The sequence below is a fragment of the Macrosteles quadrilineatus genome, unplaced genomic scaffold (assembly GCF_028750875.1).
Source record: "Macrosteles quadrilineatus isolate MER2022 unplaced genomic scaffold, UCM_ALF_1.0 Scaffold_8__2_contigs__length_117827958, whole genome shotgun sequence".
NCBI lineage: Eukaryota > Metazoa > Arthropoda > Insecta > Hemiptera > Cicadellidae > Macrosteles > Macrosteles quadrilineatus.
In genome coordinates, this window is record NW_026542601.1 from 14275510 (window position 1) to 14347598 (window position 72089).

General features: G+C 37.0%; 2 protein-coding genes across 2 annotated transcripts; both read left to right on the top strand.

Annotated features, from left to right (window-relative positions):
• The first annotated feature begins 29592 nt into the window (after nt 1-29592).
• LOC129000199 (uncharacterized) lies at nt 29593-32856 on the top strand. The gene has a single exon (XM_054427153.1). The coding sequence runs from the start codon at nt 29593-29595 to the stop codon at nt 32854-32856; it is 3264 nt and encodes a 1087-aa protein (XP_054283128.1).
• A 9313-nt stretch (nt 32857-42169) lies between these two features.
• LOC129000200 (uncharacterized) lies at nt 42170-43420 on the top strand. The gene has a single exon (XM_054427155.1). The coding sequence runs from the start codon at nt 42170-42172 to the stop codon at nt 43418-43420; it is 1251 nt and encodes a 416-aa protein (XP_054283130.1).
• Nucleotides 43421-72089: the final 28669 nt, after the last annotated feature.

Below are 72089 nucleotides of genomic sequence, written 5' to 3' on the forward strand. Positions count from 1 at the left end.
GGGAATCATGGAAACAGGTCCACGACGTAAAGGAAGTGGAGGTAAGTTGCAAAGGCAAAAGGTCTTGAGTGTGGGAAATGTCATGTGACTATGGAATTATACTACGCCATGCTTAAAAGTCTTAGGGAATGATAGAAACAGGTCCACGACTTTGAGGAAGGAAAGGGAAGATGCAAAGGCAAAGGGTCTGGAGTGTGGGAAATGTCAAGTGACTATGGAATAATACAACGCCATGCTTAAAAACGATTAGGGAATGATGTCAAGGCAAAGGGGATCCTTTGGACATTTTATATAATGTCTATGGGATATAAAGAGAAAGGTTATTAAAAAAAGTAGGAAAACGGCCATTGGTGACCTGTATGTTTATATGGAATAATATAAATGACTATGGAATAATACAACGCCATGCTTAAATAGGATTAAGGAATTATGGAAACAGGTAATCGACGTAGAGGAAGTGATGGCAAGTTTACAGGGATATGCCTATAAATGCTTAAAGAGGCTTAGGGAATGATGGAAACAGGTCCACGACGTCGAGGAAGTGAAGGGAAGTTGCAAAGGCAAAGGGTCCGGAGTGTGGGAAATGTCAAGTGACTATGGAATAATACAACGCCATGCTTAAAAACGATAAAAGAATGATGGAAACAGGTCCACGACGTAGAGTAAGTGGAGGTAAGTTGCAAAGGCAAAGGGTCTGGAGTGGGGTAAATGTCGAGTTACTATGGAATTCTACTACGCCATGCTTAAAAGGTCTTGAGAATGATGGAAACAGGTCCACGACGTAGAGGAAGTGGAGGGAAGTTGCAAAGGCAAAGGGTCTGGAGTGTGGGAAATGTTAAGTGACTATGGAATAATACTACAAGGGATATAGAGAGGAAGGTTATTAAAAAAAAAATAGCAAAACGGCCATTGGTGACCTGTATGTTCATAGGATACACTAACAACCACTTAGCTAAAAGATTCGCCCAATCCGATGATTTCGAGGTGTATGTCTAAACCAAGGATTATGAACACCTCACTATGCCCCAGTGGTTGTAGTATATCGCTACAAACACACAGGTCACCAATTATTTGCCACACAGGACGGGATTCGAACCCGAGCAGACGAATGCCACTGGCCAAGTGACACACGCCCAAGCCTTCTTGGCTATCTGTGCTTGAAGACTGAGGAGTCAAAAACCGGTATTTAAGCTGAGGCCACCGATTGCGAACAGATAGCGCTGCAGATGGTTGTTCAATGAGTTCCTAGGTAGCAGCACCAGATAGTCACGGACTATTTACATGAAATCTTTTAGTTTAAACACAACAGTGATCATAAATGAGTTCCCGAGACTTTACTGCAAAACATTAGTTTCCCTAAAATGGCTATATTACGATAACCTCGTGTAACTAAATCAAAGTTAAATTCAATATTACATTGTAAACTATATGTCTTCTGATTTAATGAGATTTCAGTTTCAAATAATGCTATCAGAAAATAAAAATTTATGGGAAAACCAGAAAAATTACAACAAAAACTAAGTTTTATTTAATGTTTACTACAAATACCGGGATTTATCTTTCTTATTTATTTTCTTATTGTGTTATTATTCAAAATAACCTATTTAACAAGGGGTTAAGCAAGGTTTATGGCAAAGCGTTGTATAATTCCATAGTCACTTGTCATTTACCACACTCCACACCTTTTGCCTTTGCAATTTCCCTCCATTTCCTATACGTCGTAGACCTGTTTCCATTATTTCCTAAGCCTTATTAAGCATAAAAGAGATGTAAACTTGTTTTAAAACGGTTAAAAAACTTGTTTTAAAACAGTTGAAAAACTTGTTTTAAAACGATTGAAAACTTGTATTAAAACAATTGAAAAACTTGTTTTAAAACGATTGAAAACTTGTATTAAAACAATTGAAAAACTTGTTTTAAAACTTGTATTAAAACAATTGAAAAACTTGTTTTAATACAAGTTTATTAACAGTTTTAAAACAAGTTAACAACTGTTTTGATACAAGTTTACAACTGTTTTTTTCCAAAAAATATGGCTTAGGGAATGATGGAAACATGTCCACGACGTTGAGGAATTGAAGGGAAGTTGCAAAGGCAAAGGGTCTGGAGTGTGGGAAAATGTCAAGTGACTATAGAATAATACAACGCTATGCTTAAAAACGATTAGGGAATGATGGAAACAGGTCCACGACGTTGAGGAAGTGGAAATAAGTTGCTAAGGCAAAAGGTCTGGAGTGTGGGAAATGTCAAGTGCCTATGGAATTATACAATGCCATGCTAAGCGTGTGGTTGGCTTAGGGAATCATGGAAACAGGTCCACGACGTAAAGGAAGTGGAGGTAAGTTGCAAAGGCAAAAGGTCTTGAGTGTGGGAAATGTCATGTGACTATGGAATTATACTACGCCATGCTTAAAAGTCTTAGGGAATGATAGAAACAGGTCCACGACTTTGAGGAAGGAAAGGGAAGATGCAAAGGCAAAGGGTCTGGAGTGTGGGAAATGTCAAGTGACTATGGAATAATACAACGCCATGCTTAAAAACGATTAGGGAATGATGTCAAGGCAAAGGGGATCCTTTGGACATTTTATATAATGTCTATGGGATATAAAGAGAAAGGTTATTAAAAAAAGTAGGAAAACGGCCATTGGTGACCTGTATGTTTATATGGAATAATATAAATGACTATGGAATAATACAACGCCATGCTTAAATAGGATTAAGGAATTATGGAAACAGGTAATCGACGTAGAGGAAGTGATGGCAAGTTTACAGGGATATGCCTATAAATGCTTAAAGAGGCTTAGGGAATGATGGAAACAGGTCCACGACGTCGAGGAAGTGAAGGGAAGTTGCAAAGGCAAAGGGTCCGGAGTGTGGGAAATGTCAAGTGACTATGGAATAATACAACGCCATGCTTAAAAACGATAAAAGAATGATGGAAAAAGGTCCACGACGTAGAGGAAGTGGAGGTAAGTTGCAAAGGCAAAGGGTCTGGAGTGGGGTAAATGTCGAGTTACTATGGAATTCTACTACGCCATGCTTAAAAGGTCTTGAGAATGATGGAAACAGGTCCACGACGTAGAGGAAGTGGAGGGAAGTTGCAAAGGCAAAGGGTCTGGAGTGTGGGAAATGTTAAGTGACTATGGAATAATACTACAAGGGATATAGAGAGGAAGGTTATTAAAAAAAAATAGCAAAACGGCCATTGGTGACCTGTATGTTCATAGGATACACTAACAACCACTTAGCTAAAAGATTCGCCCAATCCGATGATTTCGAGGTGTATGTCTAAACCAAGGATTATGAACACCTCACTATGCCCCAGTGGTTGTAGTATATCGCTACAAACACACAGGTCACCAATTATTTGCCACACAGGACGGGATTCGAACCCGAGCAGACGAATGCCACTGGCCAAGTGACACACGCCCAAGCCTTCTTGGCTATCTGTGCTTGAAGACTGAGGAGTCAAAAACCGGTATTTAAGCTGAGGCCACCGATTGCGAACAGATAGCGCTGCAGATGGTTGTTCAATGAGTTCCTAGGTAGCAGCACCAGATAGTCACGGACTATTTACATGAAATCTTTTAGTTTAAACACAACAGTGATCATAAATGAGTTCCCGAGACTTTACTGCAAAACATTAGTTTCCCTAAAATGGCTATATTACGATAACCTCGTGTAACTAAATCAAAGTTAAATTCAATATTACATTGTAAACTATATGTCTTCTGATTTAATGAGATTTCAGTTTCAAATAATGCTATCAGAAAATAAAAATTTATGGGAAAACCAGAAAAATTACAACAAAAACTAAGTTTTATTTAATGTTTACTACAAATACCGGGATTTATCTTTCTTATTTATTTTCTTATTGTGTTATTATTCAAAATAACCTATTTAACAAGGGGTTAAGCAAGGTTTATGGCAAAGCGTTGTATAATTCCATAGTCACTTGTCATTTACCACACTCCACACCTTTTGCCTTTGCAATTTCCCTCCATTTCCTATACGTCGTAGACCTGTTTCCATTATTTCCTAAGCCTTATTAAGCATAAAAGAGATGTAAACTTGTTTTAAAACGGTTAAAAAACTTGTTTTAAAACAGTTGAAAAACTTGTTTTAAAACGATTGAAAACTTGTATTAAAACAATTGAAAAACTTGTTTTAAAACGATTGAAAACTTGTATTAAAACAATTGAAAAACTTGTTTTAAAACTTGTATTAAAACAATTGAAAAACTTGTTTTAATACAAGTTTATTAACAGTTTTAAAACAAGTTAACAACTGTTTTGATACAAGTTTACAACTGTTTTTTTCCAAAAAATATGGCTTAGGGAATGATGGAAACATGTCCACGACGTTGAGGAATTGAAGGGAAGTTGCAAAGGCAAAGGGTCTGGAGTGTGGGAAAATGTCAAGTGACTATAGAATAATACAACGCTATGCTTAAAAACGATTAGGGAATGATGGAAACAGGTCCACGACGTTGAGGAAGTGGAAATAAGTTGCTAAGGCAAAAGGTCTGGAGTGTGGGAAATGTCAAGTGCCTATGGAATTATACAATGCCATGCTAAGCGTGTGGTTGGCTTAGGGAATCATGGAAACAGGTCCACGACGTAAAGGAATTGGAGGTAAGTTGCAAAGGCAAAAGGTCTTGAGTGTGGGAAATGTCATGTGACTATGGAATTATACTACGCCATGCTTAAAAGTCTTAGGGAATGATAGAAACAGGTCCACGACTTTGAGGAAGGAAAGGGAAGTTGCAAAGGCAAAGGGTTTGGAGTGTGGGAAATGTCAAGTGACTATGGAATAATACAACGCCATGCTTCAAAACGATTAGGGAATGATGTCAAGGCAAAGGGGATCCTTTGGACATTTTATATAATGTCTATGGGATATAAAGAGAAAGGTTATTAAAAAAGTAGGAAAACGGCCATTGGTGACCTGTATGTTTATATGGAATAATATAAATGACTATGGAATAATACAACGCCATGCTTAAATAGGATTAAGGAATTATGGAAACAGGTAATCGACGTAGAGGAAGTGATGGCAAGTTTACAGGGATATGCCTATAAATGCTTAAAGAGGCTTAGGGAATGATGGAAACAGGTCCACGACGTCGAGGAAGTGAAGGGAAGTTGCAAAGGCAAAGGGTCCGGAGTGTGGGAAATGTCAAGTGACTATGGAATAATACAACGCCATGCTTAAAAACGATAAAAGAATGATGGAAACAGGTCCACGACGTAGAGGAAGTGGAGGTAAGTTGCAAAGGCAAAGGGTCTGGAGTGGGGTAAATGTCGAGTTACTATGGAATTCTACTACGCCATGCTTAAAAGGTCTTGAGAATGATGGAAACAGGTCCACGACGTAGAGGAAGTGGAGGGAAGTTGCAAAGGCAAAGGGTCTGGAGTGTGGGAAATGTTAAGTGACTATGGAATAATACTACAAGGGATATAGAGAGGAAGGTTATTAAAAAAAAAATAGCAAAACGGCCATTGGTGACCTGTATGTTCATAGGATACACTAACAACCACTTAGCTAAAAGATTCGCCCAATCCGATGATTTCGAGGTGTATGTCTAAACCAAGGATTATGAACACCTCACTATGCCCCAGTGGTTGTAGTATATCGCTACAAACACACAGGTCACCAATTATTTGCCACACAGGACGGGATTCGAACCCGAGCAGACGAATGCCACTGGCCAAGTGACACACGCCCAAGCCTTCTTGGCTATCTGTGCTTGAAGACTGAGGAGTCAAAAACCGGTATTTAAGCTGAGGCCACCGATTGCGAACAGATAGCGCTGCAGATGGTTGTTCAATGAGTTCCTAGGTAGCAGCACCAGATAGTCACGGACTATTTACATGAAATCTTTTAGTTTAAACACAACAGTGATCATAAATGAGTTCCCGAGACTTTACTGCAAAACATTAGTTTCCCTAAAATGGCTATATTACGATAACCTCGTGTAACTAAATCAAAGTTAAATTCAATATTACATTGTAAACTATATGTCTTCTGATTTAATGAGATTTCAGTTTCAAATAATGCTATCAGAAAATAAAAATGTATGGGAAAACCAGAAAAATTACAACAAAAACTAAGTTTTATTTATTGTTTACTACAAATACCGGGATGTATCTTTCTTATTTATTTTCTTATTGTGTTATTATTCAAAATAACCTATTTAACAAGGGGTTAAGCAAGGTTTATGGCAAAGCGTTGTATAATTCCATAGTCACTTGTCATTTACCACACTCCACACCTTTTGCCTTTGCAATTTCCCTCCATTTCCTATACGTCGTAGACCTGTTTCCATAGTCACATGACATTTCCCACACTCAAGACTTTTTGCCTTTGCAACTTACCTCCACTTCCTTTACGTCGTGGACCTGTTTCCATGATTCCCTTAGCCAACCACACGCTTAGCATGGCATTGTATAATTCCATAGGCACTTGACATTTCCCACACTCCAGACCTTTTGCCTGGACGGGATTCGAACCCGAGCAGACGAATGCCACTGGCCAAGTGACACACGCCCAAGCCTTCTTGGCTATCCCTGCTTGAAGACTGAGGAGTCAAAACCGGTATTTAAGCTGAGGCCACCGATTGCGAACAGATAGCGCTGCAGATGGTTGTTCAATGAGTTCCTAGGTAGCAGCACCAGATAGTCACGGACTATTTACATGAAATCTTTTAGTTTAAACACAACAGTGATCATAAATGAGTTCCCGAGACTTTACTGCAAAACATTAGTTTCCCTAAAATGGCTATATTACGATAACCTCGTCTAACTAAATCAAAGTTAAATTCAATATTACATTGTAAACTATATGTCTTCTGATTTAATGAGATTTCAGTTTCAAATAATGCTATCAGAAAATAAAAATGTAAGGGAAAACCAGAAAAATTGCAACAAAAACTAAGTTTTATTTAATGTTTACTACAAATACCGGGATTTATCTTTCTTATTTATTTTCTTTTTGTGTTATTATTCAAAATAACCTATTTAACAAGGGGTTAAGCAAGGTTTATGGCAAAGCGTTGTATAATTCTATAGTCACTTGTCATTTACCACACTCCACACCTTTTGCCTTTGCAATTTCCCTCCATTTCCTATACGTCGTAGACCTGTTTCCATTATTTCCTAAGCCTTATTAAGCATAAAAGAGATGTAAACTTGTTTTAAAACGGTTAAAAAACTTGTTTTAAAACAGTTGAAAAACTTGTTTTAAAACGATTGAAAACTTGTATTAAAACAATTGAAAAACTTGTTTTAAAACTTGTATTAAAACAATTGAAAAACTTGTTTTAATACAAGTTTATTAACAGTTTTAAAACAAGTTAACAACTGTTTTGATACAAGTTTACAACTGTTTTTTTCCAAAAAATATGGCTTAGGGAATGATGGAAACATGTCCACGACGTTGAGGAATTGAAGGGAAGTTGCAAATGCAAAGGGTCTGGAGTGTGGGAAAATGTCAAGTGCCTATGGAATTATACAATGCCATGCTAAGCGTGTGGTTGGCTTAGGGAATCATGGAAACAGGTCTACGACGTAAAGGAAGTAGAGGTAAGTTGCAAAGGCAAAAAGTCTTGAGTGTGGGAAATGTCATGTGACTATGGAATTATACTACGCCATGCATAAAAACGATTAGGGAATGATGGAAACAGGTCCACGACGTAGAGGAAGTGGAGGGAAGTTGCAAATGCAAAGGTTCTAGAGTGTGGGAAATGTCAAGTGACTATAAAATAATACAACGGAAGGTTATTAAAAAAAATAGCAAAACGGCCATTGGTGACCTGTATGTTCATAGGATACACTAACAACCACATAGCTAAAAGATTCGCCCAATCCGATGATTTCGAGGTGTATGTCTAAACCAAGGATTATGAACACCTCACTATGCCCCAGTGGTTGTAGTATATCGCTACAAACACACAGGTTGCCAATTATTTGCCACACAGGACGGGATTCGAACCCGAGCAGACGAATGCCACTGGCCAAGTGACACACGCCCTAGCATTCTTGGCTATCTGTGCTTGAAGACTGAGGAGTCAAAAACCGGTATTTAAGCTGAGGCCACCGATTGCGAACAGATAGCGCTGCAGAGGGAAATCTTTTAGTTTAAACACAACAGTGATCATAAATGTGTTCCCGAGACTTTACTGCAAAACATAAGTTTCCCTAAAATGACTATATTACGATAACCTCGTCTAACTAAATCAAGGTTAAATTCAATATTACATTGTAAACTATATGTCTTCTGATTTAATGAGATTTCAGTTTCAAATAATGCTATCAGAAATAAAAATGTATGGGAAAACCAGAAAAATTACAACAAAAACTAAGTTTTATTTAAAGTTTACTACAAATACCGGGATATATCTTTCTTATTTATTTTCTTATTGTGTTATTATTCAAAATACCCCATTAAACAAGGGGTTAAAGCAAGGTCAAGGCAAAGGGTTGTATAATTCCATAGTCACTTGTCATTTACCACGATCCACACCTTTTGCCTTTGCAATTTCCCTCCATTTCCTATACGTCGTAGACCTGTTTCCATCATTCCCTAAGCCTTATTAAGCATAAAAGAGATGTAAACTTGTTTTAAAACGGTTAAAAAACTTATTTTTAAACAGTGCAATTTCCCTCCATTTCCTATACGTCGTAGACCTGTTTCCATCATTCCCTAAGCCTTATTAAGCATAAAAGAGATGTAAACTTGTTTTAAAACGGTTAAAAAACTTATTTTTAAACAGTTAAAAAACTTGTTTTAAAACAATTGAAGGTTATTAAAAAAAATAGCAAAACGGCCATTGGTGACCTGTATGTTCATAGGATACACTAACAACCACTTAGCTAAAAGATTCGCCCAATCTGATGATTTCGAGGTGTATGTCTAAACCAAGGATTATGAACACCTCACTATGCCCCAGTGGTTGTAGTATATCGGTACAAACACACAGGTCACCAATTATTTGCCACACAGGACGGGATTCGAACCCGAGCAGACGAATGCCACTGGCCAAGTGACACACGCCCAAGCCTTCTTGGCTATCTGTGCTTGAAGACTGAGGAGTCAAAAACCGGTATTTAAGCTGAGGCCACCGATTGCGAACAGATAGCGCTGCAGATGGTTGTTCAATGAGTTCCTAGGTAGCAGCACCAGATAGTCACGGACTATTTACATGAAATCTTTTAGTTTAAACACAACAGTGATCATAAATGAGTTCCCGAGACTTTACTGCAAAACATTAGTTTCCCTAAAATGGCTATATTACGATAACCTCGTGTAACTAAATCAAAGTTAAATTCAATATTACATTGTAAACTATATGTCTTCTGATTTAATGAGATTTCAGTTTCAAATAATGCTATCAGAAAATAAAAATTTATGGGAAAACCAGAAAAATTACAACAAAAACTAAGTTTTATTTAATGTTTACTACAAATACCGGGATTTATCTTTCTTATTTATTTTCTTATTGTGTTATTATTCAAAATAACCTATTTAACAAGGGGTTAAGCAAGGTTTATGGCAAAGCGTTGTATAGTTCCATAGTCACTTGTCATTTACCACACTCCACACCTTTTGCCTTTGCAATTTCCCTCCATTTCCTATACGTCGTAGACCTGTTTCCATTATTTCCTAAGCCTTATTGAGCATAAAAGAGATGTAAACTTGTTTTAAAACGGTTAAAAAACTTGTTTTAAAACAGTTGAAAAACTTGTTTTAAAACGATTGAAAACTTGAATTAAAACAATTAAAAAACTTGTTTTAAAACTATTGAAAACTTGTATTAAAACAATTGAAAAACTTGTTTTAGTACAAGTTTTTTTACAGTTTTAAAACAAGTTAACATCTGTTTTGATACAAGTTTACAACTGTTTTTTTCCAAAAAATATGGCTTAGGGAATGATGGAAACATGTCCACGACGTTGAGGAATTGAAGGGAAGTTGCAAAGGCAAAGGGTCTGGAGTGTGGGAAAATGTCAAGTGACTATGGAATAATACAACGCTATGCTTAAAAACGATTAGGGAATGATGGAAACAGGTCCACGACGTTGAGGAAGTGGAAATAAAATGCTAAGGCAAAAGGTCTGGAGTGTGGGAAATGTCAAGTGCCTATGGAATTATACAATGCCATGCTAAGCGTGTGGTTGGCTTAGGGAATCATGGAAACAGGTCCACGACGTAAAGGAAGTGGAGGTAAGTTGCAAAGGCAAAAGGTCTTGAGTGTGGGAAATGTCATGTGACTATGGAATTATACTACGCCATGCTTAAAAGTCTTAGGGAATGATAGAAACAGGTCCACGACTTTGAGGAAGGAAAGGGAAGTTGCAAAGGCAAAGGGTCTGGAGTGTGGGAAATGTCAAGTGACTATGGAATAATACAACGCCATGCTTAAAAACGATTAGGGAATGATGTCAAGGCAAAGGGGATCCTTTGGACATTTTATATAATGTCTATGGGATATAAAGAGAAAGGTTATTAAAAAAAGTAGGAAAACGGCCATTGGTGACCTGTATGTTTATATGGAATAATATAAATGACTATGGAATAATACAACGCCATGCTTAAATAGGATTAAGGAATTATGGAAACAGGTAATCGACGTAGAGGAAGTGATGGCAAGTTTACAGGGATATGCCTATAAATGCTTAAAGAGGCTTAGGGAATGATGGAAACAGGTCCACGACGTCGAGGAAGTGAAGGGAAGTTGCAAAGGCAAAGGGTCCGGAGTGTGGGAAATGTCAAGTGACAATGAAATAATACAACGCCATGCTTAAAAACGATTAGGGAATGATGGAAACAGGTCTATGACGTAGAGTAAGTGGAGGGAAGTTGCAAAGGCAAAGGTTCTGGAGTGTGATAAAATGTCAAGTGACTATGGAATAATACAACGCCATGCTTAAAAACGATTAGGGAATGATGGAAACAGGTCCACGACGTTGAGGAAGTGGAAATAAGTTGCTAAGGCAAAAGGTCTGGAGTGTGGGAAATGTCAAGTGCCTATGGAATTATACAATGCCATGCTAAGCGTGTGGTTGGCTTAGGGAATCATGGAAACAGGTCCACGACGTAAAGGAAGTGGAGGTAAGTTGCAAAGGCAAAAGGTCTTGAGTGTGGGAAATGTCATGTGACTATGGAATTATACTACGCCATGCTTAAAAGTCTTAGGGAATGATAGAAACAGGTCCACGACTTTGAGGAAGGAAAGGGAAGTTGCAAAGGCAAAGGGTCTGGAGTGTGGGAAATGTCAAGTGACTATGGAATAATACAACGCCATGCTTAAAAACGATTAGGGAATGATGTCAAGGCAAAGGGGATCCTTTGGACATTTTATATAATGTCTATGGGATATAAAGAGAAAGGTTATAAAAAAAAGTAGGAAAACGGCCATTGGTGACCTGTATGTTCATATGGAATAATATAAATGACTATGGAATAATACAACGCCATGCTTAAATAGGATTAAGGAATTATGGAAACAGGTAATCGACGTAGAGGAAGTGATGGCTAGTTTACAGGGATATGCCTATAAATGCTTAAAGAGGCTTAGGGAATGATGGAAACAGGTCCACGACGTCGAGGAAGTGAAGGGAAGTTGCAAAGGCAAAGGGTCCGGAGTGTGGGAAATGTCAAGTGACAATGAAATAATACAACGCCATGCTTAAAAACGATTAGGGAATGATGGAAACAGGTCTATGACGTAGAGTAAGTGGAGGGAAGTTGCAAAGGCAAAGGTTCTGGAGTGTGAAAAAATGTCAAGTGACTATGGAATAATACAACGCCATGCTTAAAAACGATAAAAGAATGATGGAAACAGGTCCACGACGTAGAGGAAGTGGAGGGAAGTTGCAAAGGCAAAGGGTCTGGAGTGGGGTAAATGTCGAGTTACTATGGAATTCTACTACGCCATGCTTAAAAGGTCTTGAGAATTATGGAAACAGGTCCACGACGTAGAGGAAGTGGAGGGAAGTTGCAAAGGCAAAGGGTCTGGAGTGTGGGAAATGTTAAGTGACTATGGAATAATACTACAAGGGATATAGTGAGGAAGGTTATTAAAAAAAAATAGCAAAACGGCCATTGGTGACCTGTATGTTCATAGGATACACTAACAACCACTTAGCTAAAAGATTCGCCCAATCCTATGATTTCGAGGTGTATGTCTAAACCAAGGATTATGAACACCTCACTATGCCCCAGTGGTTGTAGTATATCGCTACAAACACACAGGTCACCAATTATTTGCCACACAGGACGGGATTCGAACCCGAGCAGACGAATGCCACTGGCCAAGTGACACACGCCCAAGCCTTCTTGGCTATCTGTGCTTGAAGACTGAGGAGTTAAAAAACCGGTATTTAAGCTGAGGCCACCGATTGCGAACAGATAGCGCTGCAGATGGTTGTTCAATGAGTTCCTAGGTAGCAGCACCAGATAGTCACGGACTATTTACATGAAATCTTTTAGTTTAAACACAACAGTGATCATAAATGAGTTCCCGAGACTTTACTGCAAAACATTAGTTTCCCTAAAATGGCTATATTACGATAACCTCGTCTAACTAAATCAAAGTTAAATTCAATATTACATTGTAAACTATATGTCTTCTGATTTAATGAGATTTCAGTTTCAAATAATGCTATCAGAAAATAAAAATGTATGGGAAAACCAGAAAAATTACAACAAAAACTAAGTTTTATTTAATGTTTACTACAAATACCGGGATTTATCTTTCTTATTTATTTTCTTATTGTGTTATTATTCAAAATAACCTATTTAACAAGGGGTTAAGCAAGGTTTATGGCAAAGCGTTGTATAATTCCATAGTCACTTGTCATTTACCACACTCCACACCTTTTGCCTTTGCAATTTCCCTCCATTTCCTATACGTCGTAGACCTGTTTCCATTATTTCCTAAGCCTTATTAAGCATAAAAGAGATGTAAACTTGTTTTAAAACGGTTAAAAAACTTGTTTTAAAACAGTTGAAAAACTTGTTTTAAAACGATTGAAAACTTGTATTAAAACAATTGAAAAACTTGTTTTAAAACTTGTATTAAAACAATTGAAAAACTTGTTTTAATACAAGTTTAATAACAGTTTTAAAACAAGTTAACAACTGTTTTGATACAAGTTTACAACTTTTTTTTTCCAAAAAATATGGCTTAGGGAATGATGGAAACATGTCCACGACGTTGAGGAATTGAAGGGAAGTTGCAAAGGCAAAGGGTCTGGAGTGTGGGAAAATGTCAAGTGACTATGGAATAATACAACGCTATGCTTAAAAACGATTAGGGAATGATGGAAACAGGTCCACGACGTTGAGGAAGTGGAGGTAAGTTGCTAAGGCAAAAGGTCTGGAGTTTGGGAAATGTCAAGTGCCTATGGAATTATACAATGCCATGCTAAGCGTGTGGTTGGCTTAGGGAATCATGGAAACAGGTCCACGACGTAAAGGAAGTAGAGGTAAGTTGCAAAGGCAAAAAGTCTTGAGTGTGGGAAATGTCATGTGACTATGGAATTATACTACGCCATGCTTAAAAGTCTTAGGGAATGATAGAAACAGGTCCACGACGTTGAGGAAGGAAAGGGAAGTTGCAAAGGCAAAGGGTCTGGAGTGTGGGAAATGTCAAGTGACTATGGAATAATACAACGCCATGCTTAAAAACGATTAGGGAATGATGGAAACAGGTCCACGTGGTAGAGGAAGTGGAGGGAAGTTGCAAATGCAAAGGTTCTGGAGTGTGGGAAATGTCAAGTGACTATAAAATAATACAACGCCATGCTTAAAAACGATAAGGGAATGATGGAAATAGGTCCACGACGTAGAGGAAGTGGAGGTAAGTTGCAAAGGCAAAGGGTCTGGAGTGTGGTAAATGTCAAGTTACTATAGAATTCTACTACGCCATGCTTAAAAAGTCTTAGGGAATACTGGAAATAGCTCCACGACGTAGAGGAAGTGGAGGGAAGTTGCAAAGGCAAACGGTCTGGAGTATGGGAAATGTCAAGTAACTATAGCATAATACAAATTTATGCTTAGAAAGGTTTAGGGAATGATGGAAACAGGCCCACGACGTTGAGGAAGTGAAGGGAAGTTGCTAAGGCAAAAGGTCTGGAGTGTGGGAAATGTCAAGTGCCTATGGAATTATACAATGCCATGCTTAAATAGGCTTAGGGAATTATGGAAACAGGTCCACGACGTAAAGGATGTAGAGGTAAGTTGCAAAGGCAAAAGGTCTTGAGTGTGGAAAATGTCAAGTGACTATGGAATTAAACTACGCCATGCTTAAAAGTCTTAGGGAATGATGAAAACAGGTCCACGACGTTGAGGAAGAAAAGGGAAGTTGCAAAGGCAAAGGGTCTGGAGTGTGGGAAATGTTAAGTGACTATGGAACAATACAACGCCATGCTTAAAAACGATCAACGGCCAAGTGACACACGCCCTAGCCTTCTTGGCTATCTGTGCTTGAAGACTGAGGAGTCAAAAACCGGTATTTAAGCTGAGGCCACCGATTGCGAACAGATAGCGCTGCAGATGGTTGTTCAATGAGTTCCTAGGTAGCAGCACCAGATAGTCACGGACTATTTACATGAAATCTTTTAGTTTAAACACAACAGTGATCATAAATGAGTTCCCGAGACTTTACTGCAAAACATTAGTTTCCCTAAAATGGCTATATTACGATAACCTCGTCTAACTAAATCAAAGTTAAATTCAATATTAGATTGTAAACTATATGTCTTCTGATTTAATGAGATTTCAGTTTCAAATAATGCTATCAGAAAATAAAAATTTATGGGAAAACCAGAAAAATTACAACAAAAACGAAGTTTTATTTAATGTTTACTACAAATACCGGGATTTATCTTTCTTATTTATTTTCTTATTGGGTTATTATTCAAAATAACCTATTTAACAAGGGGTTAAGCAAGGTTTATGGCAAAGCGTTGTATAATTCCATAGTCACTTGTCATTTACCACACTCCACACCTTTTGCCTTTGCAATTTCCCTCCATTTCCTATACCTCGTAGACCTGTTTCCATTATTTCCTAAGCCTTATTAAGCATAAAAGAGATGTAAACTTGTTTTAAAACGGTTAAAAAACTTGTTTTAAAACAGTTGAAAAACTTGTTTTAAAACGATTGAAAACTTGTATTAAAACAATTGAAAAACTTGTTTTAAAACTTGTATTAAAACAATTGAAAAACTTGTTTTAATACAAGTTTATTAACAGTGTTAAAACAATTTAATAACTGTTTTGATACAAGTTTACAACTGTTTTTTTCCAAAAAATGTGGCTTAGGGAATGATGGAAACATGTCCACGACGTTGAGGAATTGAAGGGAAGTTGCAAAGGCAAAGGGTCTGGAGTGTGGGAAAATGTCAAGTGACTATGGAATAATACAACGCTATGCTTAAAAACGATTAGGGAATGATGGAAACAGGTCCACGACGTTGAGGAAGTGGAGGTAAGTTGCTAAGGCAAAAGGTCTGGAGTGTGGGAAATGTCAAGTGCCTATGGAATTATACTACGCCATGCTTAAAAGTCTTAGGGAATGATAGAAACAGGTCCACGACGTTGAGGAAGGAAAGGGAAGTTGCAAAGGCAAAGGGTCTGGAGTGTGGGAAATGTCAAGTGACTATGGAATAATACAACGCCATGCTTAAAAACGATTAGGGAATGATGGAAACAGGTCCACGTGGTAGAGGAAGTGGAGGGAAGTTGCAAATGCAAAGGTTCTGGAGTGTGGGAAATGTCAAGTGACTTTAATATAATACAACGTCATGCTTAAAAACGATAAGGGAATGATGGAAATAGGTCCACGACGTAGAGGAAGTGGAGGTAAGTTGCAAAGGCAAAGGGTTTGGAGTCTGGTTAATGTCAAGCTACTATGGAATTCTACTACGCCATGCTTAAAAAGTCTTAGGGAATGATGGAAACAGGTCCACGACGTAGAGGAAGTGGAGGGAAGTTGCAAAGGCAAACGGTCTAAAGTATGGGAAATGTCAAGTAACTATAGAATAATACAATTGTATGCTTAGAAAGGTGTAGGGAATTAAGGAAGCAGGACCATGACGTTGAGAAAGTGAAGGGAAGTTGCAAAGGCAAAGGGTCCGGAGTGTTAGAAATGTCAAGTGACAATGGAATAATACAATGCCATGCTTAAAAACGATTAGAGAATGATGAAAACAGGTCCACGACGTTTCCATCATTCCCTAATCGTTATTAAGCATGGCGTTGTATTATTCTATAGTCACTTGACATTTCCCACACTCTGGACCCTTTTCCTTTGCAACTTCCCTTCACTTCCTCAACGTCGTGGACCTGTTTTCGTCATTCCCTAAGACTTTTTAAGCATGGCGTAGTATAATACCATAGTCACTTGACATTTCCCACACTCCCAGACCCTTTGCCTTTGCAACTTACCTCCACTTCATGTACGTCCTGGCCTGTTTCCATCATTCCCTAAGACTTTTTAAGCATGGCGTAGTAGAATTCCATAGTAACTTGACATTTACCACACTCCAGACCCATTGCCTTTGCAACTTACCTCCACTTCCTCTACATCGTGGACCTGTTTCCATCATTCTCTTATCGTTTTTAAGCATGGCGTTGTATTATTCCATAGTCACTTGACATTTCCCACACTCCAGAACCTTTGCCTTTGCAACTTCCCTTCACTTCCTCAACGTCGTGGACTTGTTTCCATCATTCCCTAAGCCTCTTTAAGCATTTATAGGCAAATCCCTGTAAACTTGCCACCACTTCCTCTACGTCGTGGACCTGTTTCCATAATTCCTTAATCCTATTTAAGCATCACGTTGTATTATTCCATAGTCATTCATATTATTCCATATGAACATACAGGTTACCAATGGCCGTTTTCCTATTTTTTTAATAACCTTTCTTTCTATATCCCCTAGACATTTTATAAAATGTTCAAAGTGTCCCCTTTGCCTTTGCAACTTCCCTCCACTTCCTCTACGTCGTGGACCTGTTTCCATCATTCCCTAATCGTTTTTAATCATGGCGTTGTATTATTCCATAGTCACTTGACATTTCCCACACTCCAGACCCTTTGCCTTTGCAACTTCCCTTTTCTTCCTCTACGTCATGGGTCTGTTTCCATAATTCCCTAATCCTATTTAAGCATGGCGTTGTATTATTCCATAGTCATTCATATTATTCCATATGAACATACAGGTCACCAATGGCCGTTTTGCTATTGTTTTTAATAACCTTTTGCTCTATATCCCTTAGACATTTTATAAAATGTCCAAAGGGTCCCCTTTGCCTTTGCAACTTCCCTCCACTTCCTCTACGTCGTGGACCTGTTTCCATCATTCTCTTATCGTTTTTAAGCATGGCGTAGTATAATTCCATAGACAATTGACATTTCCCACACTCAAGACCTAAATTGCAGTACAAAGTAGAGGAGGTAAAGTTTTTTGGGCATATTTTTTTTTAAATGTAGTAAAGCCTGATCCTAACAGAGTAAAAGCACTGGTATCGTTCAAAAATCCTAATTGTAAAAAGGAGTCACAGCGACTTCTTGGAATGTTTAATTACATTCGTAAGTTTGTACCTAACATGGCTGATATAACTGCTCCATTGAGAGAGTTGCTTAAAAGTAATGTAGATTTTCGGTGGAATGATGGACATTCCAAAGTTCTTGAAAGACTTAAAAATATGGTCGCTGCAGCCCCTGTTTTGTCAAATTTTGATGAGAAAAAAGAGTTGAGCATTCAATGTGATAGTTCTAAAGATGGAATTGGTTGTTGTATAATGGTTGATGGTCAGCCTATGGCTTTTGCTTCTAGAAGTCTCACTGATAGTGAACAGAATTTTTCTCAAATCGAAAAAGAGTTTCTCAGCATAGTTTACTCAGTAAGTAAGTAGGTTTCATTATTATGTGTATGGTAGAAAGGTTAAAGTGCAAACTGATTGCAAGCCTCTTGTTTCAATCATGAATAAAAATGTGCCTGATGTTGTATCCCCCAGAATCCAGAGAATGAAGGTCAGATTGTTAAAATACGACATTGATCTAGTATATCTTCCGGGTAAGTACATGTACATAGCTGATCTCTTGTCAAGGTCTTATTTGCCTAATACTGAGGATAATTTTGATGCTAACTTTGTAAATGAGCTGGTACACTGTGTTGGTGCTTACAATAGTGTGCCTATATCTGATGTTAAAAAAGAGTTGATTAAAAATTAAACTGTGTCTGATGCTACTTTAAGTAAAGTTGTTGACTATGTTAAACATGGCTGGCCTAATAGTAAGCTAAATTTAGAAGACTCAGTGAAAGCGTATTACAATCTTCGACATGATATCTATGTTGAACAAGGTCTGGTATTTTATAATGATATGGTTATCATTCCTGTATCTTTAAGAAAAGAAATGTTAAAAATGTTGCATGAAGGTCACTTTGGTATGGACAAAATAAAAAACAGAGCTCGTCAAATTATATTTTGGCCAGGTATTTTATATGACATTGAGAATGTAGTAACCCAGTGTTCAATTTGTGAAAGGTATCGTCCTAACAATGTAAAAGAACCAATGTTGTCTCATGATATTCCTGACCTTCCTTTTGAGAAAGTAGCTGTAGATATTTTGGATTTTTCTGGAAAGAGTTATTTAGTTTTAGTAGATTATCTGTCACAATGGATTGAGTTGGTGGAGTTGCGTTCTAAACAATCTGATGAGGTAGTGTGTAAATTGAAAACTATTTTTGCAACTCATGGTATTCCTAAATATGTATAGCTGATAACATTCCTTTTAACTCTGTGTCTTGTAAAAAATGTTCTTGTGATTGGAACTTTCAGTTCATTTACAGTAGTCCCAGGTATCCTAAAGCCAATGGTTTAGCTGAACGAGCAGTTCAAACTTGTAAAAATATCTTAAAAAAGTGTAGGGATGACCAGAAAGATGTTGAGTTAGGACTACTTGACTACAGAAACTTGCCTGTGTACAATTTAGGTTTAAGCCCGTCACAAATTTTGTTCTCGAGGAGAATGCGAACTAGGCTTCCCATACATGACAAACTCCTTAAGCCGCAACTGTGTTTAGATGTTAAAAGTAAGCTGTGTAAAATCCAAGGTAGGGTGAAGAACTATTATGATTGTACTAGTAAAAAGAGAGATTGTTTTGCTGAAAATGAACCTGTGACTATCAAAGATGGTAAAACTTGGGAACCCGGTGTTATTGTAGGTAGTGCTAAGTCCCCTAGGTCATATTTTGTCAAAAACAAACTGGGAAATGTTGTAAGGAGAAATTCTTATCATTTAAGAAAGTCATTAACACCTAGATCAGAGTTTGTTGAGTATGACGATTGTTTTCCTAATGATAACGGTGTGGAATTGTTGTTCAAGAAAACCATTCTAGTAGACAGGATGAACTTATCACCAGAGTTAGTCCTAGGGTTAGTCAGGGTGAAACTGAAAGACAAGGTGAATCTGAAGTTAGATCTCCTGGAGTAACAAAAACAAGATTTGGTAGAATTGTAAAACCAAGAAAGATTTTGGACTTGTAAAATAAAAGTTAGGTTAGGTATGGAAATGTTTTTAATAAAGTTAGGTTAGGTATGGAAATGTTTTTATTTAGTTAGGTTAGGTATAAAGATGTTTTATTTTATGTGATTATCTTTAATAAAAGTAGCCTATTTGTTTTGTTTAGCAGAATAATAATTGTTTAGGTTCTGAATTGTATTTGTTAAGTGAAGGTAAATAAAAGAGCCTATTTTGTTCTGAATTATATTTGTTAAATGAAGGAAAATATAAGAGCCTATTTTGTTTGTTTGATAAATACTTGTTTGTTAATTTGATAAATACTTTTTGAACTTGTCATATTCAACTTGTCACTTTAAAACAATTTAATATTTTCTGTTAACATGTAAAAAAATAGTCTATTTTTTAATTCTTATAAAAAGAGGGAAATGTTGTATAGTTCATATAGTACAGACGTGAGCTTAGTAGTTTGTGGTTATGAAGGCATATTGGCTTACTAGATGGGGCTGTGAAACCCACTCCTTGCTCTCTTCTAAAATGGCTAATGATCATGTAACAAGTGTTGGATATTATGGCAACTATAAAAATGTTAATAAATGTATTTGAAACTAATAAGCCTTTCATTTAAAGTACCAGACTGCAACTAAAACCAAGACAAGAAAAGCACAAGAAATGATTTTTAACAAAATCATTTCTGTCAAATAAACTTAGTTTCTTAAACTTAGGACACACATAGATCTTATGGTTGGGTTCTTGGCAACAGGGACATACGTGGCGCTTTGCAGTTCCAGTTAAACCTTTTTCATCAACAGTTGACAGCATGAAACTTTTAGAACTACTTGGCTTAGGAGATGTATTAGGTTTATTTTGCTTTAGCTTTCCCTTGGATGTAGTAATTTCTAGGATTTTGAGTTGTTGCTGAACAAACGAAATTAGATCCTCAAATTCTGGTAGATCTTTATCAGAATATTCATTTTCAAATTCTTTGCGGGATGACGATGTTAGTGAACATAAACCAATGTGTAACATTGTAAAATCAAATAAATTTGACAATCCAAGAGCCTTTAGGGCGCACAGATTTGCGCTAAAAATTTCCAAAAAGTTTGATAAGGTAACGGTAGAATCTTCAGCGAGAGGGCGGAAGGATAAAATCTTATCGAGATAGTTTGATGCCAAGAGACGTTTATTCTGATAACGATCAGTGAGAGTTCTCATTGCAATATCATAATTCTCATCACATATTACCAAGGTTTCAATGAGTGAAAGCGCATGTGATTTTAAAAGACTGCGTAGATAAGTGAGTTTTTCACTTTTAGATAAGGATTGATTTTTATGAATCATAGAAGTGAATAAAGCATAAAAATTAGGCCAAGCTGATAAGGTTCCATCAAACGGTTCAATTTCCAATTTAGGAAGGCGAGCTACCTGGGGACTATGGACAGGAGATTGCTTATCAGCAGATAAGTCAGTCTTTGTTTGCTGCAAATGCTTATCTACATTCAACTTTCGCCCAAGGGTTTTAACATTAAAATACAAATCATCATAGGACATTGATGCACTATGAACCTCCACTCTATCTCCTTCATCTACTTGAGAGTTTAACAAACTAATACTGTCACTTGTTTGTTCAAACACAGAATAATCATCCTCTAATCTTTGATAACGTGATACAAAAGAATCAAACTCAGTATTAAAAGATTGTTTTTGCTGAGCAAGCTGGATACACTTTTTGCCAACGTCATAGAGAGCGTGTAACCTTGCATAATACTTTTCTCGCTTTTTGACTAGAGTGTCGATTTCGGCTTTCTTTAAAGCTGCCATTTTAGCTGGTGAAGGAAATATAAGGGCTAAGGTTTATGATAGGAATGCTACATAAAAATCTAAATACTGTAAAAGTTTTACTTAAATAAATTTTCTCCTTTGGTCTAACATTATAAATTACTAAAAATTCAGAATCCGGCTCGAAGGACCATTTTGTTGGGGGCGGGTTCAAAGGAGAGAATGAGAAAATTTTACTGAGTAGCGAAAGAGAAATTCAAACTTTAATTTACAAAATATATCTTAAATATGGGAACATGTCAGAGTAATACCAATTAATTAAATGAGTATACACACAGTTACTTGAGATTTGAGTCTTTGAGTTTGGTAGAGATGCCTGACGGTAGACTGACGCGGGGAGCGAAGATCACCAGGGGCGGACAGTCTTTGAATGGGTGAATCTTCTCCAGGAGCGGGTAGAATGAGGGGATTCTCCGTAGCCGTAGAATCCGTAGAAGGTAGAAGGTCACAAAATCATTTAAAGGTCTTCCCGTCACAGCACTTTGGTATTTTTACAAATCAAAAGGCACTCTCTGACATTTAGAAGGGGGAGATATTATAAAACACATACTTTAATAATTACATGTTAAACGTTATTAGTTCACTTTAAAACAGTCAAAATCTAATCTACTATATACAAGAGAATGAGCAAGGAGTACATGTTGACTCTGGGTTAACTAAGGCAAGAGTGGACAGTGCAGACTGGAAAAGTAGGACAGATAAGATAAGCTATCTTTGGAAATCCTGGTACTAGTTGAAAATTCAAATATATTAAACTAAAACCAAACATACCGTCCATCTAAATGCATATTTACAAAATGGTACACTAAGAGGAAAGTCACACAATAAAAATCGATCGCAAAACCTAATATTCAAGCGTTTAGCTAGGAATGGGTATCGGTAGGAGGTAAGGGTACCAACTTATGGACAGGTCTCACTTATGTTATGCGGCTCTAACTGTAGCATTTGGTCCGGGGTATGTCTCAATCACTCTTCCAATAGGCCATTCCAGAGGGCTGCTGTCCTTGTTTTGAAGGTATATAACATCTCCGACTTGAAGATTTGGCTAAGAGGTAGTCCATTTATTTCTGGGTATCAATGTTTGTAGGTAGTCTTGAGACCATTGCTTCCAAAACGATTGTGCAGCTTGTTGTAGGAGTTGATATCTTTCCAAACGATTCATCTTAGTTTCCGTGAAGTCCTCTTCAGGTGGTGATAACAACGGCGTTCCTACAATGAAGTGTCCAGGGCTTAGGTAGTCTCCATCATTTGGGTCAGTGGTCATTGCTCCTATGGGGCGACTATTCAGAATGGCTTCAATTCTTGTCAGTAAGGTGTACATTTCTTCATATGTTAATATCAGGGTACCGATAGCTCGGATGAGGTGACGTTTTGCTGATTTGACTGCAGCCTCCCAAAGGCCTCCAAAATGGGGTGCTGCCGGTGGGATGAAATTCCATTTAATTTCTTTTGAAGCTAAGTGATGTGCTATGTCTTGATTATTGTCTTTTAGAAATTTCTGAATTTGAGAAAAATAGTTCGCGGCTTCTTGGAAATTGGTTCCGCAGTCACTTGTTATTGACTGGCAGAGACCTCTTCTGGCAACAAAACGATCCAATGCAGCAAGGAATGAAGGTGTTGATAAACTCGTTGCAAACTCGATGTGTACAGCTTTTGTCGAAAAACAAACAAAAATTACAATATATCCCTTTTGGCATGGGGATTTTCTTCTATTACTTTCTTTAAATTCAAACGGTCCAGCGTAGTCTAGTCCAACATTTTGAAATGCACGTATGCTTTCAAATCTGATTGATGGTAGGTCCGCCATTTTAGGCGTTATAGGTTTTGCTTGGAACATATAGCATCTTTGGCATTTAAATATTCGCTCCCTCAATAATTGCCGTACTCCTACAATCCAAAACTTTTCTTGTATTAGGGACTGTGTCAAGCGGGGTCCTGAGTGCAAAGCTAATGAGTGATAATAATCACAAATGAGTGTCGCAAGGCGTGATGAACGGGGTATCAGAAAGGGGTGTTTCCTGGAGTAAGTTAAGTTAGCGTTTTTCAAACGACCGCCCACCCTGACGAAATCATTTTCATCAATGAATAAAGCCAAAGAGCGAAATTTCTTAGAGCATGGTTTATCATTTTTCATATCACAAATATCTTTTGAGAGATAGCGTTGTTGTGTAGTCTTTACACAGAGAGATAATGTGTGTTCCAATTCCTGAGGTGATATTGGTCCTGTTTTAGCTATAACTTTGGCGTTACATTGGACGTTATTGATGAACCTTAATACATAAGAAATTACAAATTTAGTTTTACTCAGGTTAGAATATTTTTCAAGCATTTCTAATACAATGCTGTTTTGGTTATCAACTGTTGTAGATAAACATTCTTTTCTAATCTCTGGCAACTTCTCTACTTCTTCTTCACATGAACGGTGTAATGACCAGGAATAAAAGGGAGTGTACAGAAATTGAGGTCCTTACCACAACAAGTCAAAATTTACAAGCTCTTCAGGTGTCAAGCCGCGCGATGCACAATCGCAAGGATTTCCTTTAGATGTTACATGGTGCCACTGTTTTGGATTAGTTGACTCAAGTATATTTACAACCCTGTTTGCGACAAATGTTTTTAACTTGTAAGGAGGAGTTTTTAACCACATAAGAACAACGGCTGAGTCAGAAAACAATATGATATTCTGGGGTCAACAGTCTGGGTTAGATGCGTACTAGATAATACAACTTCTGTTAGTAGTTGAGCAGCAGAAAGTTCTAATCTAGGAATGCTCATTGTTTTGAGTGGGGCGACTTTACTTTTCGCTTTGATAAGATGTACTGATATGTTATCAAAGGTTTCGGTTCGAATATAGATATTTGCTGCATAGCCCTTTTCAGATGCGTCACAGAATCTTATTCTATGATTTGTGCTGTGAGGAGTTGTAGGGATGAATCTAGGTATATTTAGGGTTGAAAGACTTGAAAGGGTTGAAATAAATGTTGTCCATTTACTGCGAAGTTCATCTGGTAGGGGGTCATCCCACTCTAGTCCACATAACCATGTGCTCTGCATGATATGTTTGGCGTAAAACGTAGTGGGTGTTATCCAGCCTAAAATATCATAAATTTTAGCAATCTCAGATAGCATTGAGCGCTTGGTACAAACTACAGGGTTCAGTTTAATTACATAGAAAAATACATCTTCAGCGGGATCAAACTGTAATCCAAGTACTTTAACAGCAGAGTCGTCTTCGGAGCGTAGGGCGAGAGGATTTTCTCGACAATCAAGCGGGACGCTGTCTAATATTTGGTGGCAATTACTGGCCCATTTTCTTAGGGTGAATCCTCCCAATCCCAGAAGAGTAATTAGTTCCTGCTGTAACTGAATCGCTTCTTGAGGAGAATCAACACTGGTACAATTATCATCCACAAACGTTTGATGAGTGATAGCTTGAGAGGCGAGTGGGTACAGGGCCGATTTACCGAATAGGCACGGTAGGCACTTGCCTAGGGCGCGAGGCAATTGGCTTTTTTGGGGGGCGCCAAAAATTGGTGGAAAATAAAAAAAATTGGTGGTTGTTTGCATGCGATTGCGGTAAACTTTCTAATAATCCCTCGCCGCCGTGTAGACATCGTAATCGTCTCCCGCGAGATTCTTACTATTTTCCGCGGTCGGGTCGTTTAGACATAATTATCGTCTTCCATGATCGAAGCAATATATGAGCATATCAGTAGATAGGGTTGCCTGATTTTTTCTCCGGCGAATAAAAGTGACAGCGATGTTGGGAATGAGTATACGAGTGTGGGCAGGGGACGATTTGTCCTCGAGCGAGCGACGACGACTTGTGCAGGTTAAAACTGTATGTTAGTTTGTGTAGACTGTAGGCACTAAGCACTGTATATATATAAGAAGTGTGTAAGTATTGGTTAGCAGACAAGTAGAGGTTACAGCAGAGCTGTAATTACCAGCCCGCTGTTGCGAGTATAAGTGCGAGGTGAATGTCATGGCTGACTGTACAAGTGATTGCAGTAGAAAGTGAATTCACTTTCAATTCGGCGCACTAGGTCATGAATGCAACTCAGCGCAACCTGTCTGACCTAGAGAGCTGACACTAAGTTAAGTAACGCTTGCGTAAAATACACATGTCTACATCTACATATAGTACTTAAGACTAAAAAAGGACTGAATAAACTAAATACGTATTCAGTGAGCAAATATCAAACATTTATTGTTTCCAAATTTTTATATTCGGAGAGTTCCCGCTCATCCCCAAGTATTGAACCCGATATGCCTTGCTCTCAGCGATTTCCTTCAGTTCATCTGAACTCAACGCCTCGCTGAACCGCTTCGGTAAGAATATACAGAAGTCGGCACTCTTTTCTGGCACATGGATGTCTAGGACGATGGACGCTCCGTATTTGGTGTTTACTGCCCTCCCTGCCACAATGGAGTAGCCCTCTTTGTTAGTAAGCGCCGAAACGTCGATCCTAGGGAGGTATGGTCCTTTCTCCAGGGTGTTGAGTTTTGCTGCTAGGGCCATGATTAAGATCTATAAAAAAATATCCTGTTTTAAAAGTCGTACTAATAGTATGCCATATTATAGGCCGAGTACTGATATAATGAAAATTTATCGAGTTAACTAGCTTAGCATTAATAGACAATGCATAAACAACTGGAGCACTACAGCATAAATAGTACAATTGAAGATTGCTGCGTGAAACAAGTATGTCACAGCATATAACGCAAGGTGTAATATCATAGAAATATTAGCGCAACGGAGGGCAACTAGATACATATAAAACGTTTAACAGCTTAGTAATAACAGCTAAATGTATAGAAAAACCGTTGCACTTAGAATATACAAATATAACAAGTAAGGTTTGCAGATTGTAACAAGTATATCGCTGCATATATCGATTAGTAGAGCGTAATACCATACACATAGCAGTCTATCGTAGCGCAACTATATACATATTACAAATAGCTCTAAATAGCTAAATGTGTAGCAAAACTGTTACACTACAACATATGGATATATTGTAATCAATGTTATCTTGTATCATGTGTCAGGAATACCGTTTCATATAACAAGTAGTAGAAATATTAGTCAGTATAACATGTAGGCAGTACCAAGACAGTATAGCAAACGCAGCAGTGTAGAGAAAAACACATATTGGGACAGACAAAGGGGGGAAACTTTGAGTAAGTGGAGGGTATGAGAGTAATGCATCATTATGCATTAACGCAAAACAAATATCAGCACAGCAACAAATAAGAATATACAACTAGCACTCTTAGAAAATACAATTATGGAGCTATAGTAGTAGTAGAAAAGTGTAAGCTAAATAAGCATATACAAACTAAAAGATCATACAAGTAAGATTATTCTCACAGTTAATGCATAAGCACACGAGACATACCTGTACGGTTGCGTGCAGAGAACTGTGCAGCCATGTACGCTTATGCCGCTTATAAGCAATCCTGGCTCCCCACAATCACTGACCTCACACAAACTGTATAAAAGCAGCCCATTGGCACTGCAAAGTTGTATTCGACTCCAGCTTGCATTGTGAGTAACTCGTGCACCTCGGCCAGTTTGTGCGTCTGGGGCAGTACGTGCATCAGTCGAAGTCGTCTACGCTTGTGTGATGCCAGAACATCTTCTCCATAGTTGTAAGTACAAACATAGCGTAGTTTGCAATATAGTTGCTAGGATTTTAAAAAGACCATTAGATTTAAGCTTTTCCTATAACTCCTTGCTCTCCTTACCATAAGAGCAACGTTAAATAGCTAGACTCAAAACTTACAAAATTATTTACAATTATTTAATGTCAAATCTGAGTGTTGTAAAACGTGGTAATGCTCGTTAAATTAGAAATCTGAAGTGAAGTATGTAGCTAGAATATTAAAAGATGTCTAAAAATCTGTTTGATTAGAAATACGTTGATCTTTAAAAACCAATTATATATTCAATAAATAAATATGACTAAATAAACTTCTAATAATACGATTAATATAGATTAATTATACAATCTCTGGCTATCGCATGATTATATGTTGAATATACACTTAATCAATACTATATACAATTTGAAATATTCTTCTCTCAAATCAATACAAACATTCTATTTCAAATGTCACCAAGAACTAGTTTGTGTAAAAAGAAATAAATAATCCGCTAGTGTGTGTTTGCATTTAATATTGTTCTTACTGGACAAATCATGACGCTAGCCAAGGGTTAAGGGTTCTTCCTTGTTCAAATAACTAGCTATTAAATATAAAGTACCCTAGTGACTAGGGATGTAGGTACATAAATAAAAGTCAATAAATATTTCTTTTAACTATATATCTATTAAAATATATATGTTCACTATTTAGTCTTTATTACTTAATAAATGATTTTTAACCTATATACCCTATAGAAAAAATTAAGAACACTGCTATACTACAATGTTTTGAAAGAAAACGTACTAAAAAAAAACGAATTAATATCTATCAGAAAGAAAAATCATTAGGTATTATGAACTTAGCAAGTATGTAGGATTATTTTAGAAAAACTTGCATATACGCATTTTTTGTCATAAGTTAAGCTAGCAAAATAAGAAAAATAAATAAATAAATCATGCTTAGAAATGAGTGTAGATTTTGTCTTTAGAGCTGTAGCTTAGTATATGCATAGATTAAGCAACTTTAAAGCTCGTTCTTTGTGTCTAACTCTTGAGTGCTGTCTCTGTTTGCTAGTGCAGACACAACCATCTCTCTACCATGTGTAATTCTATGATTTCCGCATTATTGTTAGGCTAGATAACTAGTGAATGCACTATTGGCTATGAAAAAATCACTTTATTCGCATTAACAAAGTTTAAAATTATTAAATTGGCAAGAAAAAAAATCGTAAAGAAAAACATGAATGCTTAAAACTAAACTTTGTAACTTAAGTTTTGTTCGGTATTTCGATATTGTTAATATAAATTTTGTGTGATTATATTTTAAGCTTATATCACAAACGTTTTAAATATAACATATTGACACTAATCAAGTATAGATGGTGAATAAAGATATTTTGATTTTGATTTGACGATCTATGCAGTGGATAGAACTAACTAGCTTCAGTTGTTATATAATGATGAAAAATCTACTTAGGAAGGAGTATGCTTTATTTTTGGTATTGACGAAACTACTATATATGACAACTGACACTTTATTTTTACATTCACAGCGCTAGAAGTGAGCAGTCATTCCCCACGTGCCGTCTTGCAAAGTTCCGCTTAGATGTTAAACCTTCAATGAGCAGTCTAGCTGTGAAAACTTCTACAACAATGTAAGTAGAAAGCCCTATCAGTTTTATATCTTCTTGGTACTACGTTTAGTAATTATTTGAGAGCTTACAACTTAATATAGTCGAATGTAAAGAGCCCCTTAATACCTCATATTGTCCTAGCAAAAACTTCACTAAACCATGCAGCTATATAAGCAACATTCATTGTTGCAAAAATCCACACAACGAAAGACAAAATGCGTGTAATATGAGCTTAAAGAATCTGAATTGTAAAATCACATGCTGAACATGATAACACAGGCAATAAAACTTAAATTAAAATATTAAAATAGGTAAGTGCTAAAAATTAATGTATTTTTTCTAACTTAACGTAAACAATCTCAAACCAAATATAATAGAACTATAGCAGACCATGAGCAATGTACTTAATGTTTGAAATTAATGTTTTAGATGTATCTACAATGTGCCATCTGTCGAGAAGCCTACTTCCTTAGTGCATCCGCAAGGAGCCGTCACCAGCAAATGTGTTTGGCGTTGAACGACTACTTCACATCAGCAGTAGCGAGCAACAATGACAACAGACGAGAGACACACGAGGCAGCAATTCAGACACCTCCACAGCAAATTAAAGCAGTACCCAGTGGCAGTGGCTTGAAAAGAAAACTACCTCCTCCAAAGGTGACTAAGCGTCCTGTGACTAGTGTATTGTCAAGTCCATCATCACATACAAGTTCAACAACAAGGCTGACGTGGTATTTAAAAAAAGGTCTTCAATCGGCCAAAGACTATGTCATAGAAAATAATGAAAACCTCTACAAGGACCTACCGCCATTTATTGAAGCTGCTAACGAAGTGGTGCTCGATATACTACAAGATGAGCTGCGTGTCACCAAATCCCTCAAGTACAACGTCGTACTGGAGGCCGTCTACTGCCATCCTGAAGGACATTGCGAACTTATGAACTTCAAGACCACGTCGAGGCTTATACACAGCGCCTGTGATGAGCTACAAGAGCTGCTGAAGAAGGACGCCAGCAAACTGCTTCGTGAGGAGTCTGAAGCGCAGGCGAAAGGCAGTGGATGGACTTTGCATGAGGTAAAGAGCCTCACACTTAGACTAAGCAAATTTTCATATGCATTGCCTGCTGGAAGTGGCTATCTGCCACTGCCCCCAAAAATTGCTAAAAGGAAATGCATTTTAAATGTAAAAAACAGCAATGATTGTTGTTTCATGTATTGTATATTAGCCAAAAGTCTACCTAATATACGTTATGACTCAGTGCTTACTGAGCATAGCTTTAGGGAGTGTGAAACACATTACAACTTTGATGGTATTTCATTTCCAACGCCCATTTCACAAATGAAAAAATTTGAAAAACAAAACATCAACACTAGCGTAAACATCTTCGAACTGGACGAAAATGCCCATATTACACCACTCAGGATAGTTGATGAGCAGCAAGACCATTTTGATCTCCTTCTCGTTAGAAATGATGAAGGAGAGGCTCATTTTACGTTAATATTGAATTTCACAAAGCTTATGCAGCCACAAATTACAAAAGGCAGCAACAAAATTACAATCTGTAAAAGGTGTAGCACCTTTAAAGAAAACAGGCGCTGTGTTCCGACACCTCAGCACTGGTTGAGTGAACATTTAATGCTCTGTGGAAAATCAAAACCAAGTGAAGTGATTTTGCCGGAGCAGCATAAAAGCAAACTTAGATTTGTTAGCTACGAGATGCAAATTGAAGTACCAATTGTAGTCACAGCTGACTTCGAATCAACACTATATCCAGTTCCCTCGACAGACAATGCCTATCAACGGCACGAGGCGAACTCGTTTGCTTATATCGTAGCAAGTAACCTTCCCAAAGAGCTGTTAGAGGAAGCTGAGATAAACACCTCACCCTACATACACAGATCGGAATCGGCTGCAAAAGAATTCCTTTTACAAATGCAGGAGCTAGCTGTAAAAGTGGAAAAGCTGTACACTAAAAATGTGAGTATGATTGCATTAAATGATGAACAACAGAAACAGCATGATGAAGCGACAAACTGCGAGCTGTGTGAAATAGCATTTGATGAGACATTGGTTCAGTCAAGGAAATGCCGGGACCACGACCATATAACAGGTCAGTTTCGTTATACCTTGTGCTCGTTGTGTAACACCCGCTGTCAACTTCCAAACTTCATACCAATATACTTTCACAACCTTTCTTCATACGACGAAGCATTCATTATTAAGAACTTGGCAGTATTACCCAACAGCGAAATAAAAGTGATCCCTAGTAATTCAGAAAGATTCATCAGTATATCGATAAAGATTGGGAGGATGTGGCTTAGGTTTTTGGATTCATTTCGCCTAATGGCGGACAGCCTTGCGAATCTCGCTTCGTATCTCACACCGTCGGAACTCGTAGAGTCATCCAAGCTTGTGCCAGAACAGCATGTGGAGTTGATTCAAAGAAAAGGGATTTATCCCTATGATTATGTAAAAGACTTTGCTGTATTCAGTGAGGAAGCACTGCCACCACGTGAAAGCTTTTACAATGCCCTCAATGACTCGGAAGTTACGGATGCAGAATATCAACATGCCCAACACACTTGGAATACAATGAAAATGAAAAATTTTGGACAATACCATGATTTTTATCTGTTATTGGATGTTTGTCTTTTAATGGACATAATTCAATGCTTTCGCAAAAACTGTGTAGCCACCTATAACATTGACTGTTGTCATTCATTTACAGCGCCAGGTCTAGCATGGCAGAGTATGCTACGTATGACTGGTGTAACTTTGGAATTGTTGACGAACTATGACCATTTCTTAATGTTTGAAAGTGCGATTAGAGGCGGTTTGGTACAATGCTGCCACCGCTATGAAAAAGCCAACAACCCACTTTTAGAGAACAGCGAAGACTATGATCCAAACAAAGAAACCAAATATATGTTGTATTTGGACTGCATAAACTTGTATGGAAGCCAAATGAAAAAACACCTTCCAACTGGAAATTTTGAGTTTGTAAATGATGTTGATGATCTTAATTGGTCAAACTTACCTGAAGATTCGCCGTATGGACTTTTACTAGAATGTGATGTCACAGTGCCAGAGCACTTGCACGATCTAATGAACGACTTCCCCATTTTACCAGAACAAAAAGATGTGGATAATCAGGGAAAACTACTTGCTACGCTTGAAGATAAAAAACACTATATCGCTCACTATACAGTGTTCCAGCAGGCAGTCAAACTAGGCTTGAAAATTACAAAAGTTCACAGAGCGTTGCGATTCTCTCAGTCGCCGTGGATGGAAAAGTTCATCGACAAAAACACCACGTTAAGAGCTGAATCTACGAATGAGTTTTCCAAAAAATTCTACAAGTTTATGAATAATAGTGTGTTTGGAAAGACGTTAGAAAACGTGCGCAATCGTGTAGATATTAGAATAGTAACTTCTGATGAAGCGTTCCAGAAGCTGTCACGTCAAGCAAGATTTGTTGACAGAAGCATTATCGCTGATGGTGTGATCGCGGTACATTTAAGAAGACAAAAGGTAGTATTAAACAAGCCAGTCTATGTTGGTTCAGTAGTTCTCGACAAAGCAAAAGTTCATATGAACTGGTTTCATTATATGGTTATGAAGAAAAAACTAGCTCCGCCAGACTTTGAAGTGTATGTTAACTATTCTGATACTGATTCTCTATTATATACCATAATTACCAAGTTAAACCTAAATAATGAATTGAAGGAAAGATTGGGAGATGTACTGGATAGGTCATGCTATCCCAAGGAGCATGAGCTGTGGCTGGAAGGAGCGATTCCTCAAATAGGCACATTTAAGGATGAATGCAAAGGAAGACAGCTATTTGAGTACGTAGGATTGCGTTGTAAAATGTACTGCTACAGGTTCAACTCCAGCCAACAGACAACGGCAAAGAAAAAGTGTAAGGGAATAAGCAAACGCTATGTCGAAAACAAAATTTCATTTGATCACTACAAGAAGGCGCTGTTTGAAGATAAACAGTACAGAGCGACATTTAACCAGATAAGAAGCAAGACATTTCAACTCACCTCTAGAACAGTTGATAAACTCTCTCTGTCAGCCAATGATAACAAACGCATAGTGTTGCAGGACAAAATTAGAACTTTGGCGTATGGGCATTATCGAGCTCGTCAAAATGACGATGGAGGATCGTCAGAATATGATTCTAGTCAGTCTTAGCTCGATGGTTGATCAGCACTCTTTAGGAGTAGTCAGAATGTTGTATTCATTGAGCATGGATGCCGTTGCCCGTACTATTCCATATGAAAAAGAATATGAAAGAATCGAGGATATCGAAATGTTTTCGATACTCCCTTCCCTCATGCACACAGAGTTGAGAAGCTCTATTAAACGGACTTGGATAAAAACTACAACAGTCAACAGAGATTTAATAAAAAGTTATGAGTTTAGAGATATCGACTTTATGCAAATTGATAGTTATCAGTTTGTCATGCTCATGAACCATCCTCTGGAGGAACCAGAGTTTTGGAGTCGAAATTACTATGGTAACAATTGTCATATAAATGTGGACTACTATGAAACAATACAAACAGAACGTCCTATGAAGTATTGTCGAGGCTGCTTTTTTAACCTTTTTACACTAAAAGACGATAATGATATTGATTATCAAAGTTATTGGCACGAAAAGGGGTTGGCATTTGTACATGTTGTACAGCATTTTGAAGTTAACTCTAACAGGCTAATTGATGCAGTGGTTAAACAAGAAAATAACTGGTGTGACTACTGTGTATTTCGACCATTGTTTACATTTCTAAACTACTTTGACTGTAGAGACAATAACAACATGTTACATGATAGTGATGAAGACAGCCCCGCATCTCCAGTGACAATGTTTAACCGTACAGAACTTTATGATCCATATAGAGAGTGACATACGCTAGTCCAGCATATTTGAACAATGAGGCTGTTGGTCAAGTTTTGTTTTTTAACCATACAATTTCACGTTTACTTAGTTTGTTTTGCGTTTCTGTTTATATATTATGTTTTATTGTAAACCCTAGCTATTGTAAAATAATTTGATGAACTCATGCCTTTTTGTTGTCTATACTCTATAAGAGTTGTTTATCTACTTGAGAACTGAATTCTAGTAGTATATAGCTAAAATATAACTTAATAACATGATATAACAAAGTAAGATAATGCTTAGCATTATGATATTTAACATATGTATATTATTGTGTACATTTTATGAATATTTTGTAATGTACTAACAACCTTTTTCTATCTGTATTTGTTTTGCTATTATATGTTTACTAATCTTAACACATTTATGTAACGCTAGAGTTGTATATAATAAACACATCTAAAATGTTTATGGTTACCTGTTATGTTGGTGTTATCTATATAGCATTTATCTTTCAAATAAACTTATGTTAAACTTGACTTCTTTGTTTGTTGCTAAACCCATTATTTAAAAGTTTTCCAAACACCCTCTGAAAAATTACTTTAAAAAGTATTATTGCTATGGATGCTAAGAAAAGTAAAGTCAATCCTCTACTGTGTTGTTGCTAGCTTTGCTGAAGGAAAGGGTAAACAAATAAAGAAAATCACAGTTTGTAATACAAATATATTACCATAAGATACATTGAATACAGCAATTTTCTCTTTACCATTTTGACAAGTATTTTAAGTTCTCCATCACAGCTTCGGTAATGTTTGCTGCACAAAAGCGGCGTACCTCACTGTCTATCCACGGCATCATTGATGTCCTGAGTGCAGTCCGTTCATACCAAAAATCTTGAGTCTCTGCAGGCAACCTCCTTTCATTCAAGTCAGAAAGTAAACGTGGCAAATCACTTGTAATGTGTCGAACGAGTTGTTTATCCAAAGTCATTGAAGTCAAGTCATTTGTAGTGTTTGAAGAAAGCAAGGCCATTACCTTATAGTGTTTGGTAAAATATCGTGTGTAACGAGAGATCAGAAACTGCACAGTTGGGTTTATTTCAAGTAGGATATTAAAGTAGCTTTCAAGGGACGGGAACAAGCGTTTTAAAGAAATCCATCCATCATTTTGTAGAACCACTCTGGGAGTCTGTCGAATAATATCAGATTCACTAGAAGCTCTCGAAAGCGTAACAGAATTCAAATTGTGATTAACTGGCTTATTTCTCAGACGATAGTTACAAAATGATACTAATCCATTTGGTCTGGGTTCCAATATGACTGTATGTAGATAGAATGGATTGAATGGAGTTTCATTGGAGTAAAAGTTGTTGACAGAGTGGTGAACTGTAGAGCTTTGCAGACTTAAAAGATCTTCAAATGTCAATTCAATTGAGGTTTCATTATTCACTAAACAAATAGAAGGAGAAAGGTCTTTAATAGAATCAAGACCAACAACCGCATGAGCCTGGCTTGCAACTTTGTAAATCTGTCTGAGTAAAAGACGTGGTTCCCATGAGTTAGACTGCTGGTTAGAACGCACAGCTGCTTTGTGTGAACTATGAGAGTGACTCACCACAGATGTTGTCATCACAGGTGTTGAAGTAGACGTCGAAGAAGAACACACATATGACACTGGAGGTGAAGTCGATAGTGTGGTCGGCGACGTAGATAGCTTAGGTGCTGATGTATTTGATAATAGTTGTTGCGAACGTTGAGGTGGTGGTGGTGGTGGCGGCGGCGGTGGTGGCAGTTGTGATGACAGTGATGGCAAAATCGAGGCATGAAGTTTTTCTTGATGACCTTTCTGACGAAAAACCTGGCTCGACCTGGCGCGTGTGCCAGATTTTGCCGAATTGGAGTGGGCTGGTATTTTCTGTTGTACGATTGACGGCTGTTCCGGTCGATACTCTTCCACTTCCTTTGAATCGTAATCCTCATCCTCTTCCACTGCATTACCATTTTCACTGCAAACTGTTGAACACTCGCGGGTATAGTAATTCGCTTGGATCGCACTTGCACCTGCTGTTGTGTGTACAGAATCAGATACGTCTTGTAGAGTCTCACCAGTTAGAGATGCAAGAAGCTGGTCAATGTCCATAGTATTTACATCGGAGTATATTACGTTATGCACTGGGGGTATAGGGGGAGCTTTAGTACGTTTGCGTTTCACTCGCGATAGATCTTTACGTGGAACTGGTGCCGACCGCTTCACTGACGCGTTCATACTGACTAAACCAGCAAACCAGTTCTAGGTTTTATATGCAGTGTATTTGCAGGTCTGGACAGGTCTTAGTACGATCATTGACCTTACGAGGCGGATGCTGAGCGCCAAGGACAAATCCATTGAACCTCTTGGATCTCTTTCTTTTTTGCGATTACATAACGTTGTTGTATATAGAAGGCTTTGACAACAAGTCTAGACAGGTTTCCATTTATTTATACATGCTAGAAATTTTAAGAGATAGATAATCCTGTTGTCGTAAGTAATGCAGTGAGCTTTCTATCAATAGTTGCAAAAAATTTTAAAGTTTCGGCATCTGATTTATCCAACGTGTTTAGCCTTTCATCAATGGTCCTTAATAATTTTGATGTTTTCTCATCTGATTCTTGCAGCTTCTTTACCTCTTCATCTAAGGATACTAGCGATTTAGATTGTTTCCCGTCTGAATCATGTAGCTTCTTGAATCTTTTATCCAAAGACATCAATGATGTAGAAACTTTCTCATCCGAGTCTTGTAGCTTATTGAGCTTATCACCCAAAGATACTAAAGATGCAGACGTTTTCTCATCTGATTCAAACAGCTTTTTGACATTTCTATCCAAAGATAACAAATGTGTAGACGTTTTCTCATCCGAGTCTTTCAGCTTCTTGAGCTTATCATCCAAAGATAATAAAGATGCAGACGTTTTCTCGTCTGATTCAACTAGCTTTATTAGTTTGTTATCCAAGGAAGCAATTAATTGTGATGATTTCCCATCTGATTCTTCTAAGTTGTTTAGTCTATCGTGATAGGATAACTGACTCTCCTTTATGTCTTTTAGCTCGGTCTTGATAGAAGCCTCTATGGAGACTATTGATTGTTTTACATCCTTAACTGCTTGCTGGGCCTCTTTGAGGCTAACAACAAAGGTCTTTAACTTTCCTTCCACCTCATTCAAATCGTCTTTGTTCACATAGAAACGATTTAAATAGCCTTTAGACACCTTTTGTCGTGATACGTCAGGTTCCACTGCAGCTCTAAACCTCTTTGATCCATCTTCACTTATCACATATGCATCATCTTCGTCATCAGATAAGTGATGCTTCTGTTCTTGATACAAAGCATGTCCAAACTTATCTATAATGTGTCTTCTAATCATAGCTTGTACAATATATGTTTACAATAACAAGATCTAATCCAGAATGATGGGAGAAACAGGTTAATATACTATTTAAGCCCACGAGTTGTAGCGTGAGGGAAACCCAAGCCATTTGACATAAATCTTGTTTCCTTTGCGCTTTATAACCTTTTCAACCAAATACGTATCTGGGTAATTTGTCTTTTGTAATTCTGGTTCGTAAAATGCCCCTTTGATAATGTCCCCTTCTTCATCTTGCAGGTAGTACACTGGTGGGACAGATTTTCGCACTCGTATGATTTTAAATAATTCAGTACTCCAGTTTGGGGTGTAACCTTTTTCAAACAAAGTTTTATACTTAGAAACCCTGACTTTATCATTGACTCTTAGCTTTGGAATCCCTTGTACCTTGTTTTGATTTAATTTCCTCACCAATGCCCTCTCGTGAAACGATGTAACATCTCGTGGTCTCATGCCTGTTGTCCGATGTAGCCTTGAATTGTACATGGAAATTAAACGAGGAAGCATGTCTAGCCACCTATAATCTCCCTGTACAGCAAATTCCTTATACATCCAATTTTTAATCGTTTTATTCAGCCTTTCTACCACAGAGGCCTTCAAATGGGTGAATGTACTGAAATGATTTATCGCATTAAGGATTTAAATTCTTTATTATAAAAATCTGTACCAAGATCACTTTGAATGTTTTGTGGTATTCTTCCGCTATTTTTCAAAACATTTTCCATAGCTGAGGCCACTGTCTTCCCTTTTTTGTTGTCTAAAGGAACCGCCCATGCATACTTTGAAAGAACATCAATTATCATTAGGATATACTTTTTCCCTTTATTCGCTTTTGAGTAAGGTATCATTTCTATCAAGTCGACTTGCCACAAATCATCAATACCTCGAACAAAAACCTTTCTTCTGACAAAGTTTTTCCTAGCTGGTTTGTGTAACTCATTAACAATACCTCTCTTGGCAGCATCTGCTTGACTTGACATTGTCTTCTTTCTTTTATTCATAATGCCTTTATTACCTATGAACACTTAAGCGATAATACCGTTTAGTTGAAGCAACTCTATAATATAGTCTATTTCTTCGCTATGAGCGTTGTGACCGGCTTCTTGTGACAAAACCAAGGTTTTAAGTCGCTTCACCAGTAAATTCACATCAGATGTGTACCTGTCCACGTTGTCAACAGTTATACCACTTCCACTAGCGTGTTCCGGTGTTGTAACGGTCATGCCTTGCTTTGGTGGAAAAAGTACCGATATTACGCTTAAGTACTTTTTGCCCCTATTTGCATTTACAGGTTTTTCAGCAGAATACATCTGTCGGTGTGCATTGGTGTCTTGAAGGATCTTTTTATACACTTTCAAATCCTGCCTTTCTACTATATCCTTATCGGGAACCTGCATGAATAGTAATTCAAGGAGTCCTGGAGTTGTTTCAAAGCTGTGATTCCTTACCTGTATCTTCGAATTTGTAATTTTTATTCTAGAATCACCAATTGTCATGTTACCCCTTCCATCAAGTCGAACACCATAAGTCGTGTCCATTTTATCTTTCGTTAGAGGATTAGAAAGCTTTTTTAAATACATATCCAGCTGATTGGGTTTAATGGTTTGAGTAGACACATCTAAGGACTTATTGAGGTCATCCTCCTTTTCTTCATCTTGTACAAAAGTTCTATCCATAGTTGTACTCTGATCATCTTTTTTAACCACAAAGTCTAGTTCTTCTTTTTTAACAGGTTTATAATAGTACTGCTGTTCCTTCAAACGTCTCTCTACTGTCTCTTGCAGAGGTTTGACTATGGGTTTAGCTTGCACTTCTAACAACCTCTCAACATAATCAGCATTATGCTTCAATTGTTGAAACTTTTTACGCACAGCATTTGTTAGTCTAAGTAGTTCATTTTTTACTATATGTTCGTGCTTGTTAGCACTGTCTTGGTTCCACTCCTTCAAGTTTGGTATTGGATATTTCTTCACTATACGTCGGATTACTCGTTTCGCTCTTAGCTTTCTTTTCTTGGGAGCTCTAAGAGCCATCGGAGCACTGCCATACTTCTCCATCCTCTCACTGTCACTCTGATTAACGTTTAGTGTATTGATGCTGAAAGGAGCCCTTTATATATCGACTATATAGGTATCAAGACCTAAACGGTAACGACCTTTGTTGATTTCAGAATCTTTATCTATGGTTACAAATCCATACTTGTGTTTGTTCCAACAGGTGTGACACAAAGACTTAAATTGATCAAAAGTCATATCGCTATTAACATGATCATTGTATACATGTCTTAGATTTAAGTCATCCTGCTTGAAAAGAATTATTAAATTGGCGTTATCTCTAAGGAGATTTTTATTGAGCCGCGTGTACGTCTGGATCAAGTAGAACGTATCTACATCTCTATGTCTTCCCATGCTGAAGTATGCTTTCATATTGTCTTGTTTATCACAGGCCACGTCATCAAATATCATTATTGAGTCCTTTTTAGCTTCATCAGGATTGGGAACATCTTCACTGTTAGTAAATGAAAAATAACCAATACATGACAGGTTTTGCATTATTTGTTCAAGCATCTTGTATTTAGGTTGCAGCAATGATTTACTAAACACATATACATTAGCATACTTTAATCCCTTTGGTTCAGTCAAAAGGCTAAACATCAAATTTGTTTTTCCACAGTTAGATGGACCACAAATGATGCCTCGAATGGATTGAGGAAGGAGTTCACTATGTTTTTTCACTTCTTTGGATTTAATTCCATCCGAAGTGGATTGAATGAGTTTTTCCACAGCATTGTCCACAACAAAAGTGTCACGGTGCTTTTTAAATTTCATCTTCACACACTGGGGGACAAAAGTGAAATGAAGAATCGTATATAAGGTGTTCATATTTGTAAGACCTGCTCAGTATGCGTAGGATCACTAGAGGATGTGGTCTGCTTAATCGTGCTATAAACTCTCTTCCGCTAGAACTTCACCTGCCTGGAGGATACCAATTTTGTGGACCTGGTACAAGATTGAAGGAAAGGTTGGAAAGGAAGGATCAAGGAATCAACCTATTGGATCAAGCTTGTAAACAACACGATATTGCCTACAGTAAGAGCAAAGATCTTTCATCTCGACACACTGCTGACAGAGTATTAGCAAACGAGGCGTGGGCAAGGTTCAAAACAAAAGGTGTTCCTATTGGTGAGAGGCTCGCTTCCTGGGCTGTTGCAAGCGCAATGAACGCGAAATTGAAGCTTGGTGCCGGAACAACCGAAGGCAGGAGGAGGAGGAGACGGCAGACTAGGCGAAGAAATCGAGGGAGGTTAGGTAGGGGATCGTTAGCCAAAGGAGGCACAGCAAGAGGTGGAAGTGCGCTAAAACGAAAAAGAAAAGGCACCACTAGAAAGTGCAGCAGAAGACTTAAACCTTTTACTTTTTCCGATGTATTACGACAAGCAAGGACGGCTGTGCGGGGATCAGGAATGCATCTTGTTGGCAGAGGTGGAATATTAAACAGAGGGAGTAGAAAACACATAACAAAGGCAGCATCATCAGCGTTGAACGCCATCAGATCTATGAAGAGAGGGAGGCGTAGTGCGTTCAGTCATTTACGACGTAGATCACGGATTCTATCACTTCCCAAGTCAGGAGGTGTGCTACCATTGCTGCCAATCTTTGCAGGGCTTAGTGCATTGGGAAGTCTGACAGGTGGGGCTGCTGGTGTGGCCAAAGCAGTGCTTGAAGCTAGAGATGCCAAGAAACGGCTGAGCGAGATGCAAAGACATAACGAAACTATGGAGGCAGTAGCTTTGCGACATGGCAAGGGCCTGTACTTTAGACCATATAAGAAAGGACTTGGTATTTACATGGCACCTTATCAGAAGCAGCCAAAAAACTTATAGATATTTTGCCCAGAAGGGCAATGTATGATTTTGAGTTAACACGTTGGGCCAGGAAGCTTAAAATCCCCCATTTTAGAGGAGTGTTTATGCGTGACAACCTTCCTAAAAGTCCATGGAGGAACGAGTCTGCAATAGTCAACTTGGACAATACCAATGGTAGTGGTACTCATTGGGTATGCTACAAGAAGAGTGGAGACTACGTGAGGTACTTTGACAGCTACGGGGATTTGATACCTCCACTGGAACTTCAGAAGTATTTAAATGGGAAATACGTATCTTACAACCGAACCGCTTATCAGGATGTCAACACTTACTCTGAGATCTGTGGGCATCTGTGTTTGTATTTTTTAACCTCAATTTAAATGATATTACAGTGTACACATATATATATTTGTTGTTATCATTTCCACCCTTTAGTCATGTCTCAGACGTTCATGCTTTCAGGTAGAACTTCTACTCTTTCAGTAGACTACTTTCCTCCCATCGAACTTGAAGGTGGTTATGATTATGAAGTTGGTTTGCTTAGCTTCGAGTCTTATAACTCCATACCAAATGTCGACGAAACAAACAACCAGTTTCATTTTGATAATGGAAAGATTATTAAAATACCTACTGGTACATATGAAGTAATGGATATTGAACGTTTCATACAGGATAAGCTAAAGATGTTGGCTACACAGGAAAAGAAGTACTTTTTTCGCTTGGGAACAAACAACAATACATTGCAAACTACTCTGAAATGTAACGCTCAGGTGGATTTCTCTCAACCCAACTCTATTGGCAGCCTCCTGGGTTTCGATTCTGAGGTCATAGGACCTGGAAATGAGCACTACTCGAAGAATGTTGTGGATATTTTTAAGACAAACACGATTAGAGTTGAATGCAGCATAGCGGGCGGGTCTTTCGTTAATAATAAGCAAAGTCATACAATCCATCAGTTTTTCCCAGCAGTACCACCAGGATATAAGCTTGTTGAAATACCCAGTACAATCATTTACCTTCCAATCAGCACGAGGGCAATAAGTAACATAACACTACGGATTGTAGACCAGGACGATAGGTTGGTGAATTTTAGAGGAGAACGTATTACAGTGTGTTTACACTTGAGGAAGGTCCCTAGTTGAACAGGTAGTAGGAGATGGGTTACTTATATTTTTCAAACTGTTTATCAAGACCAAGAATATCAAAGGGTCATATAGACAGAGTCAAGAAAACCCATAACTCCGACGACTATTTATTGGGTGCACACTCAACAGTACCAAGCAGTGTTTGTTTGTCACCCAAGCGACTAACACACACAAACCGAAGGTTTTTACGCTCCTTGGGCTATAAAATACTTCAATAATGGATGTACTGGATATTTTTAGTAGTGTCCCATTTGATGACACTATTTCTCACATGGAATTTCACACTCATTTCCCTTACTCTTCTACCACACTAGACAACAATGACGAGATAAGAATACCAATTCAACAACAAGATATATGCATTGTGCCTTCTATGAGTTATTTGTATGTTGAGGGAAAGCTATTGAAGTCAGACAATACAGCAACTACAAAAACAAAGTTCACTCCAAACGCATTTGCATTTTTGTTTGACGAGATACGGTATGAAATAAATGGAGTTGAAATAGATCGCATTAGGAACCCAGGTATAACTTCTACAATGAAAGGATTTGCTTCTATTGGAGAGAACTCTTTAAGAAGTTTAGGGAACTCTGGCTGGCCAACCGAGGTGAATAAGTTGTCTTCCACTTTGGAAAGTCATGTGACTGACACTGATGGAAATTTTAGTTTTTGCATACCGCTAAGTAGGCTTCTGGGGTTCGCAGAAGATTATAGAAAGGTTATTGTCAACTGCCGTCATGAGCTTGTTCTACTGAGGTCGGCCGGGGACAAAAATGCAGTTTTGTGGACCTCAAGTGGTGCTACTGACACAACTCCTGAAGATATTAAAGTTAAACTAGAGAAACTATGCTGGAGGGTTCCCTACGTTTCTTTGAGTGATAGACAAAGAATTGCATTGCTTAGACATTTGGAAAGGGGAACGAGTGTTCCTGTAGAGTATCGAAGCTGGGAACTCTATGAGTATCCCTCTTTGCCACAATCAAACAAACAATCTTGGTCAGTAAAGACGGCATCACAGCTAGAGAAGCCAAGATACGTCATAGTGGCTTTCCAGGAGAATCGCAAAAACAACATAAAAAAGTCTGCCGCATGCTTTGATCACTGCAAGATATCAAACATAAAACTTCATTTAAACTCTATTAACTATCCTTATGATGATTTAAAACTAGACATTGCAAAGAACCACTACGCTATACTCTACGACATGTATACCCGTTTTCAGGAGTCGTATTACAATGTTCCATCACAACCACTTTTGGACGTTAAAAATTTCATTTCTTATGCACCACTAATCGTAATTGACTGTTCTAAGCAAAACGAATCCCTTAGGTCAGCCCCTGTTGATATTCGTTTAGAATTTGAGGCCAGCGAAGCTTTCCCTCCAGGGACTGCTGCTTATTGTTTAATAATTCACGACAAGTCATTCAGCTATGAGCCAGCCACTAACCTGGTTCATCGGATAATGTGATTCATACAGAAAGTGTTGGAATTTGGGGTGGGGATAGGCTATAAAGCCCGCTCTTGTCGGTTTGGTCTCTCAGTCTCAACTTGAATTTCGTTGGAGTTAGAACTTTCAGTCATGATTAAACAGGCCATCATAGATTTTAGTGCTTTTATCGGAGAGGATAAGACAGTGGTTATCAAGGAATTGAGCATATTGGACTTGGATTCAAGATGTGTACAACATTGGATTTTCTCACCACCTAAGGATGGATCCAGATCTACTTTTCCAAGCACACAACATGATTGCGGAGGGTGGCACAGTTCACAGTTTGACAATCATAACAGATGGTTGAGTAAACACTATCACGGCCTCGGATTCGGAACAGGAAACGTTGAATATAGCTCTCTCACGTCATCTCTGAGAGACATTTGCTGCAATGTAAACCTATTGTATGCTGCTTCAACTGAAAAGGCAAAGGTTTTGGAAAAGTTGCTAGAGAACAGAAGAGTTGTGTTCAGTCTTGAGCTACTTGGAGGCCCCCCTCTATCGAGCGATTTTCTACTACTTCCTCCCGTTGAAGAACTATCCAAACAGAAGAATCAGTGTTTGTTTCATCATTTACATGCTCCAGGATTTTATTGTTCACAAACCAATGTACACAAACTAGCTGATTGGTGTTTGAAAAACCCAGCTATGCTAGACATGAACAACCCTGAAGTGAGAGTAAAGACCTTTGACGAATGGAAACTTAAAACTCCTTCTGCTAAGCAGCTTGCCGATGAAGGCTTTGTCAAAATGGCTGCTATGAAGGACACCACTAAATGCGTTTATTGTGGAGTTAATCTTTTCAAGTGGGAAGAAGGTGATGACGCAATAGAAGATCATCGCTACAACTCACCGTTTTGCTCCTATCTTCGCTTCAAGGAACAGACAACAGACAAGGGCAGCACCAAGAATATAGTCTACTGCGAGGACGGATCAGATACATTGGGCCAGGATGTCACTGGGAGATATACATTGTCTCTGGAAGTCACTCATGATGATCTTCTAAATATGTGTAAGGCTTGAAATGTATTCAACTTCATATTTTGAATAAACAAATCTTTATTATTTACCAATGCTGTTTTTTACTAAGCTTAACCTATATATAAACTTACCATCTTTCATTATCATCCAGATACACAACTACTCTTATTGACTTAAGTCATAACAAGTTGCTCATGTCTCAGTTTTACAAATGTGAAAAGGTAGTTACCTTTTCTAATCCCATGAAGACAACTTTTTACTTTGCTGATAATGAAGACAGGCGCTGTGCCGGCTCCATCGACAAAGAACGGTTTAAACTAAGAATTCTTCAGGTTGGAACAATTTTGCAAGACTCACTTTTATCCAAAGTGTTACACATTAACACATGCCAGTTTAGTGATCACTCCAATTGTTTTATAAAATTAAATAAACTTACTACTTAATTTAACAAAGACTCATAATTTCATATCCTAGCTTTCATACACCATAAGTCTTTACCAGCAAGCACTCTGCTGGAACTAACATACAGTTTTAACCTGCACAAGTCGTCGTCGCTCGCTCGAGGACAAATCGTCCCCTGCCCACACTCGTATACTCATTCCCAACATCGCAGTCACTTTTATTCGCCGGAGAAAAAATCAGGCAACCCTATCTACTCATATCCCGCGGTCGTGAGGAGATTATCATCGTCTACCGCGAATGAGGCAAAATTCTGATCTTTTCCCGCGGTCGTAAGGACATTATCTTCGTCTTGCGCGATCGCGGTCAAATTCTGACCACCCCTCGCGGCCGTGAAGACATCATTATATCGTCCCCCGCGGTCGTTTGAACATATTAATTGCCTCCCACGATTGTAAAAAAATTGTAATCATCTCCCTCGGTCTTGTGGAGATCATCATCCTCTTCCGCAAATTAGGCAAAGTACTGAGCTTTTCTCGAGATCGTGTGGCCATTATCATCGCCTTCCGTGATCGCGGCAATATTCTGATTTTTTCCCGCGGTCATGTGGACATTATCATTGTCTTGCGCGATCGTGGCATAATTCCGATCGACCCTCGCGGCCGTGTAAATCATTATTGTATCTCCCGCGGTCCTGTAGACATCGTAGTCATCTCCCGCGGTCGTGTATACATGGCAATCGTCTCCCGCGATTGCAGCAAAATGTTAATCATGTTCCGTAGTTGTGTGGAGATCATCATCGTCTTCCACGATCGCGGTAAAATTCTTGCTGTTTCGCGCGGTCGTGTGGACATTATCATCGTCTTCCGTGATCGTGGCAATATTCTGAATACCTCGCGGCCGAGTGTAGACATAATTATCGTCTCCCGCGGTCACGGAAACTGTTGTCATGCGCGATCACGGTAATTTGAAAACTCCAGGTAGAAATACAAAATTCACACATAATTCCCGGTTCATAAAATTCCCGCATGATTCCCGGATTTCCCGGTCGGTGGACACCCTTATATATATATTGCAAAGGGGCGCTACTATTAGTTGTGCCTAGAGCGCTGACAGGGTCAAAAACGGGCCTGAGTGGGTATCTTTTGCCTTCATCTTCAACCAGTTGCAGTAATACTCTTTGTGCCAAATAAGCACTAGATGTTACACCATATGTCAATACGTTCAGCTCGTACTCATCTATATCTCCATTTGGATTTGTGCGGTAGAATATGTGCTGAAATGCTCGGTCTGTGGGATTCACAACGATTTGCCTATACATTTGTTTATATCGGCACACACAATAATTTCATGTAGGCGAAAATTAGTTATTATCTCTCCTATGTCTCTTTGCAGCTTTGGTCCACTATACATGATATCATTGAGGGAAGAGGAATTTGCACAGGGCTTAAAAGACGCATTAAACACTGTTCTCAACTTTGTTGTACTACTGTTCTCATTTTTTACACAATGGTGGGGAATTACATAAGGTGAGGGAGTGCTGGTGATACTCATATGACCTTGAGCTAGGTAATCATCCATAAACTCTCTATACTCCAGATAGGTTTCTGGTTTGCTTTTTAATCTGTTCTCTAGGCTGATAAGTCGTTTCTCTGCCTTATCTCTTGTGTTTGGTAGGTTGGGTGCATCAGGTTTTATTGGTAACGATACGACATAGCGGCCTGTTTTATCTCTGACTAGCTGTACCCGCGGGCTTTGCCCCGTTCAACTTCACAAGTGAGCTCGTTCGCATGGCTCAATCACGTCCTGGTTGATGTTCGTTCGCTACGCTCACTCACCTTTAGGTTGGAGCTCGTTCGCTCCGCTCACTTACCTTCAGGTTAGCTCGTTCGCTACGCTCACTCGCTTCAAGGTCGAAGTTCGTTCGCTACGCTCACTCGCTTCCAGGTTGAAGTTCGTTCGCTACGCTCACTCACCTTTTGGTTGCAAATTGGCTGTAGTCATAAATTTAAAAAAATAATAGTGCTGCACCCTGTTGGTAATCCTTGTAACTTTAATGCTATTTGAACATCATAGAACAGAACCAACTTGTTTAATTTGAAACAGCTGTTAAGATTCATTAATTCCATTTCTCATAAGGTTAACATGGGAAACTCCAGAGCCACTGGGGCGGAGCCCGAAAGCCCGATCAGAATAAAAACTACTTAGTTTTCCTATTTAATGCCCAAAGAATCGGTGTACCGAATTTCAGCCTCCTAGGTAAATGGGAAGTGGGGGAATTAGTGATGAGTGAGTGAGTCAGTCAGTCAGTGAGGGCTTTGCCTTTTATATATTTAGATATGTGTTTCTGTGAAATGTGATTCAACTGCAATATCATCTGGACTAGGATACTTCACATTTTGAACAGCTTCTACCTCCCAGAACCTTTTGAGAGTACTATCAACTGATTCACAACAGTTTGAAAAATAAGAACATTCACTTTGACAGGAAGGAGTGGCCACTCTACCACCAACTGTCCATCCAAAAATAGTGTTCATTGCAGAGGGTTCACCTTTTATGATATTATGCGACTCTTTTATTATATCGAAATACAAATCTGCTGCTATTAGAAATTCAATAGGCGAGCTTTCATAGAACGTGGAGTCAGCGAGCTGTAGATTATCAAATCTTGAGATGATTGTAGGGTCAATATCAATGTTTGGCTGATCAGATGATATCTTTGGGACTACAACTGCTTCAGTACTCAAAGAAATATTAGAGTTCTTAAGAGGACTGATGTTGCATGTTACTGAACCTTTGTTCACTGGGACCTGTGTGTCTGCAATACCTTTGATGGTTATTTTATTTTGATGTTTGGTGAGACCTAACTTGAGAACACATTCTTGAGTAATTAAGCTAGTTTGGGAACCACCATCAATAATGGCTCGGACTGGACACAGTTTGTTATTAGCGAATTTCCCATATAGGGAATAAGCTACTATTACCGTAGTACTCATGGTAAGACCTGGACGCGGGACCGATTTTTTTTCGTTTTGAGGTCCCTAGAGGCCAAAAACACCATCCGTTCAAATTCATATATATATATATATATATATATATTTATATATATATATTTATATATATATATATATATATGTGTCCGTCAGCACGATAACTCGAGCAAAAATAATCCGATTTTGATGAAATTTGGTACAAACGTGTAAACGTACGTTTATTCGAACGAGTTCGCGATCCAGCATGATCGGACCATGGGAACGGGGGTTTACGGGGGGTTTTATGGGGTAAAAATAGGTTTTTCCCATTTTTGACCCAAAAAACATAAATTTTAGCAATTTCTTTCCAAACCATTTTGTAGAGCTTAAAAAACAAATAATTTAATATATTGAAGCGTTATTATGCGCCTAATGGTTACGGAGAAAATTACGAAAAATTGTAAATTTAAAATTCCCATGACATTCTTATGGAGAATAAGTAAACTGATGTAGTTTGCTTGTTTGTGAACATATTTTTATCAAATTTGGAAAATGTTTTTATTTCTTACTAACTATTCACATTTTACAAAAAAAAAAACAGTTTTACCCTCCCTGATGCAGCAAACCTAAGTACTTGTTAAACTAATTCTATTTAAATCAAGAATTAATGTTATATTTTTAAGTAGACATTTCAGTGTAAATCAATCAGTCTAATGGAAATTCGCTTAGTATGCAGGTTTGCTGCGGCGGGGTTATTTTTATCCTTTATGCCGATAATGGCTGTGCTTAACATCATGTTTGAGGCGGAATTTGCATCAGCAAAATTACAAGTTTTGGATGAGGAAGGATTATTTTTTTCTTTCATGTCATTGGGTTTGGTTTCTAAGCTCTTTTCTCTTGAGAGATAGGGGTCTGCAGTTGCATTAGTAGCTGGACGATGCAAAAGGGTGTGATGCTTGTCATTGCATTGAAAACATTTGGAGGTTGATTTACACTCGGATATTGTGTGAAAACCAAGACAAGAAAAGCACAAGAAATGCTTTTTAACAAAATCATTTCTGTCAGATAAACTTAGTTTCTTAAACTTAGGACACACATAGATCTTATGGTTGGGTTTCTTGGCAACAGGGACATACGTGGCGCTTTGCAGTTCCAGTTAAACCTTTTTCATCAACAGTTGACAGCATGAAACTTTTAGAACTACTTGGCTTAGGAGATGTATTAGGTTTATTTTGCTTTAGCTTTCCCTTGGATGTAGTAATTTCTAGGATTTTGAGTTGTTGCTGAACAAACGAAATTAGATCCTCAAATTCTGGTAGATCTTTATCAGAATATTCATTTTCAAATTCTTTGCGGGATGACGATGTTAGTGAACATAAACCAATGTGTAACATTGTAAAATCAAATAAATTTGACAATCCAAGAGCCTTTAGGGCGCACAGATTTGCGCTAAAAATTTCCAAAAAGTTTGATAAGGTAACGGTAGAATCTTCAGCGAGAGGGCGGAAGGATAAAATCTTATCGAGATAGTTTGATGCCAAGAGACGTTTATTCTGATAACGATCAGTAAGAGTTCTCATTGCAATATCATAATTCTCATCACATATTACCAAGGTTTCAATGAGTGAAAGCGCATGTGATTTTAAAAGACTGCGTAGATAAGTGAGTTTTTCACTTTTAGATAAAAGGATTGATTTTTATGAATCATAGAAGTAAATAAAGCATAATAAACGGTATCAGCATTCTGACACATACTTTCTCCCGTAAGTTTGTCAACAACCTTTATCATGTGTAAGCGGTGAGAGTAAATATACGGAAATGGGATTTGTACAATTTTGTTCAGAATTTAAAGGAATATAACATGCTAAATTTTTATCAAAATCGTTTGGGCCATTTTTGGGAAAATCCGATTTTTCTGTTATTTTATGGAGGTTTTAAGGGAAAATGACAGAATTTAAATTAACTTTTGAATCCGTAATTTTTACAGAAAATAGGATTTGTACCATTTTGTTCAGAATATAAAGGACTATAACATACCAAATTTTCATCAAAATCGTTAGGGCCATTTTTGGCAAAATCCTATTTTTCCGTTATTTTATGGGGTTTTATAGAAAAATCCCCATTAAAAAAATTTCTAAAAGAATTTAAAAAAACTATCAAAACTGTAAGGACTATAACATACTATGTTAAATCAAAACAGGATTTTTTTCTAAAATCTATTTTTCGTTTTTTATGGGGTTTTTATGGGAAAATAACATATTTGACCATAACTTTTGAACCGTAATTTTTACAGATATGGGGTTTGTACCATTTTATTCAGAATTTAAAGGGCTACAACATACTAAATTTTTATCAAAATCGTTTGGGCCATTTTTGAGAAAATCCGATTTTTCCGGTTTTTTATGGGTTTTTATGGGAAAATCCCCATTAAAAATAAAAATTTCAAAAAAATGAAAAGAAAGCCTGGAGATACCATGGATTAGAACCTACATACCAAATTTCATCGAAATCGGACCACAGATGTAGTCTCTAGCTCTGTACACATCCAGACACACACACACACACACACACACACACACACACAGACATCACTTCGAAAACCACTTTTTTGGGTCCAGGGGGACCCAAAACAAATATATCCACTCGAAACTCAAACTCGAAAATTTTGACGAAAACAATACTTTCTCCATATACGTATGGGGGGAGAAAGTAAAAATTAGGCCAAGCTGATAAGGTTCCATCAAACGGTTCAATTTCCAATTTAGGAAGGCGAGCTACCTGGGGACTATGGACAGGAGATTGCTTATCAGCAGATAAGTCAGTCTTTGTTTGCTGCAAATGCTTATCTACATTCAACTTTCGCCCAAGGGTTTTAACATTAAAATACAAATCATCATAGGACATTGATGCACTATAAACCTCCACTCTATCTCCTTCATCTACTTGAGAGTTTAACAAACTAATACTGTCACTTGTTTGTTCAAACACAGAATAATCATCCTCTAATCTTTGATAACGTGATACAAAAGAATCAAACTCAGTATTAAAAGATTGTTTTTGCTGAGCAAGCTGGATACACTTTTTGCCAACGTCATAGAGAGCGTGTAACCTTGCATAATACTTTTCTCGATTTTTGACTAGAGTGTCGATTTCGGCTTTCTTTAAAGCTGCCATTTTAGCTGATGAAGGAAATATAAGGGCTAAGGTTTATGATAGGAATGCTACATAAAAATCTAAATACTGTAAAAGTTTTACTTAAATAAATTCTCTCCTTTGGTCTAACATTATAAATGACTAAAAATTCAGAATCCGGCTCGAAGGACCATTTTGTTGGGGGCGGGTTCAAAGGAGAGAATGAGAAAATTTTACTGAGTAGCGAAAGAGAAATTCAAACTTTAATTTACAAAATATATCTTAAATATGGGAACATGTCAGAGTAATACCAATTAATTAAATGAGTATACACACAGTTACTTGAGATTTGAGTCCTTGAGTTTGGTAGAGATGCCTGACGGTAGACTGACGCGGGGAGCGAAGATCACCAGGGGCCGACAGTCTTTGAATGGGTGAATCTTCTCCAGGAGCGGGTAGAATGAGGGGATTCTGCGTAGCCGTAGAATCCGTAGAAGGTAGAAGGTCACAAAATCATTTAGAGGTCTTCCCGTCACAGCACTTTGGTATTTTTACAAATTAAAAGGCACTCTCTGACATTTAGAAGGGGGAGATATTATAAAACACATACTTTAATAATTACATGTTAAACGTTATTAGTTCACTTTAAAACAGTCAAAATCTAATCTACTATATACAAGAGAATGAGCAAGGAGTACATGTTGACTCTGGGTTAACTAAGGCAAGAGTGGACAGTGCAGACTGGAAAAGTAGGACAGATAAGATAAGCTATATTTGGAAATCCTGGTACTAGTTGAAAATTCAAATATATTAAACTAAAACCAAACATCTACAAAACGATTAAGTAAATCTTTCCTATGTGTTGCCGGGCCACCTACGGTAAAAGCTTATTCCCCGAAATGGGAAATTCACTAAAATTTTTTAACATCTGTATTTTCCAAAGGCCATTTCCCCAATCCTTGATAGTCCTAACAGCCAGTCACCACTCTTTGACCGCGATGATCTTGAACTTTTGGTGATAAGGAACACGATGTTATTGTCGACTCGCTCCAACTAACAATCATACTAAAATATTCCTTTATAATAAAAACAACCAATCAATAGACGCAGACGCCAAGGTTACGTCTGTTTTTCCTGCAAATATCACTATCATCACGCTAGGGAACCAGCCCGCAATAAATGTCATCGGATACCTTGAAACAGATAGCAACCATAAATAAAAGTGATAACATCCTTGGGTACGGCCAATGACACCAGGCCAATGGCGTACTGATAAAAATGCATCGAGAGTAAAAACTTGTTGAGTAACCTCAATCTAGTGCACTTCTTTAGATTTTGTTTAAAAAAAGTAAAGGCAACAAATCTCGCACTCAATTACGTCGTACCAATAGTACTTTCATATGGCATAGTACTACAGAAATTTCGTTGAATGATCATCAGCTTTTCATTATTCGAGGTATTTTGTTTATTTTAAAACCCTATGAGATCCTAATTGGATCCTAATGGGATCCTAAGGTGTTGTGAGATCCTTTTTTCTGATCCCATACCAATGGGAAACATGAAAAACAAGATGCAAGTCTCTTGTCTCAAGTCTGCGTGTGTGGACGTGTCTGGAGACAGGAAATTGTATATGACCCGAACCCACCTGCTGGTGTGGAGTTCACGGTTGAAATCGTAGACCTGTAACACGTACATTTCTTTGCCATCTTTGGCACAACAAAGAACCTCAAAATCAGTTACCATTCTGGTTAATATGCATTTTAGGGTTTGCACGCGATTTTTGAAACTTTTTTTTCATTCTACTAGAAATTTAACGCTGATTCCGAAAATGACGTTCTTTTTCCGCGGAAAACGACCATAACGCGGAAAAACGACCAAAACGACAAAAATATTTTTTTTACCAAAACACGTCATGTGGGTACTCAAATTAACCGGAATATTAAGCAGATCACGACTATGCAAGAATTTTTGGGATCCGAGGTCAAATAAGCGAGATTTTCACGAAAACGTAATACTACCAGCAATAACTCCCAACTCACTAGGGGACAGGTGGGAATTCGGGGTTTTTAGGTTAGGTTAGGTTGGTTAGGTTAGGTTAGGATAGGTTAGGTTAGGTTGTTTACTTAGGTTGGTTAGGTTAGGTTAGGTTAGGATGGTTAGGTTGTTTACATTAGTTTGGTTAGGTTGTTTAGGTTAGGTTAGGTTGGTTGGTTAGGTTAGGTTAGGGTAGGTTGGTTAGGTTAGGTTAGGTTGGTTAGGTTGGTTAGGTTAGGTTGGTTAGGTTAGGTTAGGTTGGGTTAGGTTGGTTAGGTTAGGTTAGGTTGGTTAGCTTGTTTAGGTTAGTTTGGTTAGGTTAGGTTGGTTAGGTTAGGTTGGTTGGGTAAGGTTGGTTAGGTTAGGTTAGGTTAGGTTGGTTAGGTTAGGTTGGTTAGGTTAGAATAGGTTGGGTTGGTTAGGTTAGGTTAGTTAGGTTAGAATAGGTTGGGTTGGTTAGGTTAGGTTAGTTTGGTTAGGCAAGTTTGATAAGGTAACAATAGAATCTTCAGCGAGAGGGCGGAAGGATAAAATCTTATCGAGATAGTTTGATGCCAAGAGACGTTTATTCTGATAACGATCAGTAAGAGTTCTCATTGCAATATCATAATTCTCATCACATATTACCAAGGTTTCAATGAGTGAAAGCGCATGTGATTTTAAAAGACTGCGTAGATAAGTGAGTTTTTCACTTTTAGATAAAAGGATTGATTTTTATGAATCATAGAAGTAAATAAAGCATAATAAACGGTATCAGCATTCTGACACATACTTTCTCCCGTAAGTTTGTCAACAACCTTTATCATGTGTAAGCGGTGAGAGTAAATATACGGAAATGGGATTTGTACAATTTTGTTCAGAATTTAAAGGAATATAACATGCTAAATTTTTATCAAAATCGTTTGGGCCATTTTTGGGAAAATCCGATTTTTCTGTTATTTTATGGAGGTTTTAAGGGAAAATGACAGAATTTAAATTAACTTTTGAACCGTAATTTTTACAGAAAATAGGATTTGTACCATTTTGTTCAGAATATAAAGGACTATAACATACTAAATTCTCATCAAAATCGTTAGGGCCATTTTTGGCAAAATCCTATTTTTCCGTTATTTTATGGGGTTTTATAGAAAAATCCCCATTAAAAAAATTTCTAAAAGAATTTAAAAAAACTATCAAAACTGTAAGGACTATAACATACTATGTTAAATCAAAACAGGATTTTTTTCTAAAATCTATTTTTCGTTTTTTATGGGGTTTTTATGGGAAAATAACATATTTGACCATAACTTTTGAACCGTAATTTTTACAGATATGGGGTTTGTACCATTTTATTCAGAATTTAAAGGGCTACAACATACTAAATTTTTATCAAAATCGTTTGGGCCATTTTTGAGAAAATCCGATTTTTCCGGTTTTTTATGGGTTTTTATGGGAAAATCCCCATTAAAAATAAAAATTTCAAAAAAATGAAAAGAAAGCCTGGAGATACCATGGATTAGAACCTACATACCAAATTTCATCGAAATCGGACCACAGATGTAGTCTCTAGCTCTGTACACATCCAGACACACACACACACACACACACACACACACACACACAGACATCACTTCGAAAACCACTTTTTTGGGTCCAGGGGGACCCAAAACAAATATATCCACTCGAAACTCAAACTCGAAAATTTTGACGAAAACAATACTTTCTCCATATACGTATGGGGGGAGAAAGTAAAAATTAGGCCAAGCTGATAAGGTTCCATCAAACGGTTCAATTTCCAATTTAGGAAGGCGAGCTACCTGGGGACTATGGACAGGAGATTGCTTATCAGCAGATAAGTCAGTCTTTGTTTGCTGCAAATGCTTATCTACATTCAACTTTCGCCCAAGGGTTTTAACATTAAAATACAAATCATCATAGGACATTGATGCACTATAAACCTCCACTCTATCTCCTTCATCTACTTGAGAGTTTAACAAACTAATACTGTCACTTGTTTGTTCAAACACAGAATAATCATCCTCTAATCTTTGATAACGTGATACAAAAGAATCAAACTCAGTATTAAAAGATTGTTTTTGCTGAGCAAGCTGGATACACTTTTTGCCAACGTCATAGAGAGCGTGTAACCTTGCATAATACTTTTCTCGATTTTTGACTAGAGTGTCGATTTCGGCTTTCTTTAAAGCTGCCATTTTAGCTGATGAAGGAAATATAAGGGCTAAGGTTTATGATAGGAATGCTACATAAAAATCTAAATACTGTAAAAGTTTTACTTAAATAAATTCTCTCCTTTGGTCTAACATTATAAATGACTAAAAATTCAGAATCCGGCTCGAAGGACCATTTTGTTGGGGGCGGGTTCAAAGGAGAGAATGAGAAAATTTTACTGAGTAGCGAAAGAGAAATTCAAACTTTAATTTACAAAATATATCTTAAATATGGGAACATGTCAGAGTAATACCAATTAATTAAATGAGTATACACACAGTTACTTGAGATTTGAGTCTTTGAGTTTGGTAGAGATGCCTGACGGTAGACTGACGCGGGGAGCGAAGATCACCAGGGGCGGACAGTCTTTGAATGGGTGAATCTTCTCCAGGAGCGGGTAGAATGAGGGGATTCTCCGTAGCCGTAGAATCCGTAGAAGGTAGAAGGTCACAAAATCATTTAAAGGTCTTCCCGTCACAGCACTTTGGTATTTTTACAAATCAAAAGGCACTCTCTGACATTTAGAAGGGGGAGATATTATAAAACACATACTTTAATAATTACATGTTAAACGTTATTAGTTCACTTTAAAACAGTCAAAATCTAATCTACTATATACAAGAGAATGAGCAAGGAGTACATGTTGACTCTGGGTTAACTAAGGCAAGAGTGGACAGTGCAGACTGGAAAAGTAGGACAGATAATATAATAAATAGGTTACATACCTTATAAATCCGACAAACAGCTCATTTTAATTGAAGGTCGTTTACATGTTTCGGCTTGTATCGGCCATTGTCAAAGACCTTCAACCTTGACCTTGAAGACCTTCAATTAAAATGAGCTGTTTGTCGGATTTATAAGGTATGTAACCTATTTATTATATTGAATACAACAGCTCAGGAGCTAGAATGGAAATGAATTTTAATTCTTCAGCCAGACAGGCATCCCTAGCTTTGCAGTACAAGAATACTAAACTTAAACTGCTCAACACAGTACACAACATCCATTTTAACAAAACATGTTTAAAACATGACATCAAGCCTAATTATGTCCAAATAAGAATTAACAACCAGTCACAAGCAGCACGTAGAACCAAATCAATTGCTGAAAAAATTTGGATTCGTAACGAAATTAAATCCTTATACCAAAAGAAATCAATGCTAAACTCTTTGTTATTGAACAAATATTTAGAGCTCTCAAATGAAACTCATCCAGCTCAATTAGAAGGTCTGCTAAACAACCTTGAAACAGGTGTGACTAGAGTCATCCGAAAGAAAAAACTTACCATTAAAAATAAACTAACACGCCTTATAAATGAACAAAAAGATAAAGAGACAATAATTTTATCTGATTTTGACTTTTACCCTAGGGTTATCAATAACACGAATATTGTATTTGATTGCGAAGAAACTAAATTACTAGAAAAGGGTCTAAAGTATAACCTCCCAAAACTTGGTAACAAAGCCATTTTTGACGAGTTTATTAATGCCGAATGTGCTATAAAAGCCATCCCTAATGAGGATGACCAAAACACAGCTAGGGTACTCATAACTAGGAGTCTAAATAATAAGATCAACAATCCGTCCCACACAAGTAAAGTTTCTCCAATGCATAAGAAAGAAATGGTTATATTGAAGAACATCAAACGTAAGCTCTCAAACAACGATGCTGTGTTATGTAAATCTGATAAAGGAAACACCACTGTTATCTTGCTAAGGACTGATTACATTACAAAAGTAAACAACTTTATTAGTGATAACGGCATAGTTAAATTGAATAATGATCCAACTAAATCCTCTCAAAGGAAAATTAAGAAAATACTAAATGGTTGTAAATTGCTATTTACTGAAGGTGAAATAAAAAGCATGAGAATGATCAACCCTTCTGCACCTACGTTACGTGGCTTACCTAAGGTCCATAAGGACGGTGTACCAATCAGACCTTTAGTCAATTACACAACAGCACCAGCCTTCAAAGTTGCTAAAAAGCTAGAACAGATTTTGAAAACGTACTTTAAGTTTTTAAATAACTACAGTTTAATTAATTCTTACGACTTTATCAACAAGAAAAAAATACAAACATAAAAATGCATTCAACGTTGGCATCTTTCGACATTGTAAATTTATACACCAACGTCCCTGTCAACAAAACATTAACCATCATTGAAAACAAGTTATTATCCGATTCCGATTTATTACCAGAGGCAGTAAATGAAATAATAGTTCTACTTAAGGAAATACTTAATCAAAACTATTTCACATTCAACAACAACTTTTACAAACAATGTGATGGACTAGCCATGGGGTCTCCATTATCTGGAATTTTGGCTGATATATACCTTAACCACATTGAGAATGAACATATATTTTCTGATAAAAATAAACTCAAAAATAAAATACTGATGTACCATCGTTATGTTGATGACACTATACTGTTGTTTGATGGAAGTGCTAGACAACTTGATATATTACATAAATATTTAAACAGCATTGATCCAAAGCTAAAATTCACCCTGGAAACTGAAAACGCCAATAAAATCAACTTTTTAGACCTCACTATTGAGAAAATCAACAACAAATTCGATTACAGTGTTTATAGGAAACCAACCACAACAGATATGACAATCCACGCCTCATCTTACCACCCGCCATCTCAGAAACATGCCGCTTACAACAGTATGGTACATAGGCTCTTGAACATACCCATGTCTATTGCGAATTATGAGAAAGAACTAGGCATAATAAAACACACTGCCATAGCCAATGGTTACCATATTAATTTAATTGATAAGCTCATTCACAAACATAAATCAAAAGCCAGTAAATCTGAGTTTACAAGTAAGGACAATGAGAAATATGTTTGCGTTGAATACAGTAACATTCTGCATAACGGCCTATCCAAACAATTGAAAAAACATGGTATAAATCTATCCTTCAGAACAACTAATCGTTCCGTAAATATTTTAAACAATTCAACCAGATGTGGTGATAAATTTGACAAATGTGGGGTATATAAATTAACTTGTGCCAGTTGTCCTAGCACGTATACTGGGCAGACAGGTAGAGATTTCAATACTAGATACAAGGAGCATAGACCAGATCCTCGTAATACAAAACAAAAATCATCGTTTGCTCAGCATTTGGTCGATAAAAACCATGATATGAACGATATTAGTAAAGGCCTTGAAATCCTACATGTTTGCCAAAAGGGAAGCAGACTTAACACTCTCGAAGAATTCGAAATTTATAAGGCACAGGTTAATGAGAACAACAATTTTGAGAGCGTAATTCTGAACGAAAAACTTAAATTCAAATCCCATCACATTTTCAATAGCATATTAAAACAAAGGCAGAGTTCGACGCCCATTGGTCAGCAGTCCACATCAGCTGATAAGACAACACCGACACAACTAGTCCAGTCTGCATCCTGACCTTGACAACGGTGTGCGTGCGTCCTGCCCGTGTATCTAATAGGCCTATTTAAAGTATTATTCGTTTTTCGTAATGTGTTCGTCCCGTCCGTGTGTATGTGTTTGTGTATGTACTTTTAGTAGAAAACAATGACAAGGATTTCACCATCCAACTGCGATGTTTTGACAATGGCCGATACAAGCCGAAACATGTAAACGACCTTCAATTAAAATGAGCTGTTTGTCGGATTTATAAGGTATGTAACCTATTTATTATATTGAATACAACAGCTCAGGAGCTAGAATGGAAATGAATTTTAAGGACAGATAAGATAAGCTATGTTTGGAAATCCTGGTACTAGTTGAAAATTCAAATATATTAAACTAAAACCAAACATCTACAAAACGATTAAGTAAATCTTTCCTATGTGTTGCCGGGCCACCTACGGTAAAAGCTTATTCCCCGAAATGGGAAATTCACTAAAATTTTTTAACATCTGTATTTTCCAAAGGCCATTTCCCCAATCCTTGATAGTCCTAACAGCCAGTCACCACTCTTTGACCGCGATGATCTTGAACTTTTGGTGATAAGGAACACGATGTTATTGTCGACTCGCTCCAACTAACAATCATACTAAAATATTCCTTTATAATAAAAACAACCAATCAATAGACGCAGACGCCAAGGTTACGTCTGTTTTTCCTGCAAATATCACTATCATCACGCTAGGGAACCAGCCCGCAATAAATGTCATCGGATACCTTGAAACAGATAGCAACCATAAATAAAAGTGATAACATCCTTGGGTACGGCCAATGCCACCAGGCCAATGGCGTACTGATAAAAATGCATCGAGAGTAAAAACTTGTTGAGTTGAGCCGTGACTTGCCCACCAAGCGTCCCACCAATGTCACGCCTCAGTTTTTTTTATAGTGCGAGTACTGGCTTTGCGCCGGAACTCAGTCGGTTTGGGTCGGGCAGCAATCCTGCAACCCAGAGTCAATGTCCGCCTTCTGTCACATTTTCACCAGAAGGCCGGCGATTGTCGATTTGTCAAGACTTGGTTATCTTCGATGAATATCAGTGTTCATCCTTCAATGTCACTGTTAATTTTGTTCTTCTGTTCGTCGTCAATTCAAGTCATGATTTAAGTGTTTTGCCAGTCGTCAGATGAGGTCCCGGATGTGAGGCTTCACCAGCCGCTGTCCTCGGAGAGGGTCGCCCGGAGGGACACTCCATCTTCCACCTCCTGGGTCTGCCAATGGCCCAGTTTCTCCGGGGACCATTAAGCTACTCACCGTCACCCACCACCACCGCCTGCCACCAGCAAGGATAATAGTTGTGCCACGCAATACGCAAGTTATACTTTGAAATTACGAACATTTTAAAAAAACTTTATATTTGAAGGGGGCCCCGCAAAATGATTGATTCTTCGTTATTTATTTTTATAGTATTGTTATTTATTTAATTGTTAATTTTTTCAAAGTTTAAAGTATATTTACAGTTACCATCTTTAATTATTTCTTTGTTAGGCCTAATTTGTTACTGGTACCAGTTTTGTAATTCAGAAGGGTAAATTTTTTGAAAGATTTTTAAATGAATTCTTTGGATGGCTGACATTGTTGATTATTGTTATTTTGTTGATTTTGATTAAATATAGGCTTTGTTGACAACTGTTTGTTTTTTGGATATTCACCCACGGCCTTTCATTTTTGTTAGGGATGTGGGGCGACCACTCGCACTGTCACTATGGGGGGCATGCTTCCAATAGTTGTTCGTCTGGGGGCGGTGCGAGGGGTCGGCTCAGATGGTAGCAGAGCGTGGTTTGTGCTCTATCCACGAAGGGCCGTGGTTGAATTTGATTTTTGGGTGATGCTGGTCAGTAGTGGATACATAGGGCTGCTGGGGAGTGACGTCACAAGAGCCATGTGGTGCTTAATTGACGGTTAAGCATCTGGTGGTAATGGTGCGTGACCTAGCACGTGGTGTGGTGGGTTACGGTATGGTGACGTCATGCTGACGTGTCAGACCTAGGGTGGATCGATATTTTCAAGGTTATTGTTGTGGTTTAAAAAAAAATCAGCATATCGGTAAAGGGATAAGTACCGATATGCTGATTTTTAATTCTTTATTGAAAAATCAAAATTTACATAAAAGGAATATAATTGTTTTGAAAACTTAAACCTAATACAGATCTAAGCTAAACTAAACATTTGGATCATAGAGTTAGGTCTACTACAGTAACAACAGTTGTCAAATTGTCATCCACACATGTCGCAAGCGAAACAGTGTTTGCATTGGTAAGAAGAGTAAATTACGATTTTTTTGTCCATGCATATTATACACTCAAAGTTTGCTTCTTTTATTGGAAACATAGTAGGAATTTTGTTAAATTTGAGAAATTAGCTATATATACGACATAAAACTGTTGGAGATAACTATTTGTACATGTTACCTTTGCAATGTTTGCGATATAATTTGTTGTTAATGAGATGTTGTCTTTAGCTAGTTCCACTACAGACTAATGAGAGACCCATCATACACATTCTTTTATGCTGTTTATGATTGCTATCTGGTATACAGCAAACATTCGCAATTGAAATATTTCCACTTTTGTCTTTGCATTTTATAAGATCGTCAAGTGAAAAGTTTGTTATTATGTACATATTACGAAAAGTGTTTGGATTTTGGTTTGCAATGTTTCTGTGAGAAAACTTATTAAAAACCACTATTTTATTATGTCACCATTATAAACATAAATTCAGAACTAAACTAAAATATCACTTTAATCCTGCAAGGTGTATCAGCTATTTAACTGGTATGGAAAAGTAATGTACACAGTGTTTCTACTTCTTCGTGAACAGTTGGCGGTACATGCGGGCAGATCATTGTTCCACTAATTACAACCATGTGCCACATTTGCAACATAGTACCTTATATTTCTAAGACTTGTTTATTCATCCAAATCGTTATGTTTTTGAATGATTTTTAAAATAACAAACATTTGGTATATTGTACATTGCTTAATGTTAGACGTACAAACGATCAAGCTATATAAAAACAAATTTCCCACTCTTTACCCTATAATTTACTATTTATTTAAAGCAAATGTTAACTCTCATTACTCTTGGTTGTATTGTAATCCAACGTATTTCTGTTTATCGTTTGTCCTTTTGTGAAACTGTTTGAATGTTTTTTTATTGCTAGTTGTAGTACAGAAAACTATTCAATTTAACTAATTTCACTGTTAAATATGTTCAAATGTTAGGTAAGGCTTCTTTCACCGTCTTCTAGTCTTTCTAATATATCTATCACTTCATTGCTGAACATGAATCTTTTTACACTGTATGATATTATATAAGCATCGGTTTATGACCTAGCACGTGACCTAGGACATGGTGTAGTGGGTTATGTCATGGTGGCGTGTCAGAGCTAGGGTGGATCGATATTTTCAAGGTCGTTGTTTGGGTTAAAAAAAAATCAGCATATCGGTAGTGGGATGAATACCGATATGCTGATTTTTGTTAATTCTTTATTGAAAATTTAAAATACACACAATATAAGGAATATAGCTGTTTTAAAAACTTAAACCTAATACAGATCTAAACTAAAAACACTTGGATCATAGAAATTATAGGAGCTCTACAGTAACAACAGTTATCGAATCTCCATCCGCATATGTCACAAGCGAAACAGTGTTTGCATGGCAAGAAGAGTAGATTACGATTTTTGTTCATGCATATTATACACTCGATGTTTGATTCTTCTATCGGTGGGGGTACAGCAATGTTGTTTGTTGGAATCCTTTTCTTTTGTAGGGCGTTTCTTTCGGTTCTGGATCTCATTTCGTTGACGAAATCTTGTCCTTTGTGTACCAATACGAACGGACACTTGGGAAACCATTTCGCGTGTTCTTCCCAAGGATCATCGATATCTTGCCAATGGTGTAGTCCACCACCGCAGTAAAAACAAATCGTTTGGTCCTTTTTTCCTGCGTAGAAGAATCCTGCTTCAGCGAGTTCGATTCTACATTCGCTAACAAAACTTCTCGTTCGGGCGTGTATGTACGAGTTGATCCTATCATTTTCTTTTGAATATTCAGGATGTTTTATACACCACGACATGTTACTTCGAGCTCCGATGAGAGTAAAGTGGATAGTAGTAGGTCTCGCATCGTCCTTTTATGCGGTAGGTACCTTATTTTCGTGGAATGAAAACCAGCTTCTGATTGGTTGATTACAGCAGACGTTGCAATGTTCAAGGTCATCCAAAGTAAATTTTAAAAAACAACATATCGGTATTGAAACAAAATACCGATACGATCTAGCTTTTATTTTTCCCATATTTATTTCAAACATTTAGATAAACATATTTACAATAAACATTATTTTGACTACGCTAAATTATTACATTTGCAAAAACTAAACCTAAGATACAAATCAAATGAAGGTGAGGTGTAATGAAGAGGGTTCCCGATGATGGTGGTGTAGAATGCTCCTGTTTTGACTTGTGGTCAGGTCGTAAATTTATGGAGTTATTTCGTACTGAAGGAGTAGATTGATTGTGTTTAGTCTCGTTGCAAAGATTAGGTGTAATGGTGTAGACTTCTGATTGTAGCGGTGGGGTAGAGCACTCCTCGTCGTAGTCAGACCCGTTGTAATCACTAAAGTTCATAAATGGTAAATATTGTCCATGCTCCTTTAAGAATATCCCCCTCGTTTGTTGATGTTCAAATATTAAATTCCAATCTAAATGATCTTTGTAGTTTTCGATAAAACTTTCAGAAAGGTTTTGATATTTACAAATTTCCTTCCAACAGCAGTTGTTGAAAGTAGGAATCATCTCTACGAGTATTTCTTCTGAGAACCGTTGTCTTTTTAAAACGTGAAACCAATTCACCCTGTGAAAGTACATCCTCAACATTTCTATAGTGAAAATGTAGTGCAAAGAAAGAAGTTCCCAGTCCATAAACGTGTCGAAACGTTGCACAAAACTATCGGATAACACTCCGTGAGGAAATCGAGGTTCTTGCGAGATTAAACTCCAAGCACTCACGTTGGTACCCATCGTGTTATCGTGAACCTTAGAGTGTGCAAACTGAACGCTGGAATACTGTGGCAACCCTTTTATGTGATTGTAACAAACTTAGGTGTAGTGATGTTTGCAGATTTAAATTTGAAAATTTAAACCTAGAGATATTTTTTTGTTATTCAGATGATCTGGTTTCATATGGTTTGAGAACCAAAGCTAGCTCATTAAGTAAACGTGTGATGTTACTTCTGTTTAAGCCAATGCTACAACAAACACAAGTATCGGGACCACAAGTTGCATCATCGTTTGACCATGGACATTCCTTATAATGCTCACCATATTTGGACTTTGTTTTTGCTGACAAACCATGCCTATCTATTTTTCTCTGGATTTCAATAATGTTTTTGATTATTCTTTCGAACTTCAGTACAGCTTCTAAATTCCAACTCACCAACCCTAGTGCAGGATGTGTTAAAACTCGATACAATTCGTTGTTCATGATGGGTTTCCTTTAGCTGGTTCTACTTCAGACTGATGAGCGACCGATGTTACACCCCCCTTTTATGTTGTAAAGTTCAAGGTCATCCAAATTTGTTAAAAAAAACAGCATATCGGTATCAAAACAAATACCGATATGCTGTTTTTTTACTCTTTATTTATTTATTAAATCTTTTACAAAAGTACATTCTACAAACAGAACTTAAATCTAAGGACGTTGTGACATGTGAAGAGATAATTCTGTAGAGTTGTTTCCGCTTGACCCACGAGACACCAGGTACAGGGATCCGGGTTCGATGCTTCTCAGATCTTCATTTTGTAGTAGATGTACAAATCGTTTAGGTAGAAATACTTGAAACTTCGGTTCATCCCCCGAAGTAAATGGTGCATCACTTAAAGAAACCACGATGGCATCCCCGATGGAAGTGTCAATCTTCTTGATATTGTGAATTGTATAATGTTTGTTTTCTTTTAGTTCTGAACACTTTTTAGTAAGTAAACAGTTTGATTTGGACTGTGCGTTGAATTGATCAACAAACGTTTGTAGGAAATGTGAACTCATGATTTATTTAGTTCGTCGTTGTTGCTAGCTTGGAGTCTAGAGTAATACTCATGCATTGTCAAGGTTTGCTCTTCGTATTTATACCCATCGCTACCCCCACCACTCCTCATTGGCTCCAAAAAAGCTGCTAATCGGTATACATTTTTCAATGCGCACTGTGATTGTGTATGTTGTTTGTTTTTTACTAGTCGACATATATTTTCCAACTTGGGAGATTCGAAATTCTTATCCAATATCACGTCGTAAACTTGCCGAGTCGTATATGCTTGTATCCAATTACGTTTTTCTAATCCTCTTGTGTATACAGTTGTAAACTCATTACAAAAATGATACATAATATTTTCGAGACTCTTGTAGTTTGTAAACCCTTCACACCAATCGATACTATGGAAGTATCTCGTAGTCCATTTATTGGTTCTTTTCGTTTTACTGTTGAGATTATTAAATGCGAATGGAGGTTCAAATAGAAATGGAAAGACAATTCCTGTATTTAAATCTAGGAATACTAGTTCCTTTATGATATATTCATTTTTGTTTCCTCGAAAAGCTTGAAATTCCACTACACAAGGTTTTTCTTGAATCTCTTCAACTCTGTCAGCGAAGGAAATCTTCCTCTCCATATCGTTTTAAGATAACAACTGGTTTCCACACCACGGTAGATCCCTTTTTTATAGATCAGGCCGTACAGTTGTCAGCGCGTTGGTGTATATTTAACGTGGGCACCTTCCCCCCAGTAGGCCTACCCCACGTGATGTTAACATATTTGCTGTCCTGTTTACATCGGCTACAGCTTATCTGTTGTTTCCTTTTTTATTTCTTCTATTTTTCTCCGTCTTGCAAATTCATTACACCTTTAACATCACTCGTCTGTTCTGCTACTGTTGAAATTGTTTCGTGGTTTTCCTCCGTCACTTGTTCCTCCGTTACACTCACAGAACTAGATCCTTCTATCTTTTCTTCGTCGATGTTTTCCCTCTGTTCCAACGCGTTAACTTGTCTCCACATTTCCACCTCTTCTGGTATCCGGTTGAATATCGATGTATCCACAGGTCCATGCAATATCTGAACGTCGGGTTGTTTTTCCATCGTTTCCACTAAGTAATCTTTCACGACAGGGGAAGAAAAAACTAGCTGCCTCATGTATCTTGTTATCGATGATGTAGAACAACTCAATAAATAAAATTCAGAATTGGTAAGTAAAATTCTTTCATCGTGTTTGGTTAGCTCCCTAAATCTAACTTGCTGCTCCCCTCGCTGTTTAACAACATCTATCTCGATGTCGCAGTCTGAGAGCCTGATTGCAGTTTTTCTTCCAAACAGATTGTTCTCCAAATAACATTCTATCAAATGCAAATGTTTAATAAACGATTCCCAAGCATTTTCCGAAAACAACAAAGTTTTAGCACCATGGTTCAATAGCACTGTTGGAGAATAATCCAACGGTTTGTACATACCGATAGATATAATTTTTGTCATACATCTTGAAACTGGATATGATATACGAAGAAATACTTCTATCAACTTGTGTAGAGGCATTTTCTCTTCTTGTTTCCTTTTCCTTTTTCCGATTACCTTCGTTACGTTGTTGGTGTTTACATCATTTTCTGTACGTGATTCTTCTTCGTTAAAATATAAAAATTCAGATACCGCTTCTTTACATTGGTTTTTGTTTTCTTTATCTTTTAATAACATCGTTGTTGTTGTATCCGTTGCACACTGCGATGATCCCATCTTTGAAAGCGATGTTTTCCGTACTGAGAGTATGGATAAACTGAAGCTTTCCGTTTACTCCGAGTTTTATTTATACCCTCCCACAACGAGTGTTTCTATCTACAACACTACTTTTACAATTCCTTTTAGAGGGGTGTATGTTAAAATCTTATCATGCAAAATCAAACAATAAGCGGATGTTCCTTCAGGTTTATTTTCATCCAACTCCAATTACAACTTTATATCCACGCTTGAAGATTTTACAGATTCATTTTGTTTGGAACAATCTATAACCACGACTGGAGCTTTTGAGACACCTAATTTGTTAGAGATCTTCTTCACTATCCACCACTACGGTCTTAAATGTTGATAGATTTTTTCTTTGTTCACCATCATACAAAGGTGTGATATAGCGTTTTTCCTCATTCCAAACAAACTTTGATCCCATGTGTGTTATAAGCTTTCCACCAACGCGATATACGTGTGTGCGAAACTTGTAATCTCCACCACGATATGTTGCAAATCCACTCATACTTGTAGCTTTTGCTATTATTACAGGTTTTGAAGGACTATTTACAACCAAATCAAATTCAACATCACCACATTTAAATATATCCTTTTCAAAATCATATGTCAATGTTTGACTGACAGTGCTTACATCATCTTTGTTAATACCTTTGGCCACATGAGTAATTCTTTTATTTTTACCATCGTAGCAACATCCTTCTGGAGGAAAAACAGCTTCCTTGACTTCTTTTACTGTTAACTTAAGGTCATTATTGGAGGATTTCAAGTTTTCAGTTAATGTTGAAAAGCCATTACTCATTTCCTGCAGTTTTTCCAACTTTTTATTTAGGTCGCTAAGTCTTTCTTCCAATTCTTTCAATTCCAGTTTATTAATATAGTAACGGGTTAAATAACCTCTTGTTACTGCTTGACGTGCGGTTTCAGGATCCGACGAAACCCTAAACCGTTTAGTATCTTCATCGTCATAATCTTCGTATTCATCTTCCAAATCTTTTCTTTCTCGTTTTTGGGTGTACAGAGAGTGACCAAACTTATCAATAATGTGATGTTTTATCATTGGAGATGTTTACTGTAGAGTATATGTAAACCAAATAAGTATAATCCGAGAACCTAGCAATACTTATACTCCAATAAAAATATTGGACGGATAAGAATGATTTTTCTACTTAAGCTATTTTTAATAAGTGTTTACTTGATCTTGTTCAAATGAAGACAAACTGTTATTCTCTCGTTTCTAAAATCAACCAGTCTGTTATCTTGATCCATAATTTTGAGCGTAATATTACTAATTGTCTGGGTTGTTAATGGCAAGTAAATGACAGGATTAGGTATTTCAACTAGTTTATAGCCGGGTGGTACAGCAGGAAAGAATTGATAAATCACATGAGATTGTTCGTTGTTTAGATATGAGCCTGTCGTCACATTACAAATAACTCTTATTGTGTTTACCTTAAAAATGTCTACAATGTTTTCAGAATAATAACTGATTCCGGGTTTAGCTACAATATTTCCAAATCCTAAAAGTTTTCCAATTGAATTAGGCATAGAAAAATCTACTTCCACAGTACATTTGATCATTGATTGTAAAGTATTGTTGTTAGTTCCTAGTTGAATGTAGTATTTCTTTTCCTTTGTTGTTATTTTGTGAAACTTCTCTTGTATGTAATCTCTTATATCCTGCACCTCATATGCACCTTTTGGAATAGTAATCACTTTATCACCATCAAAATGAAATTGGTTGTTTGTTTCATCAACGTTTGGTATTGAGTTGTACGATTCAAAACTAAGAAGACCTATTTCATATTCATCAATATTTCCTATTTCAATAGGTGGGAAATAATTTACGGAGAGCACTGAGCTCCTACCTGAAAGTGTCAGTGTCTTGGACATAACTGATGACTAATAAGCATAACAATATTTATTTATAGATGGCTAGTGCTTTTACTAAAAAAAATGAAACATAAATTACCACAGATCAACATATCATCTAGTGGTTGTTGTCTATTATAATTATAAAATACGTTCTTGACTGGTTTAAAGTATTTAGAAATATTTTCGAAGTTCCTTTGAAGTTACTGATAATTCTGCTGCTTTTTACATTCAACATTGTTATTTATAGCAAACAATGAGTGCACTCTATAATAGTTTTAATATTGATTATTATTTTAGACTATATACATGCTGTTATTTTTACAACATTTCTCAATTTTAAGCAATTATCCTCCGTTTACGTAGTTTATCAACTAAAGCTACTCATTCGTTTTCCAAAAAAGTATGATCGGCTTCCAATAGCTTCATGTATTAACCGCATTAAGTTAATTAATTTGTTTGCATTGTTGTATTATATATTATGTTAGTGTTAGAAGACTCTTTTTAAATAATCCTTCTCCAGAACGAGTTAAAGTCCGGTATCCTCTTTTCTTTTTTCTTCTATAAATTGGATCAATATCGACTTATTACATTGTTCTTCGTTTAACTCTTCTGACTTCTGATGTAAACATTCCAGAAATGATATTTGTGTATTTTACAGATCTATTCCTAAGTATTGATAAATTTGAGTTATATGCTTTTTCTGTGAAGGTTTGTTCTACTACAGATATTCTTAAACAAAAGTTTGTTCTACTACAGATATTCTTAAACAAAACTAAAAGACGAAAAATAGATTTTATCGGAAATAGCCGAAACAATTATAATAAAGATTTAGTATGTTGTAGCTACCCTTTAAATTCTGAACAAAATAGTAGAACCTTTGATTATACGGGGTGTTTTTTTAAGTGTGCCACCATTGGGATCTCAGTAACTAATGATTCTACAGCAAACTTTAAATGGGAAAGATTCCCTTGTTTTTAAAGAGATTCAAAAATTATTTAATAATATTTTTTGTAAATGGTCACCATTTTCCAATATGGCGGTCAACTTTGAAATTTCTTATAGGACACCCCCCCTATATTTTATCATGTCTTCGGATAGAACATGCAATTTAAAAACTTTATCATTATTGACATTTTTTCGATAAACCCCCTTGTTTAGGAATTAAAGCCTGTGGAACAATAACTTCCGATGTACATTTTACATCATGTAGCTCCTAAACAAGTAGGTTTGTAGCGAAAATGCGAAGTGTAAGTAAGTCAAATAAGTCCTAAAACTGCACCCACATTCCATAAAGACCATAAAAAACGTTAAAAATATTCATTCTATTACTTAAAAAATGGCGACCATTTTTTCCAAAATGGTGACAAACTTGAAAAGTGGAAAACTGTGTGTATTTTATGGTCTTATGTATTTTATGTATAGCATTAACTAATGTTATATGGTCAATGGTAGAACATCCATTCCTGTAACAATTACGGTCCATAAACTATTGTAACTTAAATTATTATTTTCCTATAAAACCTATTCCATCTTTATTCCCATGTTGTTTCTTATGAGTAACCGTTGAGGTTAATCCACTTCATGAAAATTATTGATTAAACACTAAATCTCAAAATAAAGAAAGTGTAGAATAAATCTTGAACATATGTTTTGATATAAAAAACAAAGCTGAAGTTTTCCATTTAATCTTTAATCGCAAACTATTTAGTCAATGTAGTTATTTAATGTTAAACGTTAAAATCACACACATTTTAAAAGTTTCACAGTAAAATCATTTTCAACATGCTGTAACATAACTAAAAGTCTTAATTATTAATAGTTAACGTTATTTTTTATTATACATTTCAGAAATGACTGGCAATAAAGACATCCAAATGATAATATTGCGTACTGGCTTAGTGATAAATCGCGATCAGCTGTATTGAAATAGACAAAAATCAGCAGTAAATGGCTTCTAATGATTTTCTTATGGAAACCATTTTACGTTATATCTAATTTTGTGTTAACATTTTGGGAATTTCACTATTTTTCCCGTCATCACAGGATCGAGACCTTTCTTTTGAGCCCTCTCCCCCTCCCGTCATTCTAAGACTTACCAGTCGCCCACAGTTTTGACGCAAAGAATCGGCTTACGTAATTAATATATAGATAGAAGATAGATAGATTATTCAACGTAAACAAATCAATTTATTATTAAAAACTGTTTCGGCCTAAATTGGGCCTCTTCAGGTGGAGGTAGACATTCAGCTTAAAAATATAAATTGTAAACTGGGTAAAATATTGGAAGTTTACAATTTAACATTCAACAGAAAATGTCACTCACACGACAGTTTTTTTTTTTTTTTTTTGCAATGTAATTGAATTTACTATCAGTTTCAATCATCATCTAAAGTTAAGGATAACACTCCTATGAGTCCAGCATTGATAGCATCGATCATAAAAGTTTGGTATTCCATTAAATCCTCTCGGAGAGACGCATTATATATTCGATCTTCGAATATCGGGGATAATGTTTCTTCACTAAAAATACCAAATCGAAATAAGCATCCAAGAAAAGGAGAACCATGGACTGCCAGGTCAAAGAAACTCTCACATACACCATCCATATTGTAAATCATCTTGTTGATCTGCATTGTAGGTAGCGAATGGAGAATGATATTATACAGTTTAAGCTCTGCTTTTTATACGTAACAGTGGAAGAGAAGGGGGGTTGGGAGGGGAAGGGGTAAAGGGAGGAGGGGGGGGGGTTAATAGGTTTATTTATATTATGAACTTGGATGCAACAATTTTTGCAACTTTAATGATTTTTAATGCGTTCAACCACAGCTTTAAACTGTTTTAAAACTATTTTTCATTCCCGTATACGTACATTTTATTTGTAATTCAAAAAATGGCATGGATTAAATCAATAATCTTTAAGAAATGTACAACTAAATATTTTAGGTTCTAATTCCATTTCTATCATCACTCAAAGAATACAACACCAATACTTACTAAGCATTTTTTGCTGTTAAAAACCCAAATATTTAATTAAAATACTATCCCATAAGAACATATAAATTAAACGTTAAACCAGTAAAATGATTCAATGCTTCACTAGAATCATGATACCAGTTAACAAAACCTGTATCATAATTATTAGTTATAGAATTTTTTTAAATGTAGATAACATACATCTGTCATTAGACTTTAACTAAATGGTGTAGTTTGGATTACTTAAACGTTATTTGTTCCTTTAGTACATAAATAGATTCTTGGTCAAGCTTAAAACCAGAATCAAAGGTTGCATTTTGTACTTACTCCTGATGTAAGTAAAAATTAATAGTAACAAATTAAAATGTTTCGTAAACAATTAAAAAATAAGATAAAATATATATTATTAATCATGATTCATGATTAATTTTATAGTTTAATTTATTGGTAAAAACTGTTTCGGCCTAATTAGGCCTCATCAGGTGGAGATAGACCAACAGCTTAAATATATAAATTGTAAACTGCGTAAATATTGGAAGTTTACAATTTAACATTTAACAGCTGTAAAATGTCACTCACACGACAGTTTTTTTTGTTTTTTTGTGTTTTTTTTGTTTTTTTTTTTGTTTTTTTGTTTTTTCAACAAATGTAATCTTATTTTTGATTTACAATGCTGTGAACTCAAAGCGTTGTTTCTCAAAGTTATATTTAAATTTACAATTAATAATGTTTTTTTGGCACAGCAAAAGATTTAGGACGCTTTACTAAGATGATTTCATTATTGGTTTCTGTCTGCAATTTTAGATTGTTGTCTTGGTCAAATCCAAGAAACTTGTACA

What these genes read in the sequence shown, in the direction of transcription:
- LOC129000200 (XM_054427155.1), top strand. Translation starts at nt 42,170, where the DNA reads ATGGATGTACTGGATATTTTTAGTAGTGTCCCATTTGATGACACTATT.
- LOC129000199 (XM_054427153.1), top strand. Translation starts at nt 29,593, where the DNA reads ATGAACTTCAAGACCACGTCGAGGCTTATACACAGCGCCTGTGATGAG.